This window comes from Podarcis melisellensis (assembly GCF_964234715.1).
Source record: "Podarcis melisellensis genome assembly, chromosome: 14".
Taxonomy (NCBI): Eukaryota; Metazoa; Chordata; class Lepidosauria; order Squamata; family Lacertidae; genus Podarcis; species Podarcis melisellensis.
In genome coordinates this window covers 19251114-19322331 of record NC_138546.1, presented here as the reverse complement: position 1 = coordinate 19322331, position 71218 = coordinate 19251114, and the positions used below count along the sequence as shown (strand labels likewise).

Below are 71218 nucleotides of genomic sequence, written 5' to 3'. Positions count from 1 at the left end.
CTTTTCATAAGCAGTAAGCAAACAGAACCACAAGAAAGCCTGGCAAAAAAAAATGGCTTCAGTGAAGCGATACTTCGGCTCCGCAGCGTTCTGCTGCCCCAGCTCTTTCCAAAGTGCTTACTTTCTTATTTCAAGGAAAGCCTCTTTGTTTCCATTTTCTGGTTCTGTGTGACTTGCTGATTCGGAGACTGCAGGAGGAAAGTTTCTTCTCTAGGAGCTGACTTTCCCCTCCCCATCCCCCTTGGAAAAGTTGACAGCGTGCTGCAAACTGCAGCAACTGGGAAATGTGTGAAGGAACCGTTCAGGAGCCATGGCTCAGCTGCTCCTATATTCTCAGTATGCGTGCAGCAGATATCAGGCTGAGATCTTCCATGTGGATTACCAGCAAGGAGCAGTGGGCCAAATGCCAGCTTCTTTAAGCAATACTTCCCTTCAAACTGGGGGTTGGATTAAGTTTCAGTCCCAATGAGATGCTGTGCCACAAGTGTCTTGCTTAGATCAGGAAGTGAGGTAAATCAAGAAGGCTTCTTTAGGGGATCTGGGGCTTGAACAGAGGAAGTTGCCGTTGCAACTTGCCAAAAGTTAATTAGTTAGACCAGTAAACTTGGGCAGTCAGGAGGCCGTAAAGTGATGAAAAAACGTTTGATACAAAATACAGTGGTACCTTGGGTTAAGTACTTACCGTAATTCGTTCTGGAGGTCTGTTCTTAACCTGAAACTGTACTTAACCTGAGGCACCACTTTAGCTAATGGAGCCTCCTGGTGCTTCCGCACCACCAAAGTATGATTTCTGTTCTCATCCTGAAGCAAAGTTCTTAACCCGAGGTACTATTTCTGGGTTAGCGGAGTCTGTATCCTGAAGCGTCTGCAACCTGAAGCTTATGTAACCCAAGGTACCACTGTAAAATCACAATGATGAGGTTAAGTTCAACCCCATAGCCCAGTAGAATTCTAAAGTGTTCTGTGAATGAGATGGTGACTCTTCCAAGCATGAGGGGCTGAGCAGCTAAACATTGCTCAGACCATAATGGAGGCACACTTTCCCTTTCTATAAGTGGCCAGTTGCCAGGCAACAGCTCCCACGGAAGCCCTCTGGGGTGTGAGAGTTGGCCCAGCCCATGACGAAAGCAAGTCTTTCCCCATTGCCAAAATTGAAGGAAACTTCTTGGCTTCCTTCTTGTGATAAACCCACTTTTCCCATGCTCAGTTGTAAAGAATTCTTTTTGTCTTTAATTTCCTTTCTACTCTGGAGATGAAGAGTGGATGTTCATCAGAGTTAATGCCAATCTTTTGATTGTAGCTCCCTTGGCTGTTATAACCATGTGAGTCATATGAAATGGTGAAGAGATTTATTCTCTGAAATGGGAGCCAGAAACATTTGCTTAAGTTGACTTTGATAATGTGAAGCTGGTATTTAGGGTCATCATTCTTGGTGATCTCTTTTTAATATAGAAACATTTATCATATATATTTAAAAATCCATCTTACTTGGTATTTATATTACATGTTTGGGCAAGATGGGTGGTTTTGTATAAAAGAAAGTATTTTATGCAATGGTAGAAAAATTATTGTAATAGAGGGTCCCAGGGTTTGATCATAAGGCACATGGGACCGCCATTTTGTTGAAGGTAAGCATAGCCATATCTGCACTATAAATTTAAAGCAGTATCATACCACTTTAAAACAGTTGTGGCTTCCTCCAAAGAATCCTGGGAACTATAGTTTAAGGGTGCTGAGAATTGTCAGGAGATTCTCACTGAGCTACAGTTCCCAGAGCGCTTTAACAACCAATCCCTCTTTCCCAGGGAACGCTGAGAAGTCAGACAAATTCCCTTCTAAAGAAGCCCCACCCCCAAGTAACTTCATTAAGCCCAGAGTAGTTATTGGCTGCTGGACCTATCAAATATCCATATGATTGGCCTATCATGACAAACCCCGAACTCTGAATACAACCCATAGGCTGAGCGGTGAAGCTAAGCTGCAATGATCTTTTGGCACCCCCTCAGTAGAGATAGTCAGTTGATTTACAGCCTGTTTAACTAGTGGTAACGGCATCAATTTGCAGATGCGTTTTGGTTAATAAACAAAAACACCCCGAGTATAATTGGGCTGAAGGGAGTTCTCTGAAAAAAGCAATTAAAAGGACAGAGCAACAGTAATAATGTGCCTGATGGATGCCTATGGGGAACAACGCAGCATTCCATAAATCTATGGATGATGAAAACATCTAGGGGGAGGAAAAGGAGGGATTCTAGAGAGTTTTGAGCTTGGACTCTGATATAATTAGTAGAATGAATGTGTGCCAATTAACAGGGAATTTAACTGAAATTTCTAGAGTTAAGCTGAAATTTTTTAGTTGGTGGTGTGTGTGTGTGTGTGTGTGTGTGTGTGTGTGTTTGTTTGTGTGTGTTTGGAGGGGGGATATATTGAGGTTTTTCTTTTTCTTCCCAGAAAGGAACGCTTGCAGAATTTTCTGCAAATATTCTCCTTTTTTGGCATGGCAGCCCCCATTTTCACCACCCACCCACAATGCCCCAGAATGGCGCTAGGACCAGGCCACTGTTGAAAGTGCAGAATGCTGGCCAGACTGTCACACAGTGACTGATATTGCTCTTACTGGAGACGGCAGCAGCAAAGACTTCTCTTCGGTAAAGTACAAACTGTGTTCCTGTTCCTGCAAGTCCCACCCTAAGGAACTATGGGTGAATTTCTTCTCCCACTGGATAAATTTGGCAGAACACATGTAAACACAGTCCACCTGTGCCTGCAAATAGGGTGTAAAATTCTGAGGGGCCCATTTGCACACAGATCTAGAAACTTCACTAGCAGAGTGATGGGTGCGGCAAGCGAGCCAGAAACCCAAGGCACAACTTGGCCAGAGGTGCAAGGAAATGAACCCTAGAACGTAGTGCATTTACACTTACTGAAATCATGTCTGTTATGTGATGTTTGGCTTCTGATTGGCAGTGATTAGGAATGTTTCGAAGGTGATATATTTGAAGCCAGAGAGAAGTGAGAAGTCTTGCTATGAGGAGATGGCCAGGCAGAGTGAAAACCCTTTGAATCTTCTCACAATGCCTGCTGTTTGGAGCCTCCTACAGAAAGACACACTTCCTTGGGAGGAAGCCCATTTCTGAGTAAGCATATTTCAGAGAGTGCTGCAAAGGGGGCAAAGAACCAGAGGTGGAATGCAAAGCATAAGGTTTCAGATGTCCAAAAGCAGCCAGATATAGTCTGGGAGTTGGGGAAGCTCCCCATAGATGATATGTTACACTGCCAGACTCTGAACCTAGAATTGGCGGTCCAACTCTTTCAACCAAATAGTCTGAATCAATCTGAACAGATCCGACCCAAGGGATTGTGTCCAGTTCTAGGCACCATTGTTTATGAACGATATTGACAAGCTAGAACATGTGCAGAGGAGGAGGGTGACCAAGATGATCCAGGGTCTGGAAAGCAAGCCTTATGAGGAACGTTTGAGAGAGAGTTGGGTATGTTTAGCTTGGAAAAGACTGAGGAGTGATATGGTAGCCATCTTCAAGTATCTAAAGGGCTGTCATATAATCATAGAATTGCCAAGCTGGAAGGAACTAAAAGGACCATCCTGTACAACCTCTGCAATGCAGGAATAGCAGCTAAAGAATCCTGGACAGTTGGTCACCCAATCTCTGTTTGAAAACCTCCAAAGGAGAGTCCACCGCCTTCCAATGTACTTCATTATTTATGTGTTTATTAAATTTCTATACCAACCTTTATCCAAGGATCTCAGGATGGTTTACAATATAAAAACACAAAAAAGCATAGCAGAGTAACAAACAAAAACCAAAACCCTTACACAGACACACACACAAATTCGGTCCCAGCTCCTGCCCACCTAGCAGTTCGAAAGCACAATTAAGTGCAAGTAGATAAATAGGTACCGCTTTCTAGCGAGAAGGTAAACGGCGTTTCGTGTGCTGCTCTGGTGCCAGTTCGCCGGAGCAGCTTCATCACGCTGGCCACGTGACCCGGAAGTGTCTGCGGACAGTTCTGGCTCCCGGCCTCTAGAGTGAGATGAGCGCACAACCCTAGAGACTGTCAAGACTGGCCCGTACGGGCAGGGGTACCTTTACCTTTACCTAGTCCATTCTATTATTGAACAATTCTTACCATGAGAAAGTTCCCAGAGTGGTTTAACAGTCAATCCTGCTTCATGGGGAACTCTACAAATTGTAGCCTTGTAAGGGGAATAGGAGTCTCCTAACAACTCTCAGCACCCTTAACAAACTACAGTCCCCAGAATTCTTTGCAGAAACCATGACTGGTGTGTTGCAAAGTCCCTCATTGGTTTAGAAGTGGAGAGAAGTCAGGACCTGCAGCCTCCCCTGACACCCACACGTTTGGTGCATGCAAAAAGGGGTCCTACACAGCAGCAGTCAAAAGTTTGGACCTCTGCTTAGGGGAAAGACCACAGTGGAGACAATACTGAACAAGATGAATCAACGGGAGACAAAGGGATAGAGTGTCTGCTTTGCATTCAGAAGGTCCCAGGTTCAATCCCTGGCATCTCCAAGTAGGACTGGGAATGTCACCTCCCTGAACCCTGGAGAGTTGCTGCCAGTCAGTGTGGGCAATATTGAACTAGATGAACCAATGATCAGTTCAAAGCAGCACCCTATGTTCCTATTGATGGAACAAATAAATAAGCTCACCAGTTGGTTTTGCCCTGTCCAGCCAATTGCTTCCAAAGCACAGATTGTTTGCACATTATCCCACCCTACCTCCAAAAGTGCAAATCTTAAAATAAGTACAAGGTCTCATTGCTTGAGCGCCCACAGCAGCAAACAGCTTTTGTCACTGGTGATTTGTCAAGTAAAGGTGAAGCGCACATAATGCTAATGGCTGTCAGAAGGATTCTAATTAACTCACCGGGTAACCTTGGGCAAAACACACACTTTCTCAGTCTACCCTAACTACCTGGCTTGGCCTTAGCTACCAGTCTGTTCCAGAACCGCAGACCTCTTGGTCTCCACCTTGCTTGTTCCATCACCTGCCCTGTGTAGCAGACATCATAGTGGTTAAGGACAGTAAGAAAGTCTGAGGCATAGCAGACTGACCTAGGTCAGGAGTCGCCAGCAGGCCGCCTGTGGGCAACCACCAGTCCCTCTTAAATTGCCTGCAGAAGGTATCAGTAAATATCCAAATCCATAATGCATGAAATAGGGCGAAATGCCCACATCGTTCTGTCTTTTTTAGATGTAGCAGTCATTGTGTGCTATGCCACACACCCTGCAGCTTCCATTTTATGGCTGGCACTCACATTTTCCCAAACTACCAAATGCGTACCCGATAGCTCAAAAAGTTGGCAGCTACTAAGTCAACTACTCAGGAGCAGTCTGAGACGTTTCAGCACCTGAGGCAAAGTGCTCCATGATGTACGGGACAAACTCTGTAAGGGCTTCTCAATGAGTCTTCCCCCCCAGGCTGGGGGGTGGGCAGGAGAGATCTTTTCCATACTGCCCCTTCTGCAGCCCCGCTTAGAATATGTACAAATCACACAAATTACGCAGCCAGTTAATGAGGTGGGGGAACTGGAGGCAGCAGTTTTCAGCTCCAGTCCTACAACAGTTTCTGCTCACAGTACACCCCAATTTTAAAGTCTACACTGTAGACCCCCTCTCTGCCAGTTACCTCGTACTTCCCGCATGGTGCTGCTATTGCATTATTTTTATATTGCACGCATGATATGAAATACGGTTGCTCCCCACCCCCACCCCCACGAAGCACTATCCAGATCACCTTAGCAGAGCTGGGAAAGGGGAGGAGGGTTGCTGAGTTTTTGAACCGTACATTAATTCACACTGCAGGTGCCCATCAACACCACCAAACAGACGATTTCCCTCCTCCTGGCCCTTACAAATCTTTAAATACATCAACAGGGGGAGAAAGCTCTCCGCTCTCCCCATGCAATGCCATAAACTCAGTGTGCAGTCATCAAAACTCATTAAAGAGTCACCTTTGGAGAAAGGTGGGGGGAGGAGGGGGGAGCGATACCTATTAACAGCAAGAGCAATGTTCTGCTTGTGGTTCACAGATAACCATCCAGCCCTCGGGTCCTTATTCGGGTCAATTTCATGGTCAACCCAATGAAGGCCTTCTATTATCTTCACAGCATGGTGCCCCATCAAGTTGACAACATCTAGAAAGATTTCCCATGCTGAAGGAGGAGTTGAGCTGAATTAAAGGCGGTGGCTGTGTGTGTGTGTGTTTGTGTGTGTGTGTGTGTGTGTGTGTGTGTGAGAGAGAGAGAGAGAGAGAGAGAGAGAGAGAGAGAGAGAGAGAGAGAGAGTTGCATGCCCAGGGCCTGTACTGTGGTGCAGTGATTAGGACTTGGGAGACCAGGGTGCAAATTCCTATTCAGCCATGAAACTCACAAAGTGACGTAGGGCCAATCACTGTCCCTCACAAGGTTGTTGTGAGGATAACCTGGGGAAGGTAAAGAACCACACATACCATGTTGGGCTCCTTGGAAGAAAGATGTAATATAAAATGTAATAAATACACTCCAGAGGCTGACATTTGCGAGGGGACCAAACACTGGGAAAGGATCTGAAGCTCCACAAAAGCCTCTATGCCGATTTTGCTGTGCACCCAAGAAAAACAGAGGTAGTAGGATATGATTTGAGGGTTGTGTACCTTACCTCTTGATGCTTAAGGGAAACAACCGAAGGGAAACAGTCCTGCTTGAGGACCCCCAACATTGTGGCTCCAACACTACCCTTTTTTACCCATCCAAACACCAGTTTCATCCATGATGGAACTCAGAACAGCGTGTGCAGGAGTCCTATGTGATCGCCCATCCAAGAACTGACCAGACTCAGATCTGCTCAGCTTTGGCAGACTTGTCATGTCATGTGCTTTCAAAACCATGGAGCCCAGAGCTTCCTGCTGAAACAAGGAGAGTGGGTGCTCTCAAATATTGGAATTCAAAATATTTTGAATTCAAATATGGAATTCCAAAATATGGACTAGATGCACAGAATCCCTTCCATCTATGACTTTAAGATGGTCAGGTGAACTCTGGGCTTTCACTAGTGAAAGAGTGGTGCTTTTCTCCCTCTTTTCGCAATACTTGAACTTTTTTTGGAGGGGGTGCAGCTGGTTATACACATGGATGAACAGCAAGAAAATGGCCCTATCAAAAATGGCAGTACTGTGTATTTAACCCCTTTCTGTCCTGTGTTTCAGAGGGAGCCAATGAAATGGATCAGTGGTCCAGAAGGACATGATGTCAAGATAAGGCTGATCTGCTAGATCAGGGGTGGGAAACCTGTGGCCAAGTTGACTAGGGGCTGTTGGGAGTTGGAGTCCAACAGCATCAGGAAGATTAGAGGCTGCCAACTCCATTACAGTAGGCAGTGGAGGCTTGTCTATTAGGGCAAATAGGACACTGTCCCTGCAACTTCAGTCTGCCCTCAGCCAACCTTCTTCCTTACAATGAGTCTAGAGGGTGGCTGTGCCCGTCATTGGTTTATATCGCCACCTACTGTTGGTCTCCCTGCCTTTCGCCCTATAAGTCCTAAGGAGGGCTTCCGGAGGCGGCGCAAAACGGCAATGGCGGTCCTCTTTACTCAGTGAAGAGGGGCTCCGCGAAAAAGGGTCCTCCGCTACGGCGAAGCGGAGACCCATCCAGATAAACCGCAGGCAGAGCGAGCCTGTGGCCGTGGGACTCGGCGGGTGCCAGAAGCCCCCCCAGAAGCGAGGAAGGGACCTCGTAAGAGGCTCCGGATCGTGAACGGGGGAGCGGCGCTGTGAGTTCATCGCTCTTTTCGCGGAAGTGAAGCCGCGCTGCTGTTGCTGATGAGCGCCGACCTTTCTTCTTGAAAAACATCGAGATTGGCTGCAATCTACCCGTGAGTAAGGGGTACCAAAGTACTGATTAAGGATTAACTTAAATTTGTCTATTTCGGCTGAAAACGGGAGGCGAGTAACAGGAAGTCCGCCTTCCGGTCCTGCTAATCGGAGCAAAGCAAAGAACCCGATGCGGGCTGAAGCGTTAAAGAGATTTTGAAAGAAGTAAGAAGGGGCATTAATAGACTGTGTGTTTCTAGAAATTGAAAAAGAGTGAAGAAATAAATGTTTTGGTTCAGTGTGCTAGAGAATCTTCCTCCTATTGTGAAGAGATGTGGAATTGAAGGGGATAACCGAGTTACTGGACTGCCAGTGTTGCAAATGAGTACTGTCAGGCTGCTGAAACTTTTCTTTTAACATAAACTGTTGCATTGATGGATACACTATCGCTTTAATACTGTCATCGAAACCTCTCCGTTACCTTGTGGCACTAATTTGAAACAGAACTTTCTGAAATCCTCCTTTCTGAACTTGGGGATTTCAGTTGAAATAGGAGCTTTGATGGTGGAAAAGAAACTTTCTTTCCTTTGAAAACCCCCCCTAGTGGATTTGCGGAGGCATAGTGGTCTGGGAACTGTATCTTATTGGGATTTTTTGTGGTTTAATTGTTTATACTCTGGACTTGCCTTTCTCATGGATTGAAAGACTATTTGACCTTGAACAGCAGCTGTGGAATGAGTGGCCCAGCGAAAACAAGAGCAGCTAAAGCTAAGGAAGCTTTAGCTGAGGAAGCTAAAGAAAAGAAAAAAGACAAGAGAGCTGGGCAGCTTGTCCAAACAACCTTGATTCATCATCGTAGATCCTCGGTGCCAACTGTGTTGACGGCGCAGGAGGAGGAAGTTGAAACGCCTGCTACAGAAGAAATGGCAGCTGGAGGAACTGATCCAGTCTTGAAACAAATTTTGGAACAATTGGCACTTTTGAATAAGAAGGTGGACGATCAGTCATCTAAAATTGATAGAGCTACATCTACTATCAGCAAGCTAACAGATCAGGTTTCGCAGCACACTCAGGCTATTGAGAAACTGCAAGGAGCTACGGCGGAGAACTACAAATTAGCTGCGGAAGCCAATCAAAAAGCTGAGCAAGCGTGCAAGAAGGTGGAAGAGATCAAAGGGGAAGTAAGACCTCTGAAAAGACAGGTAGGAGAACAGCAAGCCTACCTGTCAATGGTGGAACTGAAAAGTAAGGAATGTAATCTTAGGCTGAGGGCTGTCCCAGAGTTGGAACAGGGCAACCTAGAGAAATTCTTGACGGAGCTGTTTTCTAAATTTTGGGGGGTTGAAGAAGATAAAGATTTCAAGATTGTGACGGCCTTCAGACTGGGAAGATCGGTTAAGAAAGATAAGTCCAGAGACTGTTTGGTTTGTTTGAGAACAAGAGAGGAAAGAGACAAGATATTAGGCCAACACTTTAAAAAATCCCTGGAAGTCGAAGGCAAAAGGGCAGAAATTTATAGAGACATTCCTAAATATTTGTTGGACCTTAGAGCCACATACACAGACTTGGCCAAATTGTTAAGATACAACGCAATTCCTTATAGGTGGGAATTTCCTCAAGGTCTGTCATTCACCTATAAAGGAAAGAAGGTAAGAATTAAAACACCAGAAGACCACCAGAAGTTCCTACACGACAACGAGGAGGACCTCCAAAAGAGAGCCGTAGATTCTTGGCCTCCACCACCGGGATTACCACCAGGATCCATACCATCTGGAGGCGGCCCGGCACCACAGCTTCCGGAAAAGGACGACAAACTAGATACCCAACTGTGATACCCAAGAAGTAAACCGGGATGTCTCTACAGCTTCTTAGTTGGAATATAAATGGCGGGAATTCTCCAGAAAAACGCAGAAAAGTATTTCATATTTTGAAAAAAGAACAATTGGACATTATTTGCCTGCAAGAAACACATGTGACAAGACTCCATAGAAAAGTGCTAATCAACAAAAGGTTAGGCCAAGAATTTATTTCATCGGATAAAGTTAAGAAAAGAGGAGTGGTGATTTATGCAAAGGAGAACTTGTCCCCAAAATTTGTATTTAAAGACGAACAGGGCAGAATTTTGGCAATTGAAATCCAGACACAAGGTGAAAAGTTTTTAATTCTAGGAATCTACGCCCCAAATGATGGAAAATCGGAATTTTTTAAGAAGCTGCACGAGATTATGCTGGACTATTTGGACTATAACAACATTATCATGTTGGGAGATATGAACGGTGTCGCCTCAGTGAATATGGATAAGTCACAAAGTGCTAATATAACGAAAGATGGCAGGCTTCCAAAAACCTTTTTTGAAATGACTGACAATTTGGATTTGATCGACATATGGAGGATCAAGAACCCTCTAGGGAAAGAAGGAACTTTCTTTTCTGAGGCCCATATGACATGGACGCGAATCGACCAAATATGGATAACTAGAGGGCTGGCGCCTAAGACCAGAAAAGTGGAAATCTGCCCAAAAACCTGCTCCGACCACAACGCCTTGAGAATGGAATTGAGACTAAATACAACCGGATCGTTCAGATGGAGAATGAATGACGCCTTGTTAAGAGATCAGGAGATGGTTAAGAAGGCCCAAAAAGTTTTAGAGGACTATTTCGAAATAAACTTAAAGACAAATGTGGAAAAAAGAATAATTTGGGACGCAAGCAAAGCAGTGATAAGAGGGTTTCTAATACAACAGAACACGATTAAAAAAAGACTCTGGAATGAAAAGAAGGAGAAGATCTTGGAGAAAATAAGAGAAGGAGAGAGAAAACTGAGATCCAGGCCTAAATCAAAGGAAGTATTGAGAGAAGTGAAGTTTTTCCAGGCACAATACTCGAAACTGATAAATCAAGAGGTGGAATGGAAAATTAAACAAATGAAACAAAGATCCTTCGAATCTGCAAACAAATGTGGAAAATTGTTAGCCTGGCAGTTGAAAAAGAGACAAAAACTTAACACAGTTACAAATCTAGAGATTGAAGGGAGAATGGTTCAGAAACCCGATGAAATTAGAAGGTCCTTTCAGAGATATTTCAAAGAACTCTACTCTCAAAGGCCACAAAAAAGCTTAGAGGTGGACCAATTTGTTATAACTAATGGATTACAAAAAATACCCCAGGAAATGAGAGCAACCCTGAACTGTAATATTACAACCCAAGAAATTGAATGCGCCATTCAGAACCTCCAACTGGGCAAATCTCCGGGACCTGATGGGCTTACTTCCAAATATTATAAGGTACTGAAGGACTCATTGACACAACCATTGCTGGAAGTTTGTAACCAGATTATGGAGGGGAGGAAGGCACCGGAAACGTGGAAAGAAGCTTTCATCACGTTGATTCCAAAACTAGAATCTGAAAAAACTCAACTTAAAAACTACCGTCCTATCTCACTCCTAAATGTGGATTACAAAATTTTTGCAGACATTTTGGCAAGTAGGTTTAAGAAAGTCTTAAATGAAGTGATTCATAAGGACCAAGCAGGCTTTCTCCCTGGTAGGCATTTATTTGACAACACAAGAAACATCATTGACATTTTGGAGTTTTTACAGATTAATTCAAACACAAGAGCGGTGTTGATTTTTATTGATGCGGAGAAGGCCTTTGACAACATTTCTTGGCTGTTTATGAAGAAAAATTTGGAAAGGATGGGAGTAGGGCGGGGGTTTGAAAATGGAATAGAAGCAATTTATTCAGAACAAAAAGCCAAATTGATAGTAAACAACGTGGTGACAGAGGAGTTTAAAATTGAAAAAGGGACACGACAGGGGTGCCCTCTATCTCCTCTGTTGTTTATTTCAGTCCTGGAGGTGCTACTGAACATGATTAGAAATGACCGGTTGACACAGGGAATTGTGGTCGGAGAGAAACAATATAAACTGAAAGCTTTTGCAGACGACTTGGTATTGACATTACAGGAGCCAGCCTCTAGTACTAAAAGAGCGTTAGAATTAATTTCTGATTTTGGTCGGGTGGCGGGATTCAAGCTGAATAAACAAAAAACTAAAGTTCTAGCAAAAAACTTGACAACTACTGAAATAGAGGAGTTCAGAAAAGAAACAGAACTAAATGTGGTTAAAAAAGTAAAGTACCTAGGGGTGCACTTGACCTCCAAAAATTTGAATTTATTTAAGGATAACTATGAGAAATGTTGGTCAGAGATAAAAAGAGATCTGGAAACATGGTCAAGATTAAAACTTTCCTTGCTGGGCAGAATAGCTGCTATAAAGATGAATGTATTGCCGAAAATGCTATTTTTGTTTCAGTCCCTCCAGATCGTGGATAAGGTGGAATGTTTTGGAAAATGGCAGAGGGATTTATCTAAATTTGTCTGGCAGGGCAAAAAGCCCCGAATAAAGTTTAAAATACTAACAGATGCGAAAGAAAGAGGGGGGTTTGCCCTGCCGGACTTGAGGTTATATTATGAAGCTGCAGCCCTCTGCTGGTTGAAGGATTGGATTCTATTGGAGAACACCGACGTCCTTGACCTGGAGGGATTTGATAATGCTTTTGGGTGGCATGCATATTTGTGGTATGACAAGGTTAAAGTTCATAAATTGTTCAAAAACCATATTGTCAGAAGGGCAATTTTCATGGTCTGGTCAAAATATAAAGACTTATTGGAGAGTAAAACTCCGAGGTGGCTCTCACCGATGGAGGCCAAAGCACGTAAAAGACTCAATATGGAGGCCCACTGGCCTAAATATTGGGAAATAATTGAAAAAATTGGAGATAAATGGAGGTTACAGAGTATGGAAAAGTTAAAAAACAAGGTGCGAGATTGGTTGCATTATGCTCAAATCCAGGAAGTTTTTAAAGCAGACAAAAAAGTGGGTTTCCAGGAGGAAAAATCGAAACTAGAAACAGAGTTGCTTGAGCCAAAATCTAAGCTAATTTCGAGAATGTATAACTTGCTGCTTAAATGGAACACACAGGATGAGATTGTCAAATCCTCTATGATAAAGTGGGCACAGGATTTGGGGCATAACATTATGTTTGAAGACTGGGAAAGGTTATGGAACACCGGAATGAAATTCACGGCATGTACTGCCTTGAAGGAAAACATTATGAAAATGATATACCGGTGGTACATGACCCCAGTCAAGCTTGCAAAGATATATCACCTGTCCGATAATAAATGTTGGAAATGTAAGGAAGAGGAAGGGACATTTTTACACCTCTGGTGGACCTGCCCGAAAGTGAAGGCCTTCTGGGAAATGATACATAATGAATTAAAAAAGGTGCTGAGATTCACCTTACCCAAGAAACCGGAGGCCTTCCTTCTGGGCATGGTAGACCAGAGGATGGTCAAGAAAGATAGAACTTTCTTTATGTACGCTACTACAGCAGCGAGGATTCTGTTGGCAAAGCACTGGAAGACACAAAATCTACCCACATTGGAAGAATGGCAGACGCAGCTGATGGACTATATGGAACTGGCTGAAATGACTGGCAGAATTCGAGACTCGGGAGAAGAAGAAACGGAGGAAGTTTGGGAAAAATTTAAGGTCTATTTGAAAAAGCATTATAAGTTGTATGAATGTTAAAAAATGCTCCTCTCTAGGAAGGTATAGCTTCAGTATCGGCAAATTTCTGAATTGATAAATAAGACACTATAAGACAGAAGTAAGGTAACGAAATATTTTTATTGTGTGGAAATTAAAAATTAATGCAATTGTACTGAAATGTTCACATCAGATAACACGATAAAATGGAAGATATATTGTTATGTATAAAATAAGTTAACAAATTGCTGAGGTTTTGGTTACACAGGGAATGCAGTGCCCGGGAGATGGGGGGAGTCCATTGGATTTATGGAAGTATGTATTTGAAAGTGGAAATTTGTTTATTAAAAACCTAATAAAATATTTATAAAAAAAAATATATATATATATATATAAGTCCTAAGGAGGACCAGGCACCACTGATAGCAGTGGAGCTGGATTCATTTCATGCAACATCTAATTTTCCCCTCAACTCAACCTATCTCAGGGGCATCGTCGGGATCAAATGGGATAATGTTCCCGGTGTATGGTGTCATGAGTGCCTTGCACCAAGGGCAGGCTAAAAATAATACTCTCAGGCCCAAGCTGTCCCCCTTTCCACAGTCCCCACTCCCTGCCAGTGCCCTCAACCTAAGAAAGTGTTTGCTTTCCTGGAGGACAGCAGTATTGCAAGAGGAATGCCTATGCCTCAAATCATTGCATGCAAGAAAATATAATACCAGAAATAAATCTGCCAGATGTTCTCTCCCATTTATTTTTATTCTTGCCACATGGGGAGACATTAAAGTTGTCATAAATAAAAGTTACAAGCAATTGTGGAGGAGATGGGAAGAGGTTTGTCAAATTCATTAGCACTTTTAGAGGGGTCTCCCCCTCCTCCCTTCCCAAATTCAAACAATAGGATGTTGACACAATATTTTTTAACTACCCTGAGTATGAAATGAAAACCTTAGTATGAAATGTTCAGTGGTTCGTGAGCACATATGAAAGTCCTCTTGGATCAAAGGAGAAGTCTACCTAGGCAGCATTTACCTGGGTTTATTCTATTTCCTTAAATCTTATATTCTATATTATTCCACTAATGGAATACAGTGCATGTTTAGTGCTCATTTCTGTGTTATTTCATTACAGGGGGGAAACCACTTTGCATCCCCCTTAACCCAGGAAATTGTGGGAGTAAAGTCATTAAATCTGAGGAGGTCTAACAGCACACAGTTCTTTACCGTCATGGGGAAAGAGAAGCAGGCATGTGAGGAAAGGGTGGTGGGCGTAGGGAAGTTGTCCAATGATGTTTGTTGTTGTTGTTGTTGTTGTTGTGCCACACCACACCCACCCGTGTGAATGAAATTTAGCACAACATACCAGTATATTGGGCAAAAAGCCACCGTTATATATACAACAGGTACTGCAGTGTGAAAGGGACATTATAAAGCTAGGACTTCTGTTCCATTTTATAATCAGGAAAACTAAGGCAATATTCCCCACATGTGAATTCACCATAAAATGAAACTGTGGGGTGCAGGTTCCCTACCTGTGCTCTTGAGCACAAATTGTTCTCTTGCCCTCTACTGATTGATTACCCCACCTACGGGATACAATTACGTAACGCCAATTAATGCTGATCGGATTTAAAAAGCAATAGCCTCTTACACACCTTGGAAAGCTGACTACTTAACATTTATCTGACCATAAATTTGGTGGGGGGAGGCTGTATTGTCACCTGTTTCAATCCACCCTACCAGTCAGCGACATTTCAGATAACACAAGGTTGACTCGTGTGCCAGATAATGATATTGCTGTTCGGCAATGTTAAGGAAGAGCTATAAACTACTCCGCAGCCAATATCCACTGGGCAAAGTCAGGGAACTGGTCCTTGGCAGAAGCTGAAGACAGTCTGGGAAAGAAAAGACCTTGCAGGGTGAAGCCAGCAGGGTGTGGTGTGTGTGTGTGTGTGTGTGTTTGTTTGTTTCAAAGGAGCTGTCCTATTCAGACCTATCATATGCCTGGTAGCAGCTGGCAGCATTTCCTTACCAGTGCCTGCCTTGGACAGTCTAAGGGCCACATTATCTCATGGGCAACCTTGCAAGGGCCACATTGCTAGAGGAAGGTGTGGCCAGAGACAAAAATGGATGGAGTAATTGATGAGACCTTTAGACAAGGAGTGGGAGAACCTCATGCCCTCTCTCTCTGGTGCACATAACTCTCCCCAGCCATATGACTCTCTCCAACCATTCCCCTCAAGAGTTTCCAATAGGACAGAACATGTGGCCTTAGACTCTGATATTGCCTCTTACTTGTCTGCATCAGCCTTTTCCAATCTCGGGCCCCCAGCTGCTGTTAGACTACAACTCCCATCATCCCTGACCACTGGGCCTGCTGGCTAGTGATGATGGAAGTTGTAGCCCATCAACAGCTGGGGACCCAAGGCTGGATGAGATGGAGGGTAGAGAAGGGTGTGCGTGTGTGCATGTAGAAACTAGTCGATTGTAATATTTGCATTCATTGCTCCACCCACTTTTGCCTCTGGCCCTGCCCACCACTGGCATGTGGCCCTCAAAAGATTGCCAGAAGAGAATGCAGCACTCTAACCAAAAAAGGTTCCCCACACCTGCTGGATACAACAGGCTACATTCCAGTCACACAAAAGTCAGATTTCTACATCCACACATACCCATCTCAGAAGTCTTTATTCAGGCAAGCAAGAGGCATTGTCATGGTTAACAATACAAGGGAGGGGGCAGAGCAGGACCAGTGAGGAGTGTGTCCTGGAGAAAGTCCCAAGGGCCAGATAGAGGCCCAGAGGGTTGCATTTCACTCCCGAGCCTGAGGTAAGAATCCACCTCACTTGGAACAAGCACTAGGCCCCCGAGTTTGGGAGCTGCCATCCCATGGTGCCTCAGAATGAGGCTTCATCAGAGGCACTGTGAGAAACTGCAGCTGTGGTTGCCTGCTGCTCCTGCCACCGCCAGATAAACCTGCTTAGGGGACCACTCCAGTTAGGCCAGTTTGATGCAGGCACCATCAAGCTCAGAGCTGATCCTGTGGGACGTATATAGGGCCAGTGCAAACGGAGAATTCTTGCATGCTGCTTACAATCTTCTTGGATGTTCCATGCAAAATGAGAGCCGTGGTAATCTTGAGGTGCTGGCTCCTTTGCCAGTCTTGCGAGAGGGCGGCATGTGCCCAGCCATATAATTGTGGAGTTGGAAGGGACCACAAGGATCATCCAGCCCCCTGCAATGTAGGAATCTTGCCCACAGCCATCCCTGTGCGCGCTTAAACCACCCACCTTCTGGTTAAGAGCAAAACGAACCAACGCATTGTGCCACAGAGCCTTACGGTATAAGGGAGGTGGACCTCAGTGTAGCTAGTGACCTGTGCAGGAGCCAGACAGGATACCTACAACCACCTTTGTTAGAAGCCAATGGTATTGCTGTCTGACATCAGCAGTAGGATCTGACCCCTGTAACAAATCAGGCACGTTCCTAAGGCCACAAAGGCAAGACTCAAGACTGGAATCTTAGAGACCAGCTTGGTTGGGGATCCACCAAACAAAATCCATGATGGTGACCAGGTCAGCCTGTAAGAAGGCATTCAGTAAAAGGCAGCTAATAGAATGTTTGGAAGAAAGCCATTGTTGACATGAGGCTGAAGTGTGTAACAGGACCTGCTGACCTGGTGGGGTGGAGACACTTATCAAACCTCCTAGCAACTGAGTCACTACTGCTTACCAGCAGGGAGAGGGGCAAGGTTGCAGGGAGAACACCATTAGGGGGTGGGTACAAGGCAGGAGTATTGGATTGGGTCTGTTGGTGTCTTTACATACCCTCCAACATTTCTCCAATGAAAATAGGGGCGTCCCATCCCATAATGATAATTTTACTATTTGTACCCCACACATCTTATTGGGTTGTCCCAGCCACTCTGGGCAGCTTCCAACATATATAAAAACATTATTATTAATTATTATTATTAATAATAATATAATTTATTATTTATACCCCGCCCATCTGGCTGGGCCTCCCCAGCCACTCTGGGCGGCCCCCAACAAAATATCAAAACACAGTAATGCATCAAACATTAAAAGCTTCCCTAAACAGGGCTGCCTTCAGATGTCTTCTAAAAGTCTGGTAGTTGTTGTTCTCTTTGACATCTGGTGGGAGGGCGTTCCACAGGGTGGGTGCCACTACCAAGAAGGCCCTCTGCCTGGTTCCCTGTAACTTGGCTTCTCGCAGTGAGGGAACTGCCAGAAGGCCCTCGGTGCTGGACCTCAGTGTTTGGGTAGAACGATGGGGGTGGAGATGCTCCTTCAGATATACTGGACCGAAGCCATTTAGGGATTTAAATAAAACATGAAACATTAAAAAAAAAAAGCTTTCCTATACAGTATTGCCTTCAAATGCCTCAGGGGTTGGATAACTCCATAACCTCCAACATATCTCCAATGAATAGAGAGACATCCTAAGGAAAAGCGAGACATTCCAGGATCATATCAGAAACTGGGACGGCTTCTCTAAATCAAGGACGTCCCTAGAAAATAGGGAAACTTGGAGGCTGTCTGTTTACACCATGCTGGTCTCTTCCCCACCACTGCCATAAGCCGCAGAAATTCACCTGCCAGGAGGTCAGGAAAGCATCCCCACCCCACCCCACCCCCACTGGTGGGTAACCTGAACTCCCCTTTCCCTGGTAGAATGCTTACTTGTGGCACAGAGGAGGTTTCATTTTGCCTGGGGCTGTTGGCATCCCTGGGAGTGTGGAGTGCTCTTTGAATATCCTGGTACCACTCCCACCACTATAATCCTGACCAGAAACATCAAGCACGGAGCAGACATTGAACAGGCATTATTAGCCTAGAGATGAAGGCACATGCTAGGAACTTCAATTTTTAAGCAATATCATTAAAGCCAGAGCAGTGAATAAAACATGACGCAGTAATGATGATCATTGTGCGTGTCAACTCTGCAGAGGAGGTAATAATTGCTGGGGGGTGGGAAGCTAGACCCGCTCCCCCCCTCCCTGATTTCTTAGGCTCATTAAGAAATGAGCTAATGCTACAAGGAGAATTTCCTCCAATGGGTGTGCTTTGTTTTCAGTTAAGAGTCCTCCCCGTACAGGAATTTCACAGCACAGACTAGTTAACAAGGCCAATTCAATGCAGTGCCAATGCCTTCATGTATTGCTTTCAATGGAGTTTGGTAAAGATTATCATTATTATATTTGTATTCTGCCCTTCATCTGTAGATCTCAGAGTGGTTGCAACCATGTGCAAAATGAAATAGTCTGATAAGACTGCTGGCTGGAAGGATAAAAGTTTATTACTTGTGGCCAATGATAGCTCTGTTGGTACAGCATGAGACTCAATTCTCAAGGTTGTGGGTTCGAGTCTCACTTTGGGCAAAAGATTCCTGCATTGCAGAGGGTTGGACTAAGTGATCCTTGTGGTCCCTTAGTCCAACCCTACAATTCAATGATTCTATGAAGTCATTTTGTGCATAGGTTTTAAAAATGGCCAAGAGGAAAGTTAACACTAGTATATGCCAGCTCATACCAATACCATACCAGACTTGGAGAAGATGCAGGAATGAAGTAAAATATGAAAGTAAGTGCCAACCAGCAGTTGCTAAAAGAGAAGGAGTCTTTGAGGAGGAAGAACAGGTTGCCTTCCTGTTTATCACGCCTGCCCCCGCCCCCCCACCCCCCCCCCCACACACACACTGGGTTCAGGTAACTCTTTGCAAGCACCATTGCTTTACTCCTGACAGGTTTAAATGCCCAAGGAAAGTCCCAGAACAATTAACAGGGACAGCAGGGTACAAATTATGTAGTAAAAAAAACCATTAAAATAAAACATCTTTAAAATTTGTTCATCCACAAAAATTATTCGGCAACAAAGTAACCACACACACCCCACCCAAGAATGATCTCCAACAATCAGGGATGTGGAACTTCAGACCCAGGGGAAAGTTGTATTCCCACAGGGGGAGTTATATACCAACAACTAATGGAGGGCACTGCATTGGCTACTTCTAGCCTAGAGGTTTATCATCCAAGGTGACAAGAAGAAGGAGAAGAAGAATTTGGATTTGATATCCCGCCTTTCACTTCCTTTAAGGAGTCTCAAAGCGGCTAACATTCTCCTTTTCCTTCTTCCCCCACAACAAACACTCTGTGAGGTGAGTGGGGCTGAGAGACTTCAGAGAAGTGTGACTAGCCCAAGGTCACCCAGCAGCTGCATGTGGAGGAGCGGAGACGCAAACCCGGTTCCCCAGATTATGAGACTACCGCTCTTAACCACTACACCACACTGGCACACTGGTAAACATATATAATTAAAGGCCAAGGTCTACCCTGCCCCAAAATTTCACGACTCACAAAACACATCCCCCAAATTAAGGTGTAGGTGAGAGGAGACATTATTGCAACCCCGGACTTCCAATAATATTCATCCCTGTGCATGAGCCCCAGTAGCTAAAACAGAAGAGGCTATTGAACATTTTTCTATTTCTTCCACTTCTTCCCCCATCAGTTAACAACACATGCTCTCTAGCCTACACACTCCAGAGATACTGGTTCTTATGAGCAGTCAAAGTAGAGGGGGGCATATTTGAAACAATGCAATCTGGGGGTGATTGGGTCACATCCTGAGCGTGTAACCTTGGGAAAGAAAAAGATTCCTCCAATTTGCCAGAATCACATAAACGGTAATTTAAACCTAGTATTTATCGCCAACTTCACCTAAAATCTCCAAAGGCGTGATTTATTGAACATTAGCACGAGCTCGGATTCAATAAATTTCACTTTTTACATCATTAGCATTAAAAGAAAAAGAGGCCATTTGTGCAAGCCAGTCAGAAATCTTCACCGAAGAGGGACTTTATAGTCCAAAATCAGCTAAAGTGTACTCAGAATTACATTATCTGCATCTTAATGATTAGAAGTTTCATCCTGGTAGTAAATTAATAAAGATAATAATAAAAGGCTCTGACAATAGTTATATAAAAGTGAACAGGAGGGAGAGGGTCAAGAGCAGGGAAGACTGGAATAGCAAACACTCCTCCGTATCAGGTTGGGACAACTCAAGCTCCAGCACAACACCCAACAACTGGGAACATTGGCAACAATCTTATACCAGGCATGATGGCATGAAGAAAGTTGACAGAGAAAAGTTCTTCACCCTCTCCCATAACACTAGAACTCAGGGATACCCAGAGAAGCTCAATGTTGGAAGATTCAGGACAGATAAAATTAAGAAACTCGCTCCCATAGGAAGCAGTGAGGACCACCAAATCGGATGGCTTTAAAAGAGCATTGGTTAAATTCATGGAAGATATGGTTGTCAATGGCTACTAACCTTTAGGGTTATTCCGTTTCCAAGGTTGGAGGGAGTCAGGCTTTTGAATACCAGTTGGTGCAGGAGGAAGAATGCATTGTGCTTGGGTTCTGCTTGAGTGCATCTGGCTGGCTGCTGTGAGAACAGGATACTGGACTACATGGGCCATTGGCCTGATCCAGCAAGCTCTTCTTATGTGCAAGTGAGTGCATCCAGCTGTCATAACTCCAGAAGCTCCGGTTACCTATTGCAGAAACTATAAACCTGAACGAAGTGCCTACCAATAAGAGGAGTGCTGTAGATGCAACACAGCACAAAAAAATCAAGGTCAAATGTAAAAAGAGAAGCAGTCTAGGTCCAAACATGATCCAGAGGCAAAGGCAGGCAACAGTCCATGGTCAAAATCAAAGGGCTACGCACCAAGAAGCCAGGGATTTGTTTTAGTTCCAACAAGCAGAAGGTTCTAGAGAGAGGCCTTATATACTCTGGCCTCCTGAACACCCTCATCACAGCTGCTGGCCGTTAAGGAGTATCAGGGATTGCCCTTTCACCTGGATCTGAAGTTTTTGGTGGCAGCACACCTGAAAAGTGTCTTCCTCCAGGGCTTCTTCATTAAGTACCAACCCAAAGATCTCAGTATCTCAGCATTCTATTTGGGGAGCCATGCCTACTCCTTAAGATTTTTTTTCTTGTGTGGTATCCAGTTCATCCTCTGAGAACTCTGTCTGGTACCAGGTTGGGGCTAAGTATTGCCTGCACTGACTGGCAGCCGCCCCCCAAAATTTAAGGCTAATGTCACTCCCAGCCTTTCCTGGAGATGTTGCAGATTGAACCTAGGCCCCTTTGGCAAGGACACCAGTGGGCTATGGCCCTTCTTCAAAAGCTTAGAGCCCAGCACAAAATCTGTGTCTTCACCTAAAGCAAGGGTTGGGAAGCTTTATTGCCTGAGGAGTACAATCCCCTCTGAGCAACCTTCCACAGGTCACAGGCCACTGGTGCAAAAAGCAAAAGTAAGCAGAACAATTCAAGTTGGTTTTGCCTTTGTACATACAGCAGACTAGTTTCTATGCACAATCATGCACGGCCCTCTCTATGTCACGGTCCAGTTCATGGGCGATCAAAGTCCTAGCTGGGGAAGTCGGGACCAGGGGCAAGATGGTGGGGTGGGAGCAGCAACAGGAGTCCAGAAGCCCAGAGTCAGAAAGTCCGAGGGTCAGAGATCCAGGAGTCAAGAAGCCAAGGGTCCAAGGATCAGGAAGCAAGGAGTCACATGTCAAGGGTCCAATGTCAACAAGCAAGGAGTACAAGAGCCAAACTCAGCAAGACAGGGAACGTGTTGTGTGGCAAAGAGCCAAAGGGAAATGCTGACCTTCTATCCCTTCCCGGCTCTTGCCACCAGGTGCTGTGAGTTACCAATCGGCCTCACCTGTGCGGCCACGCCTTGCCTCTTCAAAACAAACTTAGGAAGGCTCCAGTCCTGCAAGTCCTACTGGTTATAGGGCCTGGCTCCTGCACACACTCCTGACACGCTATCCTACATCCAGGGAAGAAAGAGGAGCAGCTGTTGTTCAAGAATGCATCCCAGCCAAGCAGGAACACCTGAGGTATAAAACAAGGCCAAAGAAGGGGTGTGGCTTGGTGAGAGTTCCAAGGGCCAGGAAAGGAGGCCTTGAGGGCCACATTTAGCCTTCAGGCCTGAGGTTTCCCTCTCCCAACCTAAAGTATAAAACTTTAGCTTTTGGGGGGATTAACACACACAGGTGCAGAGGACTGGCGAAGAGGTTGTCTGTTGGCTATCACATACCCCTCAACCATCCAAATTTAAGCAGGACATTCTGGAATTACAGAAGCCATCCTGGCTTCTGATTGGATGTCCCATTTTTTTGTTCCATCGCTCTGGCATGAGTCACCTGGCTCCCACAAGAGCTTGGGACCAAAATATGAGCCTCCCAGTTTTGATCAGCAGGATGTTAGAGGGTATGCTATCATTTTGCTAGTCAGACATGCTCATACCCATTTACTTTCGCAGCAGGGCTCTCCTTATGTTCTTTTGAGGTTGAGTATTGCGAAGAGTTGATGTCATGAGCCCTGTGGAATTGTCACGAAGGGTATGGATTATGAAGAGGAGGGTAAGATAGACATAGGCGTAGAATCATAAAGTCAGAAGGAACTCTAAGGCTCATCTAGTCCAACCCTTTGCAATGCAGGAATATGCAGCTATCCCTTACAGGGATTGAATCTGCAACCTTAATGTTATCAGCACCACACTCTAAACAACTTGGAACTAGATTGACCGGGGGAGGGCCCAAGCAGGATCAGGGAGGCAAATGGAGACCTCAACAAATGTCGGAGCTGTAAAGTGCGAGTATAATTATCTGAAAACAAAACACCAGTTGAAGGGATGAAGTCACAAGCCTGGCAAAGCAAAGAGTAATATATATATATATATATATATATATATATATATATATATATATATATATATATATATGCAGGTTTTGGTGTCCTCGGGTGTCTTCCCGTGTAAAAGTTGGGGTGTCTAGGCGACGTTTCGACGAGGTCTCACTCGTCATCTTCAGGCTGGTGCTTTCGGCTTCTTGTTACTGGAACAGAGCAGGATCTCAGTGTTTGAGTTCCTATAAATACTGTTGAGGGGGTGTGGTGTATAGCCTCCAATGTTCTGGGCAGAGAGGAAGTTCCCAGGCTAGTGTGCCTTTTCTTCTTTTGTTCCTTAATTACTTGAGGGATATCTTGAGTGATTTCTTGAGTGATATCCTGAGTACCACTTAGGTGGGTCATTAGGTGTGGATTAGTTGCTAAAGTCTTTGTGTCTTGACCTCTTGAACTTTGTGAAGAGTTTTTCTGAGAAGATGGCTGTACTGCACTTAGTTGTGCTCTGGCTTGGCTTCGTGTATAGGGGCGAGCTGTGGTTTTGTGGCCTGTGTCAGCCAGATCTGTGTAGGGATTGCAGGGGGGTGCAGCATCCGGAGGTGCCACCATGGTTTGGCTACTGGATGGTGTCTGTAATTTATCTGTGGAGAGGGTCTGGGTTTGGGTCTGGTGTGGTTGATTGGTGATGGCGTTCTGTGTGCCTCTGGATCTGGTGTCAGTTTTTGTGGGGAGGGCTAATTTCCAGATGTCTGGCAAGCGGGATGTGTCGTCACGCTTGTTCATGTTGTGAGGGTGTTTCTCTATCTCGATGGCTTCCATGATTATTCTCTTGTGGTGATGTTCCATGTTAAAGAGCAATTTGGAATCTGCAAAATTAATTTCGTGTCCTGTTTCTTTCATGTGTTGGAAAAGAGAGGAAGTTTTTTCTTCTTTTTTGACGGCATTCTTGTGTTCTGCGATACGTGCATTTATTCGTCTGTTTGTTTGTCCAATGTACGTGGCTGGGCAGACTTTGCAGGGTATTTCATAGACCCCTTGGTTTTCCAACTGGATTTTATCCTTGGGGTTTCTGAGGATATTGGCTATTTTTTGGTTGGTGCAAAAGGCTGTTTTGATATTGTGTTTATGGAGGATTTTGCTAATTTTATCTGTAGTGCCCTTGATATAAGGAAGGAGGGCCATGCCATAAACACAATATCAAAACAGCCTTTTGCACCAACCAAAAAATAGCCAATATCCTCAGAAACCCCAAGGATAAAATCCAGTTGGAAAACCAAGGGGTCTATGAAATACCCTGCAAAGTCTGCCCAGCCACGTACATTGGACAAACAAACAGACGAATAAATGCACGTATCGCAGAACACAAGAATGCCGTCAAAAAAGAAGAAAAAACTTCCTCTCTTTTCCAACACATGAAAGAAACAGGACACGAAATTAATTTTGCAGATTCCAAATTGCTCTTTAACATGGAACATCACCACAAGAGAATAATCATGGAAGCCATCGAGATAGAGAAACACCCTCACAACATGAACAAGCGTGACGACACATCCCGCTTGCCAGACATCTGGAAATTAGCCCTCCCCACAAAAACTGACACCAGATCCAGAGGCACACAGAACGCCATCACCAATCAACCACACCAGACCCAAACCCAGACCCTCTCCACAGATAAATTACAGACACCATCCAGTAGCCAAACCATGGTGGCACCTCCGGATGCTGCACCCCCCTGCAATCCCTACACAGATCTGGCTGACACAGGCCACAAAACCACAGCTCGCCCCTATACACGAAGCCAAGCCAGAGCACAACTAAGTGCAGTACAGCCATCTTCTCAGAAAAACTCTTCACAAAGTTCAAGAGGTCAAGACACAAAGACTTTAGCAACTAATCCACACCTAATGACCCACCTAAGTGGTACTCAGGATATCACTCAAGAAATCACTCAAGATATCCCTCAAGTAATTAAGGAACAAAAGAAGAAAAGGCACACTAGCCTGGGAACTTCCTCTCTGCCCAGAACATTGGAGGCTATACACCACACCCCCTCAACAGTATTTATAGGAACTCAAACACTGAGATCCTGCTCTGTTCCAGTAACAAGAAGCCGAAAGCACCAGCCTGAAGATGACGAGTGAGACCTCGTCGAAACGTCGCCTAGACACCCCAACTTTTACACGGGAAGACACCCGAGGACACCAAAACCTGCATTCCTGTACCCGTGAAAATCTACGAAAGCATATATATATATATATATATATATATATATATATATATATATATATATATATATATAATGTCCAGTAGCACCTTAGAGACAACTAAGTTTGTTCTTGGTATGAGCTTTTGTGCGCATGCACACTTCAGTGCTACTGCACATTATATATATATATATATATATATATAGAGAGAGAGAGAGAGAGAGAGAGAGAGAGAGAGAGAGAGAGAGAGAGAGTGTCCTATATCATGTTTCTACTGCGTCAGACCAACACGGCTACCTACCTGAACAAAGAGTATACTGTTTGTTAATGTAATGTTTGAAATAGTGTGTTATAAAAGAAAGAGCTGGTGGAGGGGGCCAGTGATTGAGAGTGTCAAAAGTGGGATCCTGGGGAGAGTTCAAGCAGGGCGTCCCACTTCTGTGGTATCAGACATTTCTAGGGCACCTCCTAAAGGGTTCCTCCTATCACTCCTGTCACAGAAGGCAGCTGAGATTAAGCAGGCTACAAAACTGGCACTTCCACTGCCAGGCATGCAATGATCTTGCTGCCCTTTGTTGCTGTAGAGCAGGGGTGACAATGAGTAGTGTCCCTTCCCCACCCCCAGTGTTGTTGGACCACAACCCCTATCATCCTTTCCCATTGGCTGTGCTGGCAGGGGCTGGTGAGAGTTATTCTCCAGCAGCACCTGAGGGGGGCACAGGTATTCTCCACCCCCTGCAGTAGAGGATGTTGCCTCACCCGCAATGTTGGAGACTCAACTGGCAGCCTTGTTGGGTTTGGAATGGGAGAGGGCAGCCCTGGCAGAATGACGAGTGAGAATGTGCTTGCAATAATAGCAATCTTCTGGATTGGATTGGAAGGCTAAGCAGATATCCTTTATCTCCGTGATAATGAGAAGATCAAAGTCTGGCTCTTTATCAAACCGAGAGCTGAGGATCAACAACCGGCACAAATTTGCTGGGTCAAACTTCACATCTCCAATGAACCGAGATAAGAACATGCAAAGATCCTGCAGGATCAAGTCGATAGCCCATCTAGTTCAGCATTCCCACAGTGGACAACCAGGTGCCTATAGGAACCCACAAGTAGGACCTATAGATGGGGAACCTCAGGCTAGGGGGTCATAGGTGGCCCTCCAAGCCTTTCTGCCTGGGCCCCTGGGACTCTCCTCATGCCAAACCCCTCACTGGCCTTTCCTTGCACCCTGAGCATCGTGCCCTGAGCATCCAGTGCAGGATTCAGAGGGGTGCATAAGCACGCATAAAAACTAGCCTACTCTATAACTGCTTTGAGGTTTTATTATAGGCAAGTGATATATAAAAATGTTGCGAAGTAAAAAAAAAGAATGAATACAGATGTCAAGGAAATAAACAACTATCTGACTTTTAGAAGACATCCTATAAAGGGAAGTTTTTAATGTTTGGTGTTTTACTGTGTTTGAAGTTTTAATTTGCTGGAAGCCACCCAGAATGGCTGGGGCAAGCCAGTGAGATGGGCAGTATTTGAATAAGCAAGAAACAAATTATTATTATTATTATTATTATTATTATTATTATTATTATTATTATTAGGTTTGCATCCATTGCTCTGCCCACTTTTCCCTCTGATCCTGCCCATGACTGGCATGTGGCCCCTGGAAAGTTGCCCAGAAGGAAATGTGGCCCTCAAGCTGGGAAATATTCTTCCCCCCTCTTGCTGCACAAGACCATCAAGTCCAGAAACTAATTGAAGCAGTCTTGTTCAGAAGCTTCTTCCAATGTCTCAGGCTGAGTTACACCTTTCTTTCCTCCCCCCCCCCCCCGCCCCATCGTCAAATTAGACCCAGAACCCTGTTTTAAGATTTACAAGTCTAATATTTAAAGAGAGAGGGGAATTGTGGCAGGTGGGGTGGGGGAGCTGGCTCGTCCTCAGAAGGAATCAATCACATTTATGAAATCTGGGAATGAGCGGCAATTTGGCAAAACAGCATTATAATCAACAAGAGTGTGTGTGACAAGGGAGCTTTTGGAATAGGAAGGACCTGGTGGCGGCGGTTAGTATTCTATTGCAAGATGCAAACCTTGGCAGGGGAGGAAGGGTTTTTAAAGACTTATTATACATACTTTTATTATTATTATTATTGGTGCCATGTCTGTAATATTTGTTTGTCCCCTGGTGCCACAGTAGGTGATATAAAAAGAGGGATGAATAATTTATAAAAAGAGCTCCATAGCCATCAAAGGATATCGCTTTGATGATGTAGTGTGCACATGAAGGCCTTGGATAATGGATTAGAGTCAAAAACATTAAAGAGATGCTTTTGGTGAAGAAGGTGGAGGGCTGCGCATGTGCTCTAAAGGTCCTTTTCCACATCCAGGAATTTCAGTAGGCTTTAAGCAGCGGCAAAGGCTGGTTTCCCCTCATCCCCGTGACAACTGGAGAAAGCATCTCCAAGAAATCTTCAAAAGCTTGTTTCAGTTCTTTGCAAAGAAAGGGGGTTCAGGGTGGGGAAACAGATCAAAGGCAGCGTGTTGTTTCTGCTGTCTGGATGTGTGGCTGTCGGCACCGGTCATCTTAAGCAGGAGGTGCAAAACATTTTGCAAAGTTAATAGCTGATGTGATCTTCCAGGAGTCGGCTCAAAGGGATTTGGGGATAGTGTTGGGATGGAGAACCACAGCCCTAGGTGGGATCAAATGCAGCCCCCCAGGCCTCTTCATCTGGCCCTCGGAGCTCTCCCCCAGACCACTCCCTTCACCAGCCTCCCAAACCCTGGAGTGTTTTTATCTGGCTGGCCTGTGTCCTCAAACTCAGATGATGATGCTTGCATGCCTGGATGGAGGACAGAGAGCATGTGTAGAAACAAGCCTAGAAGTGGATGCTCTACTAGCTTCCTAGCAGGTTGCTTGCTGGATATGAGAGGAGGAGAATGCAGGTAAGTTCAGTGTGGTGCAAACACACTAGCAGGAGCACTGACTTGGCTCTGCTGATGTTTTGGTGCTGTGCTGGCTTCTCTGCCACTTTGACCCTCTGCTTTCCAGTAAGCCTGATGCAAAACTGGTGTTGTGGCTATGGCCCACCCAGCAACCTGCTTCTGAAGAAATTCACGGTACAAAGGTAACATTTGCACTTATTGCCCTGCCCACTTTGATTTTTGACCCTACTCTTCATAGCAGATGGCACACAGAAGCTTGCCTAGGAGATTGTTGTTGTTGTTACTATTATTACTATTATTATTATATTCGTCCCATCTGGCTGGGTTGTGTAGTTCTTTCTCTCCTTGACATCTGATGGGAGGGCGTTCCACAGGGAGGCCCTGTGCCTGGTTCCCTGTAACTTCACTTCCTGCAGTGAGGGAACCGCCAGAAGGTCCTCGGACCTCAGTGTCCAAGCTGAATGAAGGGGGTGGAAACTCTCCTTCAGGTATGCAACACTCAGGTTGAAACGGTTCCCAAAACTGGGATACAAGAAGAGGAGTCTCTGCCTTTTCTGGGTGTTCTGGTCTCTTTCAAGCTCAGTGGGGGAAAGGATGCTGGAACAGCAGTGCCTACACTGATTTGAAGCAGCTCTCCAGGATTTCAGAGTCTTTTCCAGCCCTACCTGGAGATGCCAGAGAGTGAACCTGACACCCAGATGCTCCACGACTGAGCTATGTTACTCTTCATTCCTTCCCAGAGGCATACTTGCAAATTCAACAACGAAACTTTGAGTTGGCCTCAGACTCCCCAATCCAGCTTGGAAGTTCTCTCTGGCCCACGTTCACCTCCCCACTCCCTCTGAATTCAGCTGGGCACGCACTGAATACAGAGGTAGCTCTCCTCCTCCCCTGGAACAGGGGTGGCATAACAAAGAGTGACAGGTTAAATGCCTTGATCTATGCAAAATGCAATCGGGATGGACAGGCCCATCTCTATTGATGTCAGGCTTATTGTCATGGATAGAGATGGGGCAGGGAGAAGTCTCTGTCTGCCTACTATATCTTTCCAGAGGGGACAAAAGTGTGACCCTTTCATTAATGATTAACCATGAGGAAGGCTATTTCGAAACAGATCGATAATCTCTGAAAAGTGACACTTTTGCCTCTGGAAAATCCAGGCACCATCAAAGTAAAGTTAAAGCTGCATTTGTTTCCCTTTGCTAAGTAAATTAGCAGGCTCCTTGAAGAGAACCTTGAGAGAGAGAACAGGCTGTATTTTAAGTTTAATTAAGGTCAGTTTCAACATCCCAGTGATGACCATTTGGGCATTGCTGGTGCAGCCCTGGGTTCAGAGGGGCTGGTTACATCTCAGCCTCTAAGGAGGAGAGGAGGAATCCTTGGTGGACCACTTAGGACAGTTTTCAAAACACTTTACTGTAGAAGCTGCTTTCATATGAGTAAATGACCATCGAAAGAGCCTGTCTCACCCAGCATTCTGTTAAACTAATATTTTATTTTTTATTTTATATCTGTGTGTGTGTTTTATTAGTTTTCATCAGTAACACCATAAGCATAACATAAAAACAAAGAACACATGGAGTACATGTTATTGGATTGTCAGTTACAAAACGTAACAGTAAGGAACATGCATAGGTTCACTGATTAATTAGTCCTCTCCATAGAGATACATGTGTTATGGGGGCCGCAATAACTGTGATGACTTATTGATGTGATCAATTGATAAAGACCACAAAAAATTATTAGTTGTAACATGTATATTCCACCTTTCCTCCAAATACTTCAAGGCAGTGCACATGGTTCTTCCTCATCCTGCTTCCATTTTATTCTCACAACAACCCAGGAAGGTAGGTTAGGCTGAGAGACAGTAGCTGGTCACTGAGAGAGCTCCATGACTGTGTGATCATTTGAGGCCTGCTGGTCAAAGCCCTAATTCAACACCCCTAATTCAACACTCATGAGGTGCCTCTGGGAAGTTCACAAGCAGAACATGAGTGCAACACCCCTCTCTCCCTTTTTGCACCCCAGAAACTGATATTCAAAGACATTCTGCCTCTGATCCTAGTCTTCATGACCAGTAGACCTTCGTGGCTCAGTGAGAAGTCAGAACTTAGTCTCCCTGGTCCTAGTCCAACCACAATCCCAAACTGAACCTCTTTTTGCTAGCCAAAAGCTAGACTACAGCAAGATGTTGTCTTTGGGGTTGTCCTTGATGCCTGACTTCAATTCCACATTGAGAGCAGGTTTGGGCAATGCATCATTGGGATTTGCTTCTCCTGTTTGGATGGGTAGGCTTCTCAGCAGCTGATATTTACATAGCACAATGTTAATTGTATTCATGCAATGAACATCACATCTTATTGGGCATTTAGTCAACCTTTCTTTATGGGTTGGAAAGGCAGGGTTATGCTATATGATAAGTCATTTGATTAGCCCCTAATATTTTCACTGTGATCAGCAGACGGCAAGCTAATGCAAAATGCTCATGCCTTCTTGGTACATATAGCCAAGCAAAACATTACACAGATTACAAAGGATGGTACATATTCACTTTTGGCAAACCATACCAAATGCATCTGGGAAAAGCAATCCATAATCTACATGGATGCTTCATCTTGGTCTTCCATCCTGTTCCCACTGGCAAAGCGATAGTGTGCTTTCAGTTTGGTCTGACAGTGATGGATACATAGCACAACTCTGCTGGCTAAGGTGGCCGGGGATGATGGGAATAGTAGTCCAACAACATCTGGGGAATTCAAGGTTGATGTATTTGAAGGGCTGCCAGAGGACAATCCTCTATCTGAAGGAGTAATCTCTTTCAAGGACTGCCTAGTATAAGCCCAGTTTAAAAATAAATAAAGCTAAGAACGGAGAACTAAGAGGGCTTTGAAGTTGCCTATCAACAGTGAGCAGCCGGACAGCAGAACAAAGAAGCTGGCTGCAGTCTACCTCACTAGGGTGAAATGGAGTCTATTTCTTTTGAAAGTATGGTCAGTGATGGGTGGAAGACAGAGAGCCAAAACAGTAGGTGGAGCCAGAGCCAATGACAGGCAGGGCCAACTAATTCTAATATTGTCTTCCTCCTCGCTGCTGACTTCTACAAGGGCAACACTGAGACTTAAGAGGAGGATTCTGACAGGCACTGCCACCAGCCCCCGGGGCTCATTGGAAGTAAGGAAGATGGCAGACGGGGGCCAGCTGAGCGTAGTAATTCTTTCTAAATGTGCATCCATAAATCCATTAGCATGTGCAAATTTGCGCAAATCCTGTGTCCTCTGTTGTCCACTATTTCAAGGCTATCGATGACTACCAATGATGATGGCAGTGCTCTGTCTCCATGGTTGGAGGCTGTAATGCTTCTGAATACCAGTTGCTGGAAACCCCAGAAGGGGAGAGGGCTCTTGTGCTAGAGTTCTGCTTGCCAGTTTACCAGAGGCATCTTGGTGGCCAGTATTAGAGCAGGATGGTGGGAAAGATGGACCACAGCAGACTTCATTTGCCTGTTGTTGTTGTTGTTGTTGTTCTTCTTCTTCTTCTTCTTCTTCTTCTTCTTCTTCTTCTTCTTCTTCTTCTTCTTCCTCCTCCTCCTCCTCCTCCTCCTCCTCCTCCTCCTCCTCCTCCTCCATGCTAAAGTGGCTAACCTATCAATTCAACTGTCCATATTGTCTTCTCCAAAAAATATCTCCTGCCCAACCCATGGTTCTTCATCTTCAGAGCTGGATTCTTGGCACACTTGTTCTTCTCTCTCTCTCTCTCTCTCTTTCTTTCCTCTTGTTCTTTCTCTGTTAAAACTTTAGGCTTCAGAGGAAATAAGGAAGCATTAAGCCCCTGTTCAGCATCACTAATTCCATCAAAGATTTCTCATTATTCATTGTTGGCAGTTTAATTTTCTTCACTCTCCTTCCCTAGAACAAGTGATTGCCTGAATTACTGACCTTCCCATCTTCCAAACGTGGGAGACTCTCCCCTGCTCCCCTGGAAGGCCCATTTGGCATGCAACTGGTGTAGCCCGTCAATGATGGGCTGTGGTGGCTGGCTAAGGCATCAGGAATCAGAGATGAAAGCCTGGGGGGTCAGAGTTCTAGAATCTAGAGAGATCTGGAGAGCTAAGTGAGGTCATGGCAATAAGAGTGTGCATTCTCAAAAGGCCAAGCTTAATTTTGGATAACTGAAAATCAGCTGCAAATCTAATTTTTCCCAAATGGTTTATGCCAATCTTCAATAACCTGCTGCCTTCTAGATGCTGTGCACACCATACATTTGAAGCCAATGGGTTCCCCTAAAAATCCTGGAAGCTTCAGTCTGTATAAGGTACTAAACTATACTCCCCGGGATTCTTTGGAGGAAGGCATGGGCTTTAAATGCACTTAATATACATGTAGGTAGCCGTGTCGGTCTGACGCAGTCGAAATAAATTAAAAAATTAAAAAATTGTCCAGTAGCACATTAGAGACCAACTAAGTTTGTTCTGGGTATAAGCTTTCGTGTGCATGCACACTTCTTCAGATACACTGAAGGGCGAGCTTCCCTGGGGAGAGCATTGCACGAAATAAAGCTTTTTAAATATGCTGCCCAATTAATCAGGTCACCCAGCCTTCACCAATGTGGTGGCCTCCAGAAGCTGTTGGGCAACACTTAAGAACATCAGAAGAGCCTGCTGGATCAGACCAGTGACCCATCTTGCCCAACAATGCTCCACCCCAGATGCCTGTGGGACACTGGCAAGCAGGACCCGGGTACAAGAGTACTCTCCCCCACTGTGATTTCTCGCAACTGGTATTCAGAAGCATTACTGCCTCTGACTATGCAGGCAAATAATGGCTGGTATCAATATAGCCTTCTCCTCCATTAATTTGTCCAGTCCTCTTCTAAAGCCATCTAAGCTGGTGGCCCTCACTATCTCCTCTGTCATCAGCCACACCCAGCATGGCCAATGGTCAAGAATCCATCCTTACTAGGAGCTTGCTAGTATCTTTTCAGATTTCAAAAGATACTTTTTTATCTCGTTTGCGTTTGGCGTGGTTTTCATTTCATAGAAACTGGTGATAGTAAGAAGATGAGCATGCAGCTATGAATAGTCTTATCTGTGCTGAACTTTACTCTGATCAGCTCTAGATATATGTAAATAGGTATGTATTTTTAAACCATGCTAGAAAAGAGGATGGTAAGATAGAGAACTTTCTTTCGACTGCTGGACATCTCAAGATGAAGATCACAAACTTCCTTGCACTGGTGTTTGCCCTCTTGACAGCCACTGCTTGTTACCCTGTTACACAGAGCAAGGTGAAAGCAAATGCCCATAAACTCCTCTTGATCTCCTTTGATGGATTCCGGTGGAATTATGACCAGGATGTCGACACTCCAAACATGGACCACTTGGTCAAAGAAGGGGTGAAAGCGGAATATGTAACTCCCCCCTTTGTGACCATGACTTCACCATCCCACTTTACAACCATCTCAGGTAAGCCCATTCCATATTCCCCAGCTATCTGGTGTTCATCCTTAGTAAAAAAATGTCTATTCCATTTTTATATTATTTTATTTATGTAGCGATGGCAACCAACTTGGATGGCTTTCAAAAAGGGTCTGACAAAAAGCTATCAGTTGCTACTAACCACAATGGCTATGTTCTTTATCCGCTGTCGGAAGCTGTTGCACTCATATCTTGCTTGTATGCTTCCCATAGCTTCACATCTGGGTGCTTCACATCTGGGTGACCACTGTGAGAACAGGGTGCTGGACTAGAAGAGCCATTAGGCTCTTCTTGTGTTTTTAACTGAGTCTGTGTCAGAGACTGGGCAGAGGAGAAATGGTGGAGACCACCTCCCCAGCCTGACCCTTCCAGAGAAGAAGACAGTTCAGAATTACAACAGGGGTTTGAGAGAGGTCACAGCTCAGAGGCAGATGAGGGGAAAAGCTGGGAAATAATGGGAGAGGAAAAGGAACCACCAGGAGGGCAACAGCTGATGGACACAGCATTTTCAGAACGCATTCCAGACATCCCTAGAAACCGGCAAGCCTTGAAAGTAGTAGAGCAAAGGGCTCAGAAGCAAACTGTCCTTAACGCCACCCCTAGAAGAGATGATGAATGTGGAATTGGGAGGAAAAGGGGGTGGAGAGTCACTCAGGACAATGCCATTATTCCAAGAGGCGGCATTCCCAAGCCTCTGTCTGTGAATATTGAATAAAAGCAGATGGTAAGGACTTTTCCTTGTCTCGTCCATTCCTGGCAACCTGCCGCGGGGGGTGGTTACTCCACCACCTGACAGTATGCCTCTGAATGCCAATTGCTGGGAATTGCAAGTTGAGGAATTCCATTTGCTGGAAACTGGCAAGCGAGAGGCATTATCAGAGTTCAAGGGCACATTCCGGCCAGGCAAAAACACTCAAGGAGGGGGCAAAGCAGGGCTGCTGAGGGGTGTGGCCTGGGGGAAAAGGTGTGGTTGAGAAAGGGTGTAAGTTCAAAGGGATAGAGAGGTCTGGAGAGTTACACTTGGCTCCCAGGCTCAAGTTCCCCAACCCTGACATAGCTGCTAAAATAGCATTGTTCTTGCATTTATAGCTCACCTTTCCTCAAAGGAGCTCAAGGTGGTATAAATTGTTCCCTCCCACATATAAATCTATATCAACTGCTGTGGTGCCACACAGGCAATTGCTATGGGGTTCAGGAAGAACTCCACCTTCTGGAAATGTTCGTCCAGGAAGAACTGAACCACCATATAATCAATGCTAGACAAGTGGTCCAAAAGGATAACAGAATCTAGATTCAGGTAGGTAGCCGTGTTGGTCTGATGCAGTCGAAATAAATAAAAAATTGTTCAGTAGCACCTTAGAGACCAACTAAGTTTGTTCTGGGTATAAGCTTTTGTGTGCATGCACACTTCTTCAGAAAGCGTAAGTGTGCATGCTCACAAAAGCTTATACCCAGAACAAACTTAGTTGGTCTCTAAGGTTCTACTGGACAATTTTTTTTTACTAGTAGATCTGTTCACATAGCTTCACCATTCCAATGAACCAATAATGAACCAAATTCACCAATAAAACAAGAAGGGAGGGGGATAACGCTTCTGGTATATGACTCCTGTGACTGCCTCCTGTGACTGCCTCCAAGGAAAGAATAATCTGTAAGGGGGGTGTGTAAGTGTGCATGTTAATCAAAGCCCTTATCAGATACCAAGAGATAAACCTTACATAACTCATGATAAAATCTTATCTTCAAGTTCAGGGACCAATTAAGCAACTACCTTGTAATGAACCTTCTGCTCTTTGCAAAAAGGGGAAAAAAATGTTAAGAAAAGGGGCATCTCTTACAAAGGGGGATGGTGCAGTCGTTGCAGAGGCCCCCAATTCAACTTTGTTTTGGCTTCGGCTTTCAATGACCTTGCTGCAGTCGAACGCCTTACAGAATTATCAATGGGGAAATTGTATAGTCTTTCGGAAAAATCCTTTGGGAAAGAAGTTTAAGTTGTCATCTTGTTTAATTAGTGTTTATATTACGTTATTGTTAGATGTTCCATCACAGTAGTCAGCCACCTTATAAGGTCCATTTCCAGGACGGGAAGGTGGGTGCTTTGATTAATTAATTAATCAATCATTGCCAACAAATAGCTTTGAAAGCTGAGGAAAATTGATAATTCTTATTGCAAATAGATATGCTGGAAGTCAATCCTAATTAACTGAAAGCATTCAAGGCTAAAAACTTTATGTGTGGGGTGGGGAGCAGTCAATGGAGCCCATAAGGCATTGCCTCTGTGCCTACAAAGCTCAGAACCCTACCCAGACGCATGACTGTGTGTGGATTTTAACCCTGGTCTCCTGGGACCTTGTACAGCACCCTAACCACTACACCACACTGCCACTGTTCTGGCTCTTGATTCAAACCTGGCAAACATTCGCCTCTACTGCCTGTGCCGTTTGGCTGGCCAACGGCCCAATATCATGGGATGTCTATTTCCGGCTTCAATATTTGTTGCTTAGAACTTTATTCTCCAAGACCAAAGCTGTTGTTTTCTCTCTTCCCTGCCAGATCCTGTGACTCATTCTCTGGGTAGATCATTATTTATAGTACAGCTGAATACTATAAGCTTTGGCCTTTTGCTAAGAAGTCTATCGCTCAGCAGTTAATTTAGCAGAGGCAGTGCCCTGTGCCCACAATGAATCTGAACTCTCACTTCCCTCTGCTGATTTCTGCCAAGGCTGGTCCCAGGCTTCTCTCCCCACCACCACCACTTTCTTCATGCTCCTCTCTCTTAGTTTTTAGCCTTTTCTGTTATTTCAGACAGAGCCTCTCTCACCCTGTTCAAAGCCCAAATCAAGGGTGCCTACTTACTCATCTCCCAAAAATAAAGAGTGCATCGCTAGGGATAGAGAGTGGCATATAGAGTTGAGTATGCTAATCTGTGAGAGAAGAGGAGCCCCGCTGGATCAGACCAAAGGCCCACCTAGTCCAGCATCCTCTTCTCACAGTGGCCAATCAGATTCCTCCAGGAAGCCCACAGGCAGTAGCCCTCCCCTTGCTGCTACTTGTAAGAACACAATAAGAGTCCTACTAGATCTGGCCAATGGCCCATCAAGGCCACCATCCTGTTCTCACAGTGGCCACCCAGATGTCCCCGTGAGAAACCCAGAAGCAGGACCCAAGCACAAGAGCAACTCTCCCCTCCTGTGGCTACCAGCAACTGGTCTTCAGAAGCATTGCTGCTTCCAACCATGGAAGCAGAACATAGCCTTAGTGGCTTGTAGCCATTGATAGCTTCTCCTCCATGAATTTGTCTGATTCTCTTTTAAAGCCATCCAAATTGGTGACCATAATGACACAGAAATTACACACACACACATCTCCTGGTCTCTATCCTTATAGTTCTTTATTATTAAACAAGGCATGGTCCTGAAAGTCCTACCAGCAGGGGGACTGTCCTCTGAGGTACCTTCCAATAGAGGACTACCATCTATAAAGTAGATCACATGACCACCCAGGTCTGAAATCAAGGCAGGAGCTGTGGTTCCAGGGAGAGTATCTTTGGAAGTTGCCTTTCTCCATGAAGAGGACAGCCCAGGAAGTCATGGCTGAAAGCACCCATCCTATGCTCATAAAAGAAGTCCAGTGTGACCAAGTGATGGCCAACCTGCCTTATACATGTGTGCTGATATTTCCAGGAAACATCCATGATTATGATAAGGAAGACTGATTACACAGGGATAACAGAAGAGCACAGGAAGCTGCCTTATACCAAGTCAGGCCATTGGTCCCTCTAGCTCAGTATTGTCTACACAGACTGGCAGCAGCTCTCCAGGGTTTCAAGCAGGAGTCTTCCCTTGTCATATCTGGAGAGGCTGGAAACTGAACCTGGGACTTTCTGTCTGCAAGGCAGATGTTCCACCCTTGAGGTTTAAAACTCAGAAACAGAAAGGTTTCTCATATATATATATAATGCTATGTTCAGCACAGCTCTAAAAATCTGTAATGCAATTACATGTTTATATGGTCTCATTATTTACTGGGAATTAATTAAAACAGACAGGCAGATATGCTTATATGCTTACAAGCCATCCAACAGGTTTTAATTAATATTCCTCATTAAAAAGAACTTCCTGTAAAGTAAATACATTACTCAAATAATGATTTAATTAGTATCTGAATGTGATTGGTTAAAAAAGATTATCTTTGCCAGAAATTCATTCTAGGATGCAATATAGTGTGCGCTAATAAAGTGCAGAAATGGTGAAATGCTCAGAGCCTGAAGTCTCTCTCACTGGCTCAGTATCAAAAATTGTTCTGTATTCAAGATGGCAGCAGAACAGATAGGTCTAGAAAACACAAGTAAGTGAGTCGAGTATCATACTACTGCAGAAGTGGGGGACATACTATCAGGAGCCCCGGTCACCTATGGGGCAGTGAGTCCACAGTCACAACAGAACACCCACCTTTCTTACCCCGTTTCATCCTTTTTCTTTTCCAAACCTAGGCCGCTGGATCGAAGACCACGGTGTCATCCACAATATGATGTTCAACACGGAGACTCTGAGAAAGTATGGCCACAAAGAAACACAGAACAAGACCGAATGGTGGGACAATGGAGTTCTGCCACTGTGGATCACAGCTCAAAACCAGGTACTGGATCCAGAGCAAGGATTATATTGCTATAATGAATTGTCCGAGGGCATCCTTGAGTTTCTCCGGATCAAGGGTTGCATTTTCATGGGGAAGGCTATTAGTAGCAACTAGCTATGCTCTGCCTCCACCATCAGAGGCATTAATGCTTCTCAATATGAGCTGCTGGAAACCACAGGAGGAGAGAGGGCTCTTGTGCTCAGGTCCTGCTTGAGGGTATCTCACAGGCACCTGACTGTTTGAACAAGAATTTAGACCAGATAGACTTTTGACCTGATCCAGCAGGATCATCATAAGTTCATGTGATGAACAAGTGGATGTAGACTGAAGGATGATCAAGGTTAAATCAGCAAAGCCGTTTACTCTGATGGATGGTCAGGGGCGATCAAAGGGTAACCAGCACCCAGTGCAGGGTGTTGGGGGCGGGGCAAACCGCCTGGCAGCTCATGCGCATGCGCCATACATACAGCACCATACATATGCATGCGCCGTACGTAGCAGCACTGTGCATGCGCTGCCAGGCGGTTTGCTGACAGCGCCACAGTGGGATCCTCTGCTCGTGGTGGCAGTGGAGGGGTTCTCCGCTTGCAGCTGCAGCAGTGGCGAAGGGATCTTCTGCACATGGCTGCGGTGGCACAATGGCGGTGGCTCGCGTTGCCACTCCCAGGACAGCTGGGCAAGTCTCCCACAGGGTGCCTTCTTGTCACCCCCTCAGAGATAGCACACGGGGCAGACCGCCCCCTTCCTCCACCTCTGTGGATGGTGTTCACACCTTTCTATACAGAAAAACCCAGGGATCTGCAAACACCACGACTGAATCAGCATCATTGTGGCGTGTCTTTGTTTTTTAATTAAAAACTCTTGTGTTCCTTATCCTATAAGAAGAACCCGTACATACAGATGGCTTGAAAGAATCTTTATGTGGATGTATGGTCAGAGGCAGTAACACTTCTGAATACCTGTTGCTGGAAATCACAGGAGGGGAGAGTGATCGTGTGCTCAGGCATTAGGGTGGCAACTGTGAGAACAGGATCCTGAGCTAGGCAGGCCCCTGGCCAGATCCAGCATGTTATTTTCTTATGATTTCTCTCCCATCTCTACTCTCAGATTTTTGGCCAATTTCTTGCCTCTGACACAGCTGAGCTTCATATTTCCTTTATTACTTATCACCTGAATCCCTCCTCTTCTTCACTGCTGAGCTTGTCAACACTTGTACAGAAAGCACACTTAATTCTGGGCAAATCCAGCTTTCCAGAACCATCTCTCAAAAGATTGTCATTACTTCTTAATCACATGAACAATGACTAGGCAATGCCCATTTTAGGAATCCCAAGCGGTTACAGCCTCCTGATAGCTGAAGATCAGCAAAGCGATTCACCTTATGTGGCATCACCTACATCATTTTCAGAGAAATGTTGACTCCGCATGCGATTTGGACAAAACTGGGTTTATTAATCATCAAGATACCAGTCCCTCCCACTCTGCTCCAATTTGGGCGTGTTTCTTTGGAGATAAATGTGTTAACCTCTGGCCAAGTCTAACGGTTTTTCTTTGACAGAATCCATGTTGCCAGGATTCCATGGGAAACACTGGAAAAGAAATAGGCTGGTGTAGACTCATGTAATGAAGGGCTAAGTTAAGCCAAAGAGGGTGGTCCATTAGGGTAAATGTGCCCTCAGCCAGTCCCCACCTTCCTACTTCTTTCTTAACTTACAACTAGTCATGTAGTGGCCAAATCAGAAGTGCAGGGTTCCTTCATGATCATCACAGTCACACCAAAGGCAGCCTCTTCCACTGTCAAATAGCATTTGCCATTAGGATGCTATTTTGCGGTTTGCCTCAGGTGCCGAAATGTACTGGGCCCTGATAGCTGTGGAGATCTGATTCACCACTCTGAGAACAAGATGCAGAACTAGATGGGTTACTGGCCTGATCCAGGCAGGTAGTTCTTTTGTTCCTAAACCTACACAGAGTGTCAAGAGCCCAGGTTTGGTTGCCAGAATTTCCTGACCACATACTATTTACCTCTTGATCAACTGGTTGGTTGGTTGATAAGTTCAGAGAGAGACAATGAAATGGCTGAACATCCCTTAGTCCATTGAAAGCCCATGTACTGATTGCTTTGGAAAAGACAAAATGTGTCTTGAATTCAAGGCAAAGGAATGTGGTCTCAGCAAACGTCACTCTAGCAACTCAGAGATTAAACATAATACATCTAATTTCATTCTTCTTCTTTTTTGAAAATGCATTGATATATGAGAGCCTTGAAGTATTTCTCTAAAGATGTGTTACGCTGTTTAGCAGAAGACTAAATAGAATGTCAAGAGAAACAGTGACCTTGTAAATCTCCAACCAAACAATATAACTCCCTTTCTTTTCTTTTTCTGTATTTCCACTACTTCAACTCTTTCTCTTAGCGAAGGAAAATGTAGCTACAGTTTCTTTGCCCTCGCATGGGGGGTGCGGGTGTGGGGAAGAGTGATGCTAATTCGAATGACACATGGAACAGGAATTTTAAAGAGCTTGTGCAGCTAAAGGTTAAATCTAGCTTATGTCAAATTGAAAGCAGCCTTCAAAGTGAAAAGCAGGAGAAACCAAAATTACAAAGCACTTTAGTTTAAGCAAAGGGTACGATCAGGAAAGGGGGTGGGTGGAAACAGCCCCGCAAACCTGCCAGCTGCCTGAATTCACAACTTTGAGGAATAATAAGAATGTCTGTGACGCTCTGCAATAAAAGAAAGCAGCAATATTAACAGAAAATAACATTCCCAGTAAAACTGGTAATAATCGCAAATTTTATAGCTGCTAGTAAAGTTGATTATGTTAATAAAATGGGGAGGCAAGAACAGTAAATACCCTCTTGTTTCTACATAATTATATTTTTATTGAGCTTTATTAAATTGTTTTGTTGGAAATAAGAACAGGAGGAATTCCCCTGCCAGGTTTTGACTCAATGTGAATTCAGCTACTTGGGTTAAAAAGATCTGGAGCCAGACGTCAAAGCTCTCCAAGGTACAATTCTGGGGATAAAGAGGGGGAGGAAGACAGCATAGTCACTGCCCTCCATCGGGCCTGTTTATGCATATAAGTTGGAGGGAGATGAGCCTCAGACTCCAGGCTTCTCTGGTTCACAAGCAGAATTCTTCCTAGGAGATGGTCCCTCACCAGCCACACCTTTTTCCCCATGTCAAACCCCTCACCAACCCTGATTCACACCCTCTTGATAGTTTTTGGCAGGCTGGAAAACATCATTGAACTCTGGTGATGCTTCTGGCTTGTCTACATGGAGGACAGAGATATATGAGTAAATAAACATTTGTTGCTCCACCCACTTTTCCATGTGGCCCCCAAAAGCTTCCCTAAATGGGAATGTGGCCCTCTAGCAGAAAAGGGTGCCCCGTCTTAATATAGATGTATGTACACCCCAGTGCCTGAAATTCATAAGTCATTTTATGCAGTGATAGTTGGGATCAAGGGGTAAACTGTTCTCAGGACTCCGCCAGTTCTGGTAGGGCATTGGTAGCAAGTTTGCAGATAAAACTCCTTGTGCATGGAAATTTAGCACATCAGCCTAACCTTCACTTTGCCATGTTTTAATTTATACGGGGAAAGTATAGATTGTAAGCTCTTTGGGGAATGGGATCTGTCCATTCCCACCCCCACCCCACCCCGGTCCTGTAACTCTGTAATGTTCAATGTGATCCCACAACACCCAGAGGGACAACCTTGAATGCTATGGCACTTACTTCTGAGTAGAAATGTATAGGGTTGCATTTTGAGATGACAATCCTGTTCGCATTCAGCTGTAATTAGCCTCCATTGGAACAGTGGGACTTACAGTGGTATCTCGGGTTAAGTGCTTAATTCGTTCCGGAGGTCCATACTTAACCTGAAACTGTTCTTAATCTGAAGCACCATGTTAGCTAATGAAACCTCCTGCTGCTGCTGCGCCACCGGAACACGATTTCTGTTCTCATCCTCAAGCAAAGTTCTTAAGCTGAGGCACTATTTCTGGGTTAGCGGAATCTGTAACCTGAAGCGTATGTAACCTGAAGTGTATGTAACCCAGGGTACCACTGTACTTGTGAGTAAACATACTCAGGATTGCACTGTGAAACTACGAAAATATGGAACTGGTATCCCAAAGTGTGCCAAATATCACAATGGAGATTCTGATGTTATAAGCTGGGACTCTGTCCTTAGTACAATCATACCTCGGGTTACAGACGCTTCAGGTTGCGTGTTTTCAGGTTGTGCACCGCGCTGAACCCGGAAGTACTGGAACGGGTTACTTCTGGATTCCGACGCTCGCGCATGCGCAAACACACTAAATTGTGTCATGCGCAGAAGCGCCAAATCGTGACCCACAGATGCGGCGCTGCGGGTTGCAAACGCTGTAGGTTGCGAACGTGCCTCCCACACGTATCACGTTCGTGACCCAAGCGTCCACTGTACCTGGACAGTATTATGAACTCAGATTGATCTTTTCATTCCTTGGCAGGATTTGCCTGTTTTTGTGAAGTTGGGTTTTAAATCAGCTTTGACCTTTTCTCAGCCCCAAAATGGCATATTAAATGTCAGTAAGAACATTATGATAAGCATAATAATGATAATAATAATAATCTGGCTGGTGCTACTCTGAAATTAATTGAATTAATAAAATTACTCTGTATAATTTATGGCAGAGGTTACCTCAGATTTGACAGGCATTTCATATGTGGAGGAAATTTCTACCTTATGGCGTAATCCTATACGTGTTTATTTTTTTTAATATAACTTTTATTGTTTTCAGTAATAAAACAGAAACATAAAATATGACAACATTATGATAGCCATTCAAAAGCATTTGATCTACCGAGCTTGTGACTTCCCTCCCTCTCTTCAACTGGTTTCCAATTTCCTAAAAAATTGTATACGCATTTCTGCTGTCAGTTTCTGTTTTTCAATACATATCAAATCCTTCTATTATCCATGTTCAGATACTATTTTTATATTGTGTAACAGGATTTATGTCAATCCTGCTATGTCTTCACATTTTTGCAATGGTCTCTCAAGTACTCAATAAATTTACTCCAATCTCTGGAATTTCTCGCCGCCTTGGTTCCGGATCCTCACAGTCAGTTTGGCTAGTTCCGCATAGTCCATCATCTTCATCTGCCACTCCTCAATCGTTGGCAATTCTTGTGATTTCCACCTTTGGGCTAACAAAATTCTTGCTGCAGTGGTGGCATATATAAATAGTCTTTGGTCTACTTTTGCAATCTCTTCTCCCATCAACCCAAGCAAAAACGCTTCCGATTTTTTTGGGAATGTATATTTTAACATCTTTTTTAGTTCATTATAGACCATTTCCCAAAAAGTTTTCACCTTATCATAAGTCCACCACATATGGTAAAAGTCTCCATCCTTTTCATTGCATTTCCAACATAATTTATTTTTCATCCTATACATTTTGGCCAGTCAAATACCACCTATACATCATTTTCATTACATTTTCTTTCAATGTAGCATACATGCTGTAAATTTTAAATTCTGATTCCATAATTTTGACCAAGATTCATACTGGATATTATGCCCAAAGTCTATAGCCCATTTCGTCATTACTTCTTTCACCTTTTCGTCTTTAGTATGCCATTTTAACAAAAAGTTGTACATCTTTGACAACAGTTTAACTTTACCTTCCAGCAGTTCGGTTTGAAATTTAGATTTCTTACTTTCAAATCCGCAATTTCTTTTGTCAGCACTAAATATATCATTTACTTGGTAACATTGCAGCCAACCAGTAAACATTTCTCCTATCTGTTCATATGGTTTGAGTTTCCATCCTTTCTCTCTTTCTATCAACATTTCACCATAAGTGGCCCATTTCTCTTCCATATTTAATTTTTTAACAGTCAGTGCTTCTACTGAAGATAGCCACCATGGTGTTTTCCATTCTAACAGATTTTTATATCTATCCCACACATCATAAATTGATTTTCTTATCATGTGGTTTAGAAATCCTTTATGGACTTTTACTTTATCGTACTACAAATACAAATGCCACCCAAATCTGTTATCATAACCTTCTAAATCCAATAAATCTGTATTTTTCAATGTTATCCACTCTTTCAACCAACACAAGCAGGACACCTCATAGTAGAGCTTCAAATCTGGCAAGGAGTTTCTTTTTTGTCTATTAATAATTTAAACTTTATCCTTGGTTTTTTCCCTTGCCAGATGAATCTTGATAGAATCTTTTGCCAATCCTTAAATTGCCCTGTTCCTTTAATTATTGGAATCATTTGGAAAAGAAATAACATCTTGGGTAGAACATTCATCTTTATAGCGGATATTCTGCCCCACAATGACATATTTAATCTTTTCCATATTTCTAAATCACTTTTAATTTCTCTCCATGTTGAAACATAATTGTCATTAAACAAATTAATATTCTGGGGCGTTAGCCAAATTCCTAAAAATTTAGCTTTTTTGACCGCCGTAATTCCAAATTCCTGTTGCATCTCTTCTAATTTTCCTTTATTCATATTTTTCATCAACATTTTTGTCTTTCCTTTATTCAACTTAAAACCTGCCAACTGCCCAAATTCTTCATTTTTTCCCAGTGCTTCCCTTACACTGGTTTGTGGCTCTTCTAATGTTAGGACCAAATCATCTGCAAAGGCTTTTAGCTTATACTTCTTTACACCAATTCTTATACCTTTCAAGGTTGTAGATTCCCACAGGTTTTTTGTCAAGCCCTCCAGGACAGTAATGAATAAGAGTGGCAACAACAGACATCCCTGTCTTGTTCCTTTAAATCCTATACGTGTTTAAGCATTGAGCTCAATGAGGCCTACGCAAATGTCCATCATTGTCCTAACCACAAGAGTCCAATTTTAAAAAACAAAAAGTGGAATTGTTACACCAGAGCACTTTAATTCACTATAATTGTGTGAATCTAAATTTACAGTATTGCAGCTGAATCCCTTCCACAAAACACTGATAGTCTGGAGGTGGCATTTGCACTAACAAACTGGGGTAGATGTTCAATAAACAGAGTGTCTGGAAGCAGCTTCAGAGTGTGTTGAAGTATGTTTGCATTCAGGTTGCAACAATGAAGAGAGATGCTAGGTGTAACTGACCCTTTGGCTTGATTTTTATTGTCCTTCACACAGTTAAGAATATTCCCTGAACTCCCCATTTTTTAATTTAAAAAAAACCCTCATTTTTTCTCCACTAGGGTAAGAAAACAGCTTCATTTCACTATCCCGGTGGAGGTGCCAATTACAGTGGCCAGGGAGTCCAAAGGACTTTGGTTGAGTCCTTTACTCACCCCGACAGCAACGAGACAGAGTGGAGGGAAAACATTGATATCGTCATGAAATGGTTCACCGAGGAAGATTTTGATTTTGTCACACTTTATTATGGGGAACCTGACAAGGTGGGGCACATGGTTGGCCCAGAGACTGAAGACAGGAAAACGATCATCCGACAAATTGACCGGACCATCGGTTACCTCCTTGAAGCGATTGAAAAACACGGCTTGAAGGAGACCCTCAATGTCATCATCACGTCTGATCATGGAATGACCACGGTCAAAAAGAAACCGGAAGTTACTGAGATCATGCTGAGCAACTACATTAAATTCAGCGACCTGGTGAAATTTGACATTGTAGACTATGGTGGCTTTGGCATGATCCTCCCAAAACCAGGTAAAGAAGAGGAAATCTATCAGGCATTGAAAAATGCCCACCCTCATCTCAAAGTGTATAAAAAGGGAGAGTTTCCTGAGCATTTCCATTACGCTCAACATGAACGGGTTCTGCCAATCCTGGTTTATGGAGATTCGGGTTACAGTGTGAATGGGGTAAGTTCATTATGAAATCATGGCTTCTGCATACCAGTTGCTGGGGGTCCCAACAGAGGAGAGGTGCTATTGCACTCAGGTCCTGGCTATGCCTTCCCACTGGGGCATCCAGATGTCCACTCTGAGAACAGGATGCTGAACTAGATAGGCCCCTGGTCTGATCCAACTGGAGTATCCTTATGTGGTTTCCACACCATGCAATAATACTTGGATCTTTTCAAGGTAAAATGCCATATTAACACATGCACATGCTGGGCGGCTCACAACAGAATATTAAAAATACAATAAAACATCAAACATTAAAAACTTCTCTAAACAGGGCTGCCTTCAGATGTCTTCTAAAAGTCAGATAGTTGTTTATTTCCTTGGCATCTGATGACAGGGCATTCCACAGGGTGGGCGCCACTACCAAGAAGGCCCTCTGCCTGGTTCCCTGTAACCTCACATCTCACAGTGAGGGAACCACCAGAAGGCTCTCAGCACTGGACCTCAGTGTCCAGGCTGAACAATGGGGGTGGAGATGCTCCTTCAGGTATACTAGGCTGAGGCCATTTTAGGGCTTTAAAGGTCAGCACCAACACTTTGAATTGTGCTCGGAAACGTACTGGGAGCCAATGTAGGTCTTTCAGGAACTGTGTTATATGGTCTCAGCGGCCACTCCCAGTCACCAGTCTAGCTGCCGCATTCTGGATTAGTTGTAGTTTCCGGGTCACCTTCAAAAGTAGCCCCACATAGAGTGCATTGCAGTAGTCCAAGAGAGAGATAACTAGACCATGCACCACTCTAGTGAGACAGTCTGTGGGTAGGTAGGGTCTCAGCCTGCGTACCAGATGGAGCTGGTAGACAGCTGCCCTGGACACAGAATTGACCTGTACCTCCATGGACAGCTGTGAGTCCAAAATGACTCCCAGGCTTCGCACCTGCTCCTTCAGGGGCACAGTTGCCCCATTCAGGACCAGGGAGTCCCTCACACCTGCCCACCCCGTCCCCCAAAAAGAGTACTTTTGTCTTGTCAGGATTCAACCTCAATCTGTTAGCCACCATCCATCCTGCAATTGCCATAATTCAGGGGAAGGGAACCTGTGGTCCTCCAAGTGTTGTGGAACTAATTGTTTTTATATATGAACTTGGTTTGTTGTATGTTTTTGTTCCCGATGTTTTATTGTTCTATCCCTCTAAGATGTTTCATAGGAAATGATTCATAAATGAAAGGGAATGAGGAAATAAACGGCAGCACCCACCATACCTGGCCCATGCAGGCAGCCCAAAGTAATCCTGGATAGAAGCTTTACATGTTGAGGTGCACTGTTAGACATGTCAGGAGGCAGAGATTTCCGTCTCGTCTTGTGTTCATTGCACTCAGCACTTTTAACCTTCTGCAGCACTTTGGCTTCCACTAAAACCTACATCCCACTATTCACTGTGGCCAAAACTATTTCAATTTCAGTGGAAGGGAAACATCAGATGCAACATAAAGAAATAATATATTATTTAACATAAAGACTATGGACTAAAAGAAAAAAACAATACTGAACACTGCTCATATTTGACTGTGTGATTTCCATTCCTGAATATGCAAATCGTAGCCAATTTATGCTCCCATTTCAATTTCTGATGGAATTCTCCCTATGCAAAATACGCACTCCACTGGCTGTGATCTTAAATGTTTGTTATTCAGAATAGTGGTTAAAATTCAAAACATCGTAAAGACTAGTACAATTTTCGTGGGGAAATGACAGTAAGTGCACAGCATGGCTTTTTACTCTCACTTTCGCCTTGGGATCTTTTCCTTCTGATTGCGCCCCCATGTGGCAAACTCTCAGGCATGCTACAACCTGGAGAGACAAGAAATTCCAAAGATCTGCAAAGTGGAATACATGGCAAAGCTCACCACCTGGGCGTGCATCCTATAGAAATGTTTCCATTACAAAATGGTGTGCTCCACTGAGCTTGTTGTATCCAAAATGAAAATGTGCATAGAACCTAAAAACATATTCAGAAAAAGTACCATATTTTTCGCTCTATAAGACGCACTTTCCCCCTCCTAAAAATTAAGGGGAAATGTGTGTGCGTCTTATGGAGCGAATGCAGACGGGAGGCTCTGCTCAGCACTCCTTTAAAAAGCCGCGTGGAGCATGTGTGCAGCTCTTCAGGGCTTTTCTCCGAGGAGGGAGAAGGGCTGCCCTTCTCCCTCCTCAGGGAAAAGCCCCCAAGAGCCGCACCCACACTCCGCGCGCTCTTTAAAGGGAGCGCGGCTCTTGGGGGAGCCTTAGTCGCGCGCAGCCTGTCCTGGGCAGGGAATGAAGGGGAGGGGAGCCCCTTGCCCGGGAGAGGCTGTGTCCCATAAGCCAGGACAGTCAGCGGGATCGCTGTGCTGTGATCCTGCTGGCTGTCCTGGCTTCTGGCGCAGCCTCTTCCGGGCAAGGAGAGCCTTCATCCCCTTGCCCGGGAGAGGCTGCGTGCGGCTATCCCATAAGCCAGGACAACAAGCGGGATCGCTGAGCAGCGATCCCTCTTGCTGTCCTGGCTTCTGGGATTCAGAATATATTTTTTTCTTGTTTTCCTCTTCCAAAAACTAGGTGCACCTTATGGTCTGGTGCATCTTATAGAGTGAAAAACACGGTGCATAGTATGACCCTCCTTGTATGGAAGGGGTGAGAAGGGGGAATGGATGCACCTCTGTTTTAAAAGCTCCCCGCTAGCATGTCAAGGAAGTGACCAGCCTATAGCAGAGGAGGAGATGGGACTCCAGGGTCTCTCCTCCCTCAGCTGTCACCTGGCAGGAGACCCTGCATGAGCCTGCAGCAGACTGAGGAAGGGAAAGGAAGCAAGTCCATTCCCCACTCAGCAGAGAGCTCATCAATGTTTGCTTTCTCCTCTCCTTGCATGCCCCAATCCACCCACATTCTGGTTAGTCCTTACAAGAACCCTGTAACTAAGAATTAGTGCCTGAGTTTGCTTTTTCCTCCTCTCTCCCCATCCCTTTGCCTCTTATGTTGCACCTTTCAGAGTGCAAGTCATTATTTATATTTGTAAGCTGCTTGGAGGCAGAAATGCTTCTGAATCCCAGTTGCTGGAATCCATAAGAGGAGAGGCTGCTTTTGAGCTCTGGTCCTGCTTGTCCTCAATGGGGCATCTGAGTGGTCACTGCGAGAACAAGATTCTGGGCTAGACGGACCATTGGCCTGATCCAGCAAGCTCTAATTGTGCTCTGCAGGCCTTTTTTTCTCAGCTGAAGAGCACAGTGAAAATAGTATCAATAAAGATAAAGAACCATTTCCCCAAACAAGCTAGTTTTCAGTCATACAGTTGCCGGCCTGCGTTCTCAAGCAGTGCAATCTGCAGTTCCACAAGCTATTTCTAAACATGTAGACTGATCTTCAGACCAAGTTAACACATTTCATGCATCCTGAAGCATGAAAGACCTCTTCACACATCATACTTTTTTTTAGGTGTACGTCTGAAGTTTTCAAAGCATAAGGCTAGAATTGTAAACCACGGATGTGAACTTGGTGCCCAGTTTCGAGTGGAGCAATAGTGACATATAGTGGCTGATGCACCAAGTCCTAAGGCCTCCAACATTTGGAAGGCAGTGATGAGAACTGAGAGGTTATGAGAGGTCATGCTTTGTATGAATCATTTTGACATTGCACAGCTATCTACTTGTCTGTCTGTGTGTCTATCATCTATCTATCTATCTATCTATCATCTATCTATCTATCTATCATCTATCTATCTATCTAACTATGTATCATCTATCTATCTATCATCTATCTATCATCTATCTATCATCTATCTATCATCTATCTATCATCTATCTATCATCTATCTATCATCTATCTATCTATCTATCATCTATCATCTATCTATCTATCATCTATCTATCATCTATTATCTATCTATCATCTATCATCTATCTATCATCTATCTATCATCTATCATCTATCTATCTATCTATCTATCTATATATCTATCTATCTCTATCATCTATCTAGCTATCATCTATCTATTCTTTGCACACAACATTTCCTCGAGTGACATGTTTGCAGAGGGTTACACATGGCATGCTCATGGCGCATTTTTAGATCTAGATTTAATATTAATACATTTTTCCTGTTAAAATATTCCAAGGGCTTACAATGAAAACCAGTAAAAATACAGTATAAAACACTCAACGTGCATATTTTCAATACAGGTTAAGTACTTAATTTGTTCTGGAGGTCTGTACTTAACCTGAAACTGTTCTTAACCTGAAGCACCACTTTAGCTAATGAGGCCTCCTGCTGTTGCCGCGCCGCCGGAGCACAATTTCTGTTCTCATCCTGAAGCAAAGTTCTTAACCTGAAGCAATATTTCTGGATTAGTGGAGTCTGTAACCTGAAGCGTATGTAACCTGAAGCGTATCTAACCCGAGGTACCACTGTACTGTATTACAATCATAGGCCCCTGCTGCTGCTGCTGCTGCTATTGCTATTGCTATTGTACAGTTTCTGGGGCTGTTTTGCAGATCCCCAAAGAATCCATCCAAAGGGTAACCTTCCTTTTGGCAGCTACCTTGGATAGTTCTGTGCTTAAAACAACCCACCCTGTGTACTCCCCCACAAACTGTTCATCTAGTCAGCAGAGCAGGAGGCTCTTAATCTTAGGGTTGTGGGTTCAAGCCCCACGTTGGGCATAAGATTCCTGCACTGCACGAGGTTGGGCTAGATTGACCCTTATGATGATCCCTTCCAACTCTATGATTCTATGGTTCTGTTAATGAGAACGGGGGGGGGGGGGGTGTTATACTAGTCCTGCAGCTGATCTAGTTTATTTCTCTCCCTTTGAAATCAATGGGAAGAAAAAAGTGTCCCCCCAAAACAAAATTAGAGAAAGGGTCTGGGAGAACTGAAAGAAAAATGTCTCCTCCACCACCAGCACCTTCTGCTCAAACACAGCAGGGCATAGGAAAAGGCAGATTGTCCACCTCCAATTCCCACACCCACTTTATGATTGCTGTGTAGTATCCCCCCCCCCAAAAAAAAAAAACACACACACATCTATGCTGCTACCCATCGCTACAGCTTGTGGTTACAAATCCCATAATTTTATTCTGTGTTGCTTAGCTATGCACCCAGATGGAATCGTTAAGGAAGCACTTTCCTCCAGAAACCTAAGAGCACTTCAGGCATGCAATAAATATAAGTGCACAAACCATTGGAAATGTGCTTATGTTCTCTTTTCAGAGGTTCATCCTCTACGTCAACAAAGGTGACCATGGATTTGACAACGAAGACATGGATATGAAGACCATCTTCAGAGCTTTTGGTCCAGATTTCAAGAAGGGCTATTTGGCACAACCCTTTGACACCATCCACATTTACCCATTGATGTGCGAGCTCCTGGGAGTCCACCCCGAACCCAACAATGGCTCTTTGGCATTCACTCGCAACATGCTCCATTCAGCACCATCCAGGAACATCCTTATTCCCATCCTTGTAGGAGGCATCCTGGGAGTCCTGCTTCTTCTGATACCCATCTCCATAGTGTCCTACAAGGCTTGTCAACGTCAGAAGAGGTAAGCCGTGTTTCCTTCTTTGTTCCCTAGTTCTGGAATGGCATGTTTTGGAAGGAGGAAGCAGAGGTAAAGAAGGCCAGTGTTGGCACCTGGCACCCTCAGGCAGCTGACAGGATCCATTGCTACACAGGAACACAGGAAAATAACTTATTTGGAGTCAGACCATGGGGTCCACTATTGTCCACAATGACTGACAGCAGCTCTTTGGGAGTTCAGGCAAGGGACATTCTCAGCTCTGTCTGGAGATGCCAGGGATTGAACCTGGGACCTTCTGCATGCAAAACAGATGATCTACCACTGAGCTATGGCCATCTGCCCTTGGGGAAGAGCCACAGTTCAGTGGTATAGCATCTGCTTTGCATGAAGGAAGTCCCCAGCATCTCCCAGTTGGGGAGGTAAAGACTCCCCTACTTGAAATCCAGGAGAACCTTTGCCAGGCAAAGGTGCCAAGGTAAGAATCACATAAATTGCCCTGCCCACTTTTGGCTCTGGCCCCACCCACCACTGAGGCAATGTGTCCCTCAGGCTGAAAAAGGGTCTTTCCACTCATAATGTACTACATAAGGCAAAGGACAGGAGTGTTCTTATTCCTGAGAGACAGATCAGCAAATGCCAGCTAGCAAGCCATTCACTGCAAATCCTGTTTTATTCACTCCTCTAAGAAATAAATATAAAAATCTGCATCTTCACAAATCACATCCGCACTCTGAAACCACAATAAAACACCAGCATGCTCTTTTCCCGGTCATAATTTTGTCATGTTTCACTAACACATTGATTATTCGGCAATGAAATATCAATGCAAGCCTTATTACACCCTATGAAAACATCCTAGTAAACAACATGTATCTGTATAAAACTTTCACGTGGATTCAATCAGCCGGCAATTATGAGGGCCATTTATTTCATTTATTTATTTATTTATTTTTGCTTGCGACACTATAAAACATCTCTCATGCAATGTTCATTTCGCCTTCTAAATTGCTGGGCCCGTAAAGAGACATCTGCACTGCAAACTATGGCTCAGTAAAACCCGCATTCATAGAGAATGCAGTGAAAAACGCAGGAAGTTTCTCCTTTGCCTGCTTCATTACCCTACCCCGCTCCCGCTTGCACAGATGCAGCACAGAAACACAATACAAAAGATCAGAGAGGCCTAACTGCAGGCGTAGGGATCCTTCTTCAGGCCGAGGGGGGCCACATTACCTTTTAGGTAACCTTCTCGGGGCCAGACACCAGTGATGGGCAGGAGCAGAGGCAAAAGTGAGTGCCAAAGATAGGGTTCTTAGAGGATAAGTGGTTGTAGTGGTTAAGAGCGGGAGACTCGTAATCTGGTGAACCAGGTTTGATTCCCCGCTCCTCCACATGCAGCTGCTGGGTGACCTTGGGCCTCTCAGCCTCACTCGCCTCACAGAGTGTTTGTTGTGGGGGAGGAAGGGAAAGGAGATTGTTAGCCGCTTTGAGACTCCTTAGGATAGTGATAAAGTGGGATATGAAATCCAAACTCCTCCTACTCCTCTTCTTCTTCTTCCGAGGACAGCTATGCTCTGCCTCCATGATCAGAGCCAACACATCTAAGTACAACTTGCAGAAAACCGCAGGATGGGAAAGGGCTCTTGTGCTTGGATACTGCTTCAAGATTTCCCACCAGTATCTGCCTGGCCACTGTAAGAACAGGATGCTGGACTAGATGGGCCACTGGTCTGATCCAAAGGCTCCTTTTATGTTCCTAGGCTATTTTCTACACACATCCATCCAGAAAAGCACTGCACTGAGCTAGATTGACCAGTGGTCTGATTCAGCGTAAGGCAGCTGCCTATGTTCCAGGCACCAATCAAACCAAGACCCACTGGGCTTTAGCGAGAGCCTCGTGGTAGCCTTGTGTGCCTTCAGACCATACTGAGAGCTTTGCCTGCTGGACAGCTACATCCCAATCCATACATTCATCTTGAGATGTGCAGATGAGTGGGAGCCAGTGTGGCACAACAGAGCCACCCTGCCAGCTCTGGCATCACTGCAGCTTGTTGTTGTTGTTTAGTCGTTTAGTCGTGTCCGACTGTTCGTGACCCCATGGACCAGAGCACGCCAGGCACTTCTGTCTCCCACTGCCTCCCGCAGTTTAGTCAAACTCATGTTGGTAGCTTCGAGAACGCTATCTAACCATCTCATCCTCTGCCGTCCCCTTCTCCTTGTGCCCTCCATCTTTCCCAACATCAGGGTCTTTTCCAGGGAGTCTTCTCTTCTCGTGAGGTGGCCAAAGTATTGGAGCCTCAGCTTCACGATCTGTCCTTCCAGTGAGCACTCAGGGCTGATTTCCTTAAGAAAGAATAGGTTTGATCTTCTTGCAGTCCATGAGACTCTCAAGAGTCTCCTCCAGCACCATAATTTAAAAGCATCAATTCTTCGGTGATCAGCCTTCTTTATGGCCCAGCTCTCACTTCCATACATCACTACTGGGAAAACCATAGCTTTGACTATACGGACCTTTGTTAGCAAGGTGATGTCTCTACTTTTTAAGATGCTGTCTAGGTTTGTCATTGTCACTGCAGCATATTTGGATGCAATAAGGTGGCAGCAGGGTTAGGACTCTATGGAGGCACCATCAGATTGGCACCCGCAATGCCTCCATGCAGCCCATACCTCCTTGCATAGGAGCCAACTCCTAGGCGCCAAGGGGTCTTTGGGCCCCCCAATAAAATATTTGAGGGGGACTGGGCCCCCAAAAGTTGATGGGCATTGCCATTCAAATGGTGTGCATGCACCGTGTCATGTGATCGATTATGGGGGGTAGGGCTTACCTGGGCCCCCCATATATTTTATTCAAGTTGGCACCCCTGCCTCTTTGCCAGCCAGGAATTTATTATTAATTATACACCACCTTCCCCTCCCCAATGGCAAGGAGTTCAAGGTGGTGTACATGGTTCTCCCCTCCCCATTTTAACCTCACAACAACCCTGTGAGGTAAGCTAGGCAGAGAGACAGTGACTGGCCCAAGATCACCCAGTAAGCTTCATAGCTGAGTAGGGATTTGAACCCAAGTCTCCCCGGTCATGGTTCAACAAGAAACATAGGAACAGCCTTTGGATATTGAGAAAGAAACACTTGTGGTCAGCCCTGAACAAGTCCACATTAACAGGCATGCGTTTTAGCTGGAATACTTCCTGCATTCCTGGGTGTGCCAGGATCCGATCAAGACTACAGCTAGTTGCCATCTCATTAAATAATGATATCCCACTACTCCCTAACTTGAAATATATCTCCAGTTGTGGGTTCTTTTCTTTTTCTTTCTCTCCCTTTGCATAGAAACCATTTCCAATCCCTAATTAACAATAGCATAGCAGATGTTTTATTAAGCATATCATCTATCTCTGGATAAAAAGCATCTAGAAACGACTTCGGCAATCTGTTAGAAGCCAGAACGCTCTACGTAAACAGCGGCAAAACGCGTCCATTCAAAACGCATTTTCAAAGATTGCACATATGTTTTTTTGCTGGTTTTGTGGGCTGTGAAATGGGAAAGCAATCAGCTTTTTGTGAACAGCTTTGCCAGAGCAGAGGAATATAAAGTCTCTTTTTAAAAAAACAAAAAACCAATTTTGTCAATTGTTATGCTTCTAGCTCAGGTATAAAAATCTATTACCTAGTACTGTTGCTCATTACCCCAATATCCAAGCAGCGAGAGATTCTGGGGGGTCCCAGAACGTACCCAGGGTTCGATTTCCTTAGGATGACGGTCAATAGAGACTGCAATGTCTTTGGGATATATGCCTTTATGTACACCTATAAACAACCTGAACATAGGATGGAGAGGCTCACAGCATTAACACTGCAACATCTTGCTTCCCCATGAGGTTTCCAGAGAAAGTGTGCTCTGCAGCATGCCACTGATGCCATAATAGCACATGAATTGATACAAAGCCATCCATACTTCATTCTGCTTTATTAGTTGCTCTGTGCTGCTTCCGCAATGTCAGCTCATTATGATCATTGTCCGACAAAAGCTGGACTAAACAACAACAACCAGAACATTTGATGTATAAAAGGCTGTGGGATTTCAGCAGGAAGGTAAGGGGCATTGATTGGAAACCAAGCAGTATGTCTGCCCCAAAACTTTTGCAGGTGCAAACAGTATTAAAAGCAGGATGCCTATAACTAACCCGATACCATGAGCACAAATAATCATGAATGCACAATAAAAAGAGATGTCTGGATGGGGCTCCCAACCTGCAGCACTCGCAGTTCTGTCTTTGCTGTGCCCCTAGAGGAATCTTACCTGCTCTGAGCTGTTAAGAGGTTCTGCGTCACCTTAAAATGACAGTTCTCAAATTTAGAAACCCTGCTGTGTGCAATGAAACACTCCCCTCCAAAGGCAAGTTAATTTTAAATTCTATTTGAATACCAAAAACGCTCTCCAGATCATATCTGATTTTCTCTCTCTCCAAACGCTCCCATCCATTACAGGAAGAAAGATGAGCATCCCGAAGAAATGAAAAAGACAGCGCCGCCGTCAACTGGCTTATGACGACTCACTTTCATGTTCAAAGAAGGCACTCTTGGAATGACGTTGTCCAAGGCTTAGGTTGCACAACCTGCAGAATGAGATGCTCATGAGGTGTTGAAAGAGTCCTCTGAGACGATGGATGGACTGTACCATGTCAAACCACAGCAGGGCAGCAGAGGCTGGTTCATTAGGGAGAATGGGGCACTGCCCCACCCTCACTTTCCATCAGCCCCCACCTGCCCTCCCTTCTTACTTACAGCCAGTTCAGGGGGGGCTGGTGACCCTGGCTGTCATCTCCATCGTCCTTAGCCTCAGTGGTGCCCTTGTAGACTTAGTTGGGGGGGTGGGGAGGATGGGCACAAAACAAGCATTAGTTGACTCTGCCTATCATTGGCTATGGCACCAGGTGATCTGGCAAGATGGGCAGGGTGGCAGGAAACACCCATTTGCCTTTGGGGGGGGGGGGACTGCAACATCAATTCTCCCAGAGAAGCAGCCTGATTCCACACGCTTGACCAAAAACAGGAGCAGTAGAACCGCCATCTCAGTAACTCAGTGCTCCAAAGTGATATTCTTTTGCTACAGACTTGACCTCATACCCAATAACATTTTGCTGCTGAAAAAGTAGGAGTGCACTTAAAAACACCCCCAAAGTTATCTGCACAAGCTCCAGGGGTGTCGTTAGGGGCTGGTCCAGAAATCTTTGGCACTGGCCCCCAGAACCTCTTGCCTCCCCTCCCCGCCCCCCTTTTTGGTAGCCATACATTTTTTGCTTACTGAGCAGTTGGGTAAAGTGAGATCTCAGCCACTGGGGAAGGGCTTTGGCGCAGTGGGAGAGCACCTGCTTTGCCTTGGTTCAATCCAAGACCAAAATTTGTGTTTCTATATAAAGGGCTGATTTAACAAGGGAACATAGGGAGGTGTCATTTGCACCCACATTGTTATATTAACATTTAAGTGCACCCTACAATACGGGATGTCTTGCTGCCTCTTGGAATAAAACAGATATGCAAATCAGTATGCAGTGCTTTTTTTTTCTTTAAAAAAATGTTTAGGGGCACTCTCATTTTCCTACTCCTATTGAAATACTGCCCCTCAATGAGGCCAAACTTAGATTCACAAAATGTTTAGGGGTATGCGTACCCCTGCGTCCCCCCAGAAAAAAGCACTGTCAGTATGTATGTATGTATTGCATTTAGTGCATATGCACCCTGCTCTTCAGCCAAAAATGCCCCCAGAGTGGCTTACATACAAACCTATTAAAACAAAGTAGTCCCTGCCTGCAGGCTTACAATCTAAAACACACAACACACAAGGGGAAACGGAACAGGAAGCGAAGAAGAAGAAAGCAAACTCATAAACCGTCTCTTGTTTCAACACACCAATTGAGCGCTATCAACTGGTTGCTCACGTTGACAGAAGCAGTGAAAGCAAATATTTGCATCAAGCCAGCAATGGGAGAGAAATTCTCATTAGTTCACATTTCACATCAAACCTGCTTAATCTGCACTACCCAATGCAATAAGCGAACCAAAACATGGCAAGCCTATGAAACTCACACTTCTTTGATTTTTGCAATGCAGTTGTCCAACGAACCATATGCACGTATTGGGTGGGTGGGGGTGCATAAAATGCATATACCTGTCAAAATAATGTACAGAGGCTCCATGTCTCCCTCCCCCAGGGTTACCCAATAGAGAGGCTGGGGCACACCTTTTTGGGTAGAGGTCTGACACCCGAGACTACATGTGCATAAACATTTGGTACTTTGGACGCGGGTGGTGCCTAGGACTTGCTGATCAGAAGGTCGGCAGTTGCTCAGTCCCTGCTCCTGCCAACCTAGCAGTTCAAAAGGACGTCAAAGTGCAAGTAGATAAATAGGTACCACTCTGGCGGGAAGGTAAACGGCGTTTCCGTGCGTTGCTCTGGTTCGCCAGAAGTGGCTTAGTCATGCTGGCCACATGACATGGAAGCTGTACGCCGGCTCCCTCGGCCAATAAAGCAAGATGAGCGCCGCAACCCCAGATTCGGCCACGACTGGACCTAATGGTCAGGGGTCCTTTTACCTTTACCTTACGTTGGAGATGGGTAGTCTGCACCGCCCAAGTATAACTATTATTATTTACGAAATGCCACTCTGCGCATGCCACAAAGCGCTCTCTTCCCTATTTACTAGCCGCTCGCAAAAGGAAAAAAAAACCTGGAACTGAAACAAAAACCTGGGGAGTTTTACACGCCGCTTTAGACACCCAGCCAGCCCACAACCGGAGTTGCCCGGCGATCCTCCCCCTGTTCCGGAAGGCCGGGCTCCAGAGCCCAGGAGGCGCGGCTACGAAGCCCGCCCGCCGGCGCGCACGGAGGAGGAGCGGGAGGAGGAGGAGCGGCCGTCGCCGATGGAGGAGCAACAGCCCCGGCAGGAAAGCGCCGCGGGCGAGCCGAGAGAAGCCCCCGAAGAGAGCGTGGCGCTCCGCTTCCAGCGCGGCTTCCTCGCCGGGAAGCGGCTGCGCGATTTGCCCTGGGAGGTGAGGAGGCGGAGCGAAGGACGCGCGGTCGGAGGCTGGCCTGGGCGTGCCTTGCGCGGAAGCAGGGGACTGGGCGAGCTAACCCCATCGGCTAAGGATGGGAACGGGGGAGTCTGGTTCTGTTCGGGAGGCGGCAGAGGGGCTTTGTTGGGGGACAGAGGAGCAGTCCTTTGCATAGAAGAAAAGCCTTAGACGGAGCCTTTGGTCTGTTACTGGCTGAAATAAGAATTCGGCCGCGTGGACAGAAGTGGTTTTTTAAAAAATAAAAAGAACAAAGAACAACAGCTGAGAGCATGCACAGAGTAGTTTTCCCCCGCCACAGTTTAATCCCAGTCAGCATCTGCTGCTAAGAGCCTGACTGCTGGATCAAGCCAAAGGCCTCTTTAGTCCAGCATCCTATTCTCACAATGGCCAATCAGAATCCCTGTATATAAGAGCACACTCTCCAGCAACTGCTATCCAGATACATACTGTCCCTGATACGGGAAGTTGCAACCATCATGGCTAGTAGCCACCGAATTTAAATGCATCAGAGAGTAGATACAGTGCAGTGGTACCTCGGGTTACAGACGCTTCTGCTTACAGACACTTCAAGTTACAGACTCCGCTAACCCAGAAATAGTACCTCAGGTTAAGAACTTTGCTTCAGGATGAGAACAGAAATTGTGTGGCGGCTAGGATAACCTAAAGTGGTGCTTCAGGTTAAGAACAGTTTCAGGTTAAGAACGGACCTCCAGAACAAATTAAGTTCTTAACCCGAGGTACCACTGTACTTCTGTGGCCTGCCTGGTCCAGCATTCTATTCTTACAGTGGCTGAACAGATCCCCTGGTTGGGACGCCTGCAAGCAAATCTCTCCCCACCTGCAGTTGTCAACAAGACTCTCTGTACTGGCTACTGATGGTAGTGACCTTTGCATAGCTGTAGCTTTACACCTTCTTTGCAGATAGTTTCATTTTGCACTTTATTATAAATTGTCCACCCGGAACTTTAGTTGAAGGTCAGGCAGGAAATTTTTTGACAAATAGATAATGTACCCGTTCGATCCTAGGTTAACCTGAGCGTGACCTGCCTTGGCGTCTCTCCCGTTTTGTGAGATACACTACCTAATCCGCTCCTGGAAGAAAGGCTTAAAATGGAAAAGCTATTCTTAATCCATAATTGGACCGTCTACCCAGGGGTTTAATTAACCTGGACATGAACTCAACGGTGGTTGAGTTGCAGCCAAATCCAATGCAAAAACTTTTGAACTTCCAAGGGAAGGGCTAGAAAAATCTCAGGTCAAGCTCCAGCATCACCAGTTAGTGGTGTGAAAGATTCCTGATCTGAACAGTTCCTGAAGAGCCACTTCCAGTCAGGGTAGACAGCACTGAGTTTGATGGACTAATGTATAAGGCAGTTAAGACCATTAGTCCATCAAGCTCAGTATTTGCCTACCCTGTGTGTCAGTGGCTCTCTGGGGACTCGGGGGTGAGAGTAGCTCAGAAAGTAGAGCACGAGACTCTTAATCTTGGGGTCGTGGGTTTGAGCTCCATGTTGGGCAAAAGATTCTTGCATTGCAGGGAGTTAGGCTAGATGACCCTCGTGGTCCCTTCCAACTTTACAATTCTATGATTCTTCAGACCAGGAACCTTTACCAGCCCTAACTAGAGATGCTGTGGCTTGGACCTGGGATCTTCTGCATGAGAAGCAGGTGCTCAGCCACTTATAGCTTGCTCAACTCATTCTCTGTGAAGCAATACGTGATACTCTCAGAGCTTCCTTTAGGCTGGAATCCTAAACATAAGAACCTCAGAAGTGGGAGGCAGAGGGTGTTAGAGCTGCTCCTGTGTTTGACCCGTGTGGGGGAGGACTGCTGGTTTCTCCCACCCCTTTAGGATAACCAGGCAACAAACAAAAAAGACTCGTATTTAAGGCTGATGAATGTTCTGTAAGCATCCTTGTCGCTTTTGATCAATGACCGGGTCTAAAAATTCTTTCTTCGTTCAAGCGTTCATATGATTTGCAACAAGCTCATCTCAGCAATATTGAATGTGACAGCTTACCACTGTATTATTTTATCACTAAATAAGCAGATATGAAAATAGCTGCCAAAAGTAGCTCCTGACCACCTTGAACACAACCGCTACTTCATTGGAACACTCCAGGGGTCCCTGCACTGGGAATCCTGGTGTTGGAGTGGGTATTAGATGCAATCCACCCACTTGCTCCATGCTGGAAATGTACAGCTAGCACATCCCCCAATAGTTAGCAGATTGACCTACAACCCCTAAGAATAAGACCCATTGAACACAGTGGGCCTTCCTTCTAAGTAAAAATGCATGAGATTGTGCTGTTCGGGGCCATTAAAAGGTAAAGGGACCCCTGACCATTAGGTCCAGTTGTGTCCGACTCTGGGGTTATGGCGCTCATCTCGCTTTATTGGCTGAGGGAGCCAGCGTACAGCTTCCGGGTCATGTGGCCAGCATGACTAAGCTGTTTCTGGCGAACCAGAGCAGCGCACGGAAACGCACTTTACCTTCCCACCTATTTATCTACTTGCACTTTGACGTGCTTTTGAACTGCTAGGTTGGCAGGAGCAGGGACCGAGCAATGGGAGCTCACCCCGTCACAGGGATTCGAACTGCCGACCTTCTGATCGGCAAGTCCTAGGCTCTGTGGTTTAACCCATAGCGCCACCCGCGTCCCTTTCAGGGCCATTACTTGGTACTTAAAAAGACTTGAGCCACAGGCCCGTGACACAGATTTGCATCCTGGGAACTGAGGTAGTTGCCATTGGTCCATCTAGCTCAATATTGTCTGCGCTTACTGGCAGAGGCTCTCCAGGAGTTCAGGCAAGGAGTGCCAAACTGCAAGGAGTGCCAAACCAGCCAAACTGCTGCAGATTGAACCTGCAATCTCACTCTTTTAAAAAGAAAAAACCTTAACCAACAAAATGCAGTGTTGCATCAGCTGAGAAATTCCACTAGCCCCTTATGCCTGCACGGAGCTCTGCATTTCTTGTGCGGTATGCTAGTAGCAGAGAGTGTTGCTTTAATTTAGTTTTTTAATAAAGTTGTTTCTCCCCTCAAAGTAAAATTAAATAGGGGCGATTTCTTCTTTCCCAGAAAGTTCTTTGCCTGATGCTTTCATTCATCTGTTAACAGCGTTTGGTAATTTAAAGCAGCAGCAACAACAAAAGAGTTTAATTTCAGCAACTGAAACCACCAGAGAATATTTCCAGCGTAGATCAGAAAAGCAGCACTGCAGCAAGTGCTGTTACAAATGCACACAATAAATAGAATTAAATATCACTCTGCTAATTGCTACATTTGCCTTTCCTGTCGCGTTCCATTATTTCCTAGCTGCTTTGGGTACCAAGAGGCCATAGCTCGGTGGCAGAGCTTCTGCTTTGCATGCAGAAGGTCCCAGGTTCAATCCCAGGTAGGGCTGAGAACGATTCCCTGCCTGAAACCCTGGAGGGCCACTGCCAGTCAGTGTAAGATGGACCAATGGTCTGACTCATTATAAGGCAACATCCTATGTTCCATGAAGCAACTTCCAAACATTCCAAGCAGTGTAACCAAGAAGTGGTATCTAAGATAGAGCTATGCAAATGAAAGGTTGGGGCTTTGCAGATGGAAGTGGAGCAGATTCTAGTGGCTAGATTCACAGTATACAAAAGGCAGCATTAGCCCAGGGGTATTTTTGAGTGGGTCTCTCTCTCTCTCTCTCTCTCTCTCTCTCTCTCTCTCTCTCTCTCTCACACACACACACACACACACACACATTTGCAGAGGAACAGTTCTCAAAAGTTGTCCAACTGTGTCCATAACTTATACAAAGTCTTAACCCACTTTCTAGTCTGCAAAAGCTTATGCCATAATAAAATTCATAGTTGGGGTGCCACAATACCTTTTTGCTGCTCCCTCCTCACACACCTTACCTGATCATTTATGTTTCTTGTGGTCTAGGATCTTGAACAGATACTAAAGAATTCAGAAGACTCCTCGCCACTGCTGACTGTTTTACAGAAGGTAAACATCTATGGATAACTGAATATATTTCATGCTCCATATGCAATTAGATACTGTGAAGAAACTGAGGTGGGGGGGCAGCTGCGGGTGAATCTGGCCCCTCACAGACACTCTACCACTTTTTCTAGTGATGAGTTTTTCTCTTTGGGTTTTGTTTCGGGGGCTTTGGGAGGAGGGGTGACCAGTTTCATATTGCAAGCAACAGTGCATCTTCACACTGATCTACATCTTCAGGAAAAGGCATGCGGCAGAGCCTTTCAAAGACTGTGCCACCAGAAAACAGGTGGGGAATTTAACGTTTGAGGGTTTTTCCTTTGTAAAACAACATGGGAAATAAGCATGTTGGGTGGAAAAGGGGGTCCAAAATTATCATTTTTCTGAAACGCTTGCTTTCACTGGGCAGTGAATCCATGCTGTGAGGCAGCAGTCAGTCACCCAAACTCCCACCTATTATTATGGCGTAGGTTGGTGGGGGAAGGGGGCTGCCTGGATTATATCCATCGGTCTGTTTCAGGCCTGTTATCCTGCATCTATGAGGTTTAGACTCTAATAGAAGAAGAAGCTGAACTGGTTGGATAATATAATAGCATTAGCTGGCCAGCTAAATCCTGCCAATTATATGTCCAAAGAGGTTTCCCTGTTTCTTTAAATTACAATGATTACATCATCACTTTTCCAACATGTTTTGTAACATATAGTTGTGTGTGTTACTTTGGCCCGAGGGTAGCCAACTCCTCTACGACTACAACTCCCATCACCCCTGACCATTAGCTATCTGCGGCTGATAGGAGGTGGAGCCAACAACATCAGGAGAGGCAGCGGGTCGGCTACCCCTACTTTGGCCTGGGACACACACAGTTATTTCAGTGTGTTGCATTTATCGGCTTTTGCGTTTATTTGTTTCAGACTGTTTTTCACCCGCTGTGCTTGAAGTACCCTCTCTCAGTGAAGTATAGAAGATGCTTCTTATCAGAGCTTATTAAGAAGGTAAAAATATGATAGTAATATGGCTTATACCATTGAAGTTCTGATAGTTCAGTCCTTCGTGGTATCATCACCTGGAGATTAAACCACTCTAAGGCACTCTTTGTGGGTCTGCCCCTTGAAGACAGTACAGAAACTTCAGCTGGTTTTAAATGCAGCTGCTGGACTGCTGATTGGAACTAGTTGATCCTATATTTTTTATTTTATTTGCAGAATTTTATACCCACTCTTCAGCCAAAAACGCTTCCTGCCTGTCGGTTTCCCATAGGCACCCAGTTGGCCGGTGTGAGGGCAAGATGCTGGACTATTTTGGTTATGTGACTTGTAGGAAAGCCCTATATGGCCTAGGACCCTCGTACCTACGGGACTGCCTCTCCTGGTATGTCCCACAGAGGAACTTATGGTCTTTAAACAAAAATATATTGAAGGTCCCAGGCCACAGAGAGGATAGGCCTGCAAGACAGAGCTGTTCCACCAGGCCTTTGCCCAGGGCACAGCCTGACTCCCTCCTTTGGCAATCTCCACAGAACTCTAGCCCAATGGTTGCCATCAATTTGATTTGAATTAATTTTATAATGAAATGATTTTGGAATGTTGTATTATTTTATTGTTGTTAGCCACCCTGAGCCCGGCTTCGGCTGGGGAGGGCGGGATATAAATAAAATGTATTATTATTATTATTATTATTATTATTATTATTATTATTATTATTATTATTGGAAAGAACCCTCACTCTGGGGGTGGGAGGCTTGGAACCTCCCCAAAACAGCTCAATGAGGACTGAGCATGCTCAGTATGCATGGAGTGCTGGTGCCCAGATGTGGGAGGGAGGATGGAACGGAACAGCTGGAAACCAGAACGGCTGCACTCTGCAATTGCAACATGAACCCACGACTGTGTTTGCTGCCTGTGTGATATTCAAAGATCACTAGACTTCTGGTTCTTTCTTTTTTCCATGCAGCATGAGTCTATGGGTGCTGAACCTCTGGAACAGCTGTACGAAGCGATTGGGGATGTCTTAAACACTGAAGAAACCACACAGTGTTATAAAAGCTATTTACTGGTAAATAAGAATGTCTTTATTCTGTGTGTACTGTGGGTGACCTTTCTTTATGGATTTGCATTGATATCCCTCTTTTCCTCCAAAGTGCTCTGGGTGAAATACGTGGTTCCTCCCCCATTTTGTGCTCACAACAGCCCTGCGAGGTTGGTTAGGGTGAGAGACGGCAATTGGCCCAAGATCAACCAGTGAGCTGCATGACTGAGTGGGGATTTGAAACCAGGATCTTAGATCTTAGCCAGTGGAGTAGTGGCAAAGTCAGAGGTGCGGGGTTCCTTCATGATAGTAACAGTCAACCCCCCTTCTAAGATTATGCAAGATTATAAGATTATAAGACTATTGCATAATTATACAGTAAGAATAATTGGGGATGAATTGCAACCATAAGGGCAGAACTCTATATGTGTTACCTTTCTGTTCGATCTACTGTTTTCTGTGCATTTTACATGGGGAAATGATTTGGAGTGCTCAGGTATTTAAGTGTTTTCTTAAAATATTATGGTGTATTGCTCTCTTTTCTTTTTTGGTAGCCCTCTGGAGATGCCATTACACTTTGTGAGAGCGTAGCAATTATTTCACGGGGAACCACAGGCCTTGTTACGTGGGATGCTGGTCTTTTCCTGGCTGAATGGGCGCTGGAGAACTCTGAAGTTTTTTGCAACAGGTAGCTAGCTATTTCTTGTTGTGCTCGGTCATAGGCAGACCCTAGTGCTGGTCAGGGCTTAGCCTTGGGATCCATGCAGAGGTTTGTGAGGAGCTGTTGGAATGCAAACCAGACGGCAGTTTAGTTTTGCCATCGGTGGTATTGACATTTTTGTTTCCACGGTGGTATTGACATTCTGAGTCATTGTTGTTTCTAATGCTGTTTTACTATATCTTGTCAACCACCTTGGAACTGATAAGGAAAGGTGGTGTGTGCATGTCTAGATAGATTTATATATTAATAAATTTATGATTAGACTTAAATAAATAGTATTTGGCGGTATATTTATTTTTATTTAACAGGATTTATATACCAATTAAAATGTCAAAGCCTTTAAGGAGTTTTCTTAGGCCTGTCAGTTTCTCAGCCTAGCCTACCTCACAGGGTCGCTGTGAGGATAAAATCGGGAGAAAGAGAACCACCTTGAGGCTCCTTAGAGGAAAGGTGGGATATAAATGTAATAAATACCTAAAATATAAAATATCCATTAAAATGGCTGATGAAATTGGACTTCAAAAAGAAGCTAGCCTAACTTTTTTTTTTCAAAATCAAAGCATTTTTTAAAATGTATGTTATTAGATAAAATTACATTTTAAATCCACGTAAAAATGTACATGTCTGGATAGGCGTGGTCAACCAAAAAAAGTGTAATATTCAATGCAGTTGTTCTTTCAGTGCAAGGACTTTCGGCTGTGCAACAGGGCTTTCTCTCCCTCCCTCGTCACCCGCTTCCCAAGTCCCCTAACTGCCCCCCCAAAGCAAATTCGGGGAGGGTGAAGGGGAAAACAGGGAGAGGAAAAGAGTGGAGTTCTGCTGTGCACACAAAAGTTCTTGCATAAGGTCATTGGATACGTCCCAAGGTTTATATATATAAGAAAATTGTATATGTATGTGCGTATGTTGTATATTTTGATCCAAAGATGCTTGAAACCCAAAAATGATTTGAAAATGTGGGATCTGAATATATGAAAAACCTGCTTTCAGCTTAGCTACCTCCCTGAAATCTTTAGCTTCCTACATTTATTGCTCATATCCTCGTCTTTTTTAACATGATTTACTCCTGTTCTCTTTTCTTAGGAGTGTTTTGGAACTAGGAAGTGGGACCGGACTGACAGGCATTGCAATTTCCAAAGCTTGCCGTCCCAGGAAGTACACATTCAGCGATCACCACGAGTGTGTTCTTCAACAGCTGTCAGAGAATATCCGCTTGAACGGCCTGTTTCTGCCGCCTGGAACTCACGGTCATGGCATGGCAAAACAAGAGACCTGTGAGGCTGAGCTTCCTAGAATCCAGGGCCCTGAAATAACCGTAGCAGAGCTTGACTGGAACCTAGTTACAAAAGAACAGCTGGCAGAACTTCAGAGCCCTGACGTCGTCATTGCTGCAGGTACAGTACGGTGAATGCAAGTGTTATGTTTAGACCAGACATAGGCAAACTCAGCCCTCCAGATGTTTTGGGACTACAACTCCCATCATCCCTGACCACTGATCCTGTTAGCTAGGGATGATGGGAGTTGTAGTCCCAAAACATCTGGAGGGCCGAGTTTGCCTGTGCCTGGTTTAGACTACTGTAATGTGCTGTGGGTGGGGCTTCCCTTACAGTCTGGGGGCTGTAGCTGGTGCAAAATGCCACTGCCCTTATCGGGTGCAAATCTTGCCAGTCCTCAGGGATCTGCATTGGCTGCCCATTAACCCCTGGATCCTGTTTTTTACATTGAGAGTCCTGAAGATCTCTGGAGCATATTACCTCAAAGACTGTATTCACGATCCATTATTATATGTGGAACTCTGCTGTTTTTGCCACAGCTTAATGGTTATCGCCTTGGGGTAAAGCAGAGGTGGGCTTTTTTTACAAGCGGCTCCAGTGTGGTGCCTCCAGCAAGACCAGGCAGTTAATTCTTTAATCCCCATACTATTTATATAATCAACAACATAGTGCTTAGTTTCCAAACACATAGATCATCTCAGTTGCCCTCCTCCACACACATTGTCAATATCTTTCTTAAAAATGGTGGTGCCCAGAACTGGACTCCAGGGTCTGACCATTTGGGGTTTCAGACAGCAGCATCCTCTGATGTCACTATGACACCAGGAGACTGACAGGTGGATGACCCTGCCCACCTCTCAAAGTTGGGGGGCCCAGGGGTTGAGGAGATAAAAATTTAGCCTGCCAGCCAGTAAAGACTCTATCCAATAGGTGTCTCGCAGATTTTCCCCCATATACTTCCTGCTTTCTTCATTTTCTTTGTGTGTCTGTTTTTTGAATGCACCTTTTCCAAGCAGATGTGGTATATGATCCGGAGCTGACACAGTCCCTTATTGGCATTCTGCAAAAGCTTTCCAGCTGCAACGGTGATGGGGAGGCCCCAGAAGTCTACATCGCCTGCACAATTCGAAACCCAGATACTTACTGCCGGTTTCAAACAGAGCTTGGTAGGTGTCCTTACTCTCAGAATCTTGAACCAGCTATAGATCCCAGAATATATTGGGGGGGGGCAGGAGCCGTGACTGTTTAAGTTGGCATTGTAGTACTTTAAATGTATGGAGTGCATGTGGTCCAGGTAATCTGAATCTCAAGGTTCTGCAGATAAATTGGGATGAGGAACATTTTGGCAGCCTTGCTGGGTGTAACCCCTTTTCTTCCTGTCTCTCATTCCAGGTAAAGTTGGGATCAGATGGCAAGTCGTCCCCAGCCCTCAGAATAATCTTTTCTCTTATGACCAACATGCTAATATAACAATTCTAAGATTGCATGTTTAAATTTCTGTTTTCTCTAAAACACTCATTTTATCATTAATCCATCAAATTTTATTATGCCATCACAGACCTGTTAAATATCTGCATACAGTTTCTACTAAAACTGTTTGATATCTCATACTAACTTTTGAATTTTCTTTCAAACTTTAATAAAATCTGTTGGGGAAGGAAAAAGCAAATTCTACCAGAATATGAGTTAAAATAATATGGTGCATTTTATAAAAAGATGAAGAAGAGGAGAAGAACACAAACAACGCTTTTGAACTCACAAAAGTGGTTTACTAAGCTTTGCAACAGAGCGAAAAATCCAGCAACTGTAACTATACATAACCGAGGTGCTGTTTGTAAGGTGAAAAAAAGCAGCCTGCTGGAATAATTGTTTAACGACAAGTGAAGGATGTCAACTGGGCTCTAAATAAGAAATGTTGCAGCAATGGAAGGAAATGATGATGATGATCATATGTTTGAAACAGGAGCGGGAAACCTGATTTTAAGAAATTGTATTAAATAAATTTGGTTTAATTTGTAATAATTTGGAAAATTAATAAAAATGATTTTTTTTAAAAAAATCCAACAACTGTTTCCGTGCAAAGGTCAAAGTTACATTTATTGCTCTGCCCACCACCAACATGTGCCCCCAGAAGGCAATGTGGCCCTCACCTGAATAAAGGTTCCTTTCTTCTAATGTAGGCCTTCTCCCCAGTTGCTACCACCTTACCCTCAGCATCCGGATCACCCAGAGGAGTTACTCCCAGCAGGTGAGTGTCTGATATTATTGCAGCCTTTGCGTCCTGTCATGTTGACCACCACGGAGGTTCCTCAATGAGAAGTTGTAAAAGTGCCAGGAAAGAAAGAAGGAAGGGAGGAACGCCAAAATCATGCTACCAATTACTGTAGCTACTTATTAAAGTTATGTTTCAGGGATGCTAGCTAATTAGTAAAATAATTAAGACAATAAAACAGCATGACAAAATAGGCTTCACACAAGAGTTCCATATCCTCCAAAGCCACACGGGAAGCTGTGTTGCACCGCATCATAGAATCATAGAATTGGAAGGGATCCTGAGGGGCATCTAGTCCAACCCCCTGCAATGCAGGAATCTCAACTAAAGCATCCTAGACAGATGGCCATCCAACCTCTGCTTAAAAACCTCCAAGGAAGGAGAGTCCACCACCTCTTAAGGGAGTCCACTCCACTGTTGAACAGCTCTTACTGTCAGATAGTTCCTCTTGATGTTTAGTCGGATTCTCCTTTCTTGTAACTTGAAGCCATTGGTTCGAATCCGAGCAGGCTAGTTTCTATACACATGTCTCTCTCTATCCTCCATCCAGGCATGCAAGAAGCACCATCAGAATTCAAGGATGCGTTCCAGCCAGGCTAAAATACTCAAGGAGGGTGTGAAGTAGGGGTATGATCTGGGGACAGGGAGAGGGCATGGCTTGGGGTGAGTCTGAAGGGCCAGACAGAGCTGGAGGGCCACATTTGGCCCCAGGGTTCTGAGATGCTCCACCCCTGTCTTCTTGCTCAAGGTGCTTTGGTTCTCCTCAGCAGTTTCAGGAGGGCCTCCTTGACATCGTTGTTCCTCAGACTGTAGATGATGGGATTCAGCATGGGGTTGATGACCGAGTAGAAGAGAGAGATCAGCTTGTCCTTCTCAGCTGAGTAGCTGGCCTTGGGCCTCATGTACATGAACATCCCACTCCCGTAATAGATGGTCACCACGGTGATGTGAGCCGAGCATGTGGAGAAGGCCTTCCGCTTCCCATCCGTGGAGGAGATTTGGAGGATGGCGAAGATGATGCGGACATAGGACAGCAGGATTAAGACAAACGGCATGAGCAAGGTGAACGTGCTCCCTGCCACCATCATGGTCTCATTGAGGGATGTGTCGTCGCTGGGGCAAGCCAGCTGGAGGAGGACAGGAACTTCACAGAACAGGTGGTCAATGACGGAATTGCACAGAGACTGCTTCATGGTCAAGGAAGGGACCACGGACATGAGGAAGCTGCCAAGCCAGGCCCCGATGGCCAGAGCGAGGCAGGTGCCCTTATTCATTGCCATCGTGTAATGCAGAGGGTTGCAGATGGCAACGTACCGGTCGAATGCCATGACCAGGAGGAGGAGGCACTCGGCCGCCCCCAGGAAGAGCGTGATGTACACTTGCGCAGCGCACAGCTGGTACGAGATGGTCTTCCTGGCCACTAAGAAGTTGGCCAGCATCTTGGGGACCACTGCAGATGTGTAGCAGATGTTCAAGAAGGCCAGGTTGCTGAGGAAGAAGTACATTGGAGTGTGGAGGCGAGAATCCAAACAAGTCAAAGTCAATATGGAGAAGTTTCCAAAGAGGGTCACTGTGTACATCACAGACACAAGCACAAAAAGGAAGATCTCCAGTTGGGGGTGGCCCAGAAATCCGAGGAGGATGAACTCTGTGAAAATAGTGAGGTTCCTACTTTCCATTCTGGTCACAAGTACCTACCTTAAAAAGCAAGAAGGAAGAAGTCACATTTCCCATAGGACCAAGCTTAGATATTCCAGAAGAACATAAGAAGCTGCTTCGTTGGACCTATCATTGCTCCATCTAGCTCAGCATCGTCTACACTGACTGGCAGCTGATACCCTGGTTCAATCCTTGGCACCTCCAAGTAAGTCTGGGAGAGATCCCCCTGCCTGAAACCCTGAAGAAATGCTGCCAGTCAGGGAAGACAATACTAGGTGGACCAATAGCCTGACTCAGTATAAAGCAGCTTCCTATGTTCAATGCTTTACTCAGTCCACTACCTGGAAAAATTATTGAAGACCCCGTACTTCTTCATCATTACCACTCCAGTCAAACTAGGAGCCTCTTGGAGGTGCTTTTTGTTTATTTATTTAAAAATTGTGCACACTTTTCTGTAACATTCACACATCAGACA

General features: G+C 44.8%; 3 protein-coding genes and 1 long non-coding RNA gene across 5 annotated transcripts; 3 read left to right on the top strand and 1 right to left on the bottom strand.

Annotated features, from left to right (window-relative positions):
* The first annotated feature begins 4133 nt into the window (after nucleotides 1–4133).
* On the top strand, nucleotides 4134–7527 carry LOC309356230. Its single transcript, XR_014162692.1, has 3 exons — nucleotides 4134–5164; nucleotides 6074–6245; nucleotides 6325–7527. It is a non-coding gene; the product is annotated as an uncharacterized lncRNA (long non-coding RNA).
* Nucleotides 7528–33440: 25913 nt separating this feature from the next.
* Nucleotides 33441–57268, top strand: LOC309356204 (ectonucleotide pyrophosphatase/phosphodiesterase family member 7-like). The gene is made up of 5 exons (XM_081887447.1): nucleotides 33441–33703; nucleotides 38208–38353; nucleotides 45576–46202; nucleotides 51428–51759; nucleotides 56221–57268. Exons 1-5 carry the CDS (start codon nucleotides 33448–33450, stop codon nucleotides 56279–56281), a joined length of 1422 nt encoding a protein of 473 aa, XP_081743573.1. The 5' UTR covers nucleotides 33441–33447; the 3' UTR covers nucleotides 56282–57268.
* Nucleotides 57269–58379: 1111 nt separating this feature from the next.
* Nucleotides 58380–68871, top strand: EEF2KMT (eukaryotic elongation factor 2 lysine methyltransferase). Of its 2 annotated transcripts, XM_081887452.1 has the most exons (8): nucleotides 58381–58782; nucleotides 62735–62797; nucleotides 63704–63784; nucleotides 64743–64844; nucleotides 65372–65505; nucleotides 66622–66932; nucleotides 67829–67978; nucleotides 68205–68871. In XM_081887452.1, the coding sequence occupies exons 1-8, from the start codon at nucleotides 58654–58656 to the stop codon at nucleotides 68303–68305; spliced, it is 1071 nt and encodes a 356-aa protein (XP_081743578.1). In that variant the 5' UTR covers nucleotides 58381–58653; the 3' UTR covers nucleotides 68306–68871. The 2 variants fall into 2 exon arrangements, with proteins under 2 accessions (XP_081743579.1, XP_081743578.1); XM_081887453.1 differs by lacking the exon at nucleotides 63704–63784 and having other exon boundaries at nucleotides 58380–58782.
* Nucleotides 68872–69205: 334 nt separating this feature from the next.
* On the bottom strand, nucleotides 69206–70835 carry LOC309356251 (olfactory receptor 2K2-like). The gene has a single exon (XM_081887523.1). The coding sequence runs from the start codon at nucleotides 70761–70763 to the stop codon at nucleotides 69828–69830; it is 936 nt and encodes a 311-aa protein (XP_081743649.1). The 5' UTR covers nucleotides 70764–70835; the 3' UTR covers nucleotides 69206–69827.
* Nucleotides 70836–71218: the final 383 nt, after the last annotated feature.

Excerpts from the sequence above, each read along its gene's own strand:
- EEF2KMT (XM_081887452.1), top strand. The coding sequence starts at position 58,654 with ATGGAGGAGCAACAGCCCCGGCAGGAAAGCGCCGCGGGCGAGCCGAGA. Across the intron at positions 63,785-64,742 it reads TATCAGAGCTTATTAAGAAG|CATGAGTCTATGGGTGCTGA; the intron begins GTAAAAATATGA and ends TTTTCCATGCAG. Across the intron at positions 66,933-67,828 it reads TGACGTCGTCATTGCTGCAG|ATGTGGTATATGATCCGGAG; the intron begins GTACAGTACGGT and ends TTTTCCAAGCAG.
- LOC309356204 (XM_081887447.1), top strand. The coding sequence starts at position 33,448 with ATGAAGATCACAAACTTCCTTGCACTGGTGTTTGCCCTCTTGACAGCC. Across the intron at positions 33,704-38,207 it reads CCACTTTACAACCATCTCAG|GCCGCTGGATCGAAGACCAC; the intron begins GTAAGCCCATTC and ends TTCCAAACCTAG. Across the intron at positions 38,354-45,575 it reads GGATCACAGCTCAAAACCAG|GGTAAGAAAACAGCTTCATT; the intron begins GTACTGGATCCA and ends TTTCTCCACTAG.
- LOC309356251 (XM_081887523.1), bottom strand. The coding sequence starts at position 70,763 with ATGGAAAGTAGGAACCTCACTATTTTCACAGAGTTCATCCTCCTCGGA.